The sequence below is a fragment of the Arvicanthis niloticus genome, chromosome 2, assembly GCF_011762505.2.
Source record: "Arvicanthis niloticus isolate mArvNil1 chromosome 2, mArvNil1.pat.X, whole genome shotgun sequence".
NCBI classification, from domain to species: domain Eukaryota; kingdom Metazoa; phylum Chordata; class Mammalia; order Rodentia; family Muridae; genus Arvicanthis; species Arvicanthis niloticus.
This window is the reverse complement of record NC_047659.1, coordinates 14,721,284-14,793,372: the sequence shown is the minus strand read 5'-3', so window position 1 is coordinate 14,793,372 and position 72,089 is coordinate 14,721,284. Positions and strand designations below refer to the sequence as shown.

Genomic DNA, 72,089 nt, shown 5'->3' with positions numbered 1-72,089 from the left:
ATTCTGAGCTGTAGGCATAGAGGCAGGTATAGAGCTGGGCCTAGCATGAGCTTTTGAAACCTCAAAGTCCATCTTCTAGAAGGACACACCTCCTAATTCTTTTAAAATATTGCCAGTCTCCAGTGACTAATCATTCAAGCATATGAGCCTATGGTGTCCATTCTTATTCAAACCACCATACAGTCTATTACTAAACAAGGTCACAGATTTAGGAGACCGAGGCTTCAATTTTTGAATCAATCAAATCAATCTATAAGGGGGCCATAGTGTTTTCTAAGGGTATTTATATAGGTTTGATCCTGGGATGAAGATGAAGAGTAAGAACTGGATTCATCTGGGAAGAATAGATTGCTGTGTAGTGTGGGGAATTAGCATGATTGCTTCAGGCATTGGAGTTCTTTTCCCTTGAGGCACAATCTAAATAATAATTTTTAAAAAACAATGCTCCCAGAAATCTTGTGTTTTTTCAAAACTGGTAAAAGTAATTCACTGTGTTCTTCAGACCCAGTATCAAATGTCAGAGTAGGACAAATGTATCATGACTAATGAGAGGATAATTTCTCTATTTAATGAGTTAATAAAAAGTACTTACAGAAGCTAAGGTAAGATGAAGTACAATAAGGGTCATCAAAGATAAGTTGTGACCATATGTGTATTTTCATTAAGTGTTTGCCATAATGGCAATTATATAATGGAATCATTCTTTGGGTGTTGTGATCTATTCCCTTGGTTGTAAACCACAGGATCTCCAGGCTCTGAGAGACCCTTTTTAGGAAAGGAGCAGCTGAGGTTGGTCCAGTGGAAGCTCCATGTGCAAGGTAGGGAAATGCTAGGGGCTGAGGCAGGAATGGGTGGGTGGGTGAGGCAGCACCTGCATAATGGCATAGGGAGGTGGTATAAAAGTGTGTTATGGAGGAGAAACTGTGGAGGGGGATAATATTTTGAAATGTAAATAACTAAAAATACAAGAAAACACAAGAGCAAAAGAACCTTAGACAAATCACAGATGTAGGCAATCCTGGAGTTGGACAACCTACAATAGAGATCAGGAGCTAAAGATGCAAGCATCACCAACAGAATACAAGAGATAGAAAAAAGAATCTCAGGCATAGGAGATACCACAGATGATATTGACAAGTCAGTTAAAGAAAATACAAAGTGTAAAATACCTGTAACCCAAAACATTCAGGAAATTCAGGACACAATAAAAAGATAAAAAATATTAGAATAACAGAAATAAAAGAGGGTGAAGAATACCAGTTTAATGGCACAGAAAACATATTCAACTAAATCATAGAATTTTGGGCTTCTGCTCAAAGACCATTTGTTGGACTCTAAAGATACAAAACCAGGGAATGTGCTCCCCCAGAGACACTCAAGGACAGGATTCCTTGCAATAACATGAGGTTTATTAATGATAAGATGACCAGATGACAACCAGGATACTAGGGTTCTCTTGCATGCAGGCAAGAAGAACCCCAAATTAAAGCTAAGGGCAGCTTATATACTATTTTTACAAAATTCATGAGGGCAGCAATACAGTTACTTCTTAACAATAACCATAAAGGCCAAACTCCAACAGCCATTCCCAGGCCTAGTTTCTGTTCCCAGGCCTGGTTTCTAAGTAACTCAAATTTACACCTTATCTTTTTTACAACAAAGAAGGTCAGCTTAAGTAGCTTCTGTTTACCAAGGTTTACTTGTTAATGTCTCATAAACTCCTATCTTGGGTCTTTTTTCCTGGAATGTTTGTTTGAGTCTTTGGAATGTGCTCTTCCTGGAATGTGCCTCTGGGGCAGCTAATATTTGACTCAGACTTAAGAATCTTTTAATTTTAAGTTCAAGCTGAGACCTGAAATTACATTCTTACACATCCTTGTGTTGTGCAAGGCTTTACCTCACCTTTCTTCACTACCTGCCTTGCTTGTTCACTTTTCCTTCCATCTTGAATGCCTCTCTCATTGTGTTCCCATCCTTGAGTCTGTTAGTCCACTGTTGCCCCAACTACCTCCTTTCTCTTTCCCAAACCATTTTAGATTACTAGGAGAACATGGTGAAGACTCCCTCTGCCCTTTTCCCAGTTCTTCCTCAGTGCACAGCCTCAGCAGGGCTTTCCATCAAGGTAAGGCAAGAGAAGATGGAGAAGCAGATTTGTCTCCATTTCCTTTTCTCTCTAACAAAAGTCTGTCCTGTGTTTAACCATAGCTGCAAGTCATGCATTTATTTCCCCATATGTTTATAGACACTTACACACAGACAGTCATTGGTTACTATCTCTAAGGGATGCAGAAGGATTTGCATCAGTATACTGAATATATACCCACATTTCAAAGGCTTTCAAAGCAGCAAAATGAAGCTGATAGAAAGTTCAACCTTGGAGTGAAATTAAACATAGCTTCCCTATTTCCTTCTTTCTGTTTTTTGCACTTTGATTACACATATTTGTCTTCCAAGTACAATGTCTTTGCAGGACTCTACGTAACGAGGTTGAATTTACGTGTTTTAACACAGCACTGCATATAACACAGTGTTCTTTAACTATTTGTTCTCTCATAGATTATTAGATCCTGACCACAGTTGCCCCTCCTTCCTCTCCTTCCTGTCCCTCCCCTTATCTCTGCTTCTGGTACATCTACTCCTCCTTCATTTTCCTTTAGAAAAAGGGAAGACTCTCAGCATATCAAACAAACTTGGCACATCAAGTTGCACCAAGATTAAGCACCTCCCCTCATATCAAGGCTGAAACCACACAACTCAGTAGGAGTCAAAGTGTCCTTAAAGAGGCAAAAGAAAGAGATAGAGACATCCTCTTCTCCTGCTCTTAGGATTACCACAAGAAGATCAAAGTAAACACAACCATAACATATGCAGAATTGCCTAGGGCAGATCCATGCTGGCTTCCTGGTTGTCAGTTCAGTCTCTATGAGCTTTTATGAACCCACATTAGTTGATTCTGTAGGTTTTCTTGTAACACAGTGTTCTTAGTAAGTACTTATTAATAGACTGAAGGAATATATAGGGGTTGATCCGGTACTGCTATGTATTCAAATGGTAAATACTGACCCCCAAGATCTGGCTACTACCCACTGTATTCCCCAAATACTTGTTGTTGAAAATTTTCTGGGTTCTTGATGCTGCAGCAGTCTGGCATCCTGGAGAGGCATCACAGTCTGAAACCTGCTGCTGGTCCATCAGGACTAAAGGAGACCTCTTGTTTTCTTTGTCTCCTTCACCTTCTCCTCCTCTTCCTCCCCTGCCTTTTTTCTATCTGTATTTTATACTATCTCCTCCTATCTCAATCCTCTCTTCTCCTTGTGGTCCCTACCTGTGACCCACACCCCACCCCTACAGCCCGGTAACTCACACTTTACCTCACTCTTTTTCCCCCCAGTAATTGGCTTTTGCCAGTTTTATTTAACCAATAGTTTTAAATTGGGGAGCAAGGTTTACACAACAAAGGCTGGTGTACATGAAGATCCTTTTATCTTGGAGCAACCAGGTCTTGGGGTTCAGAACTTAGCATTTCAATTGCACCTGAGCAAACCCTTAAAATATGCATATTAGCACTTAGGTAGTTTTGTGTTTAAAATAAAACACGAAATAGGGAGCTAAGGTGCTATGAGAACTCAGAAAAGCTGCTGAGAAAAGGTCTGTGTTGCTGTGTGTAAGCGATCGATCTTCTCTTAGGAATGTGAAGGCCCTGAGCAAGCAGAAATACATGGAAATGAACAGATGCTACCCGAAGTAGGATGAAGGACAAACATGACTATTGCCAGGATGTCATCAGCAATGACAGAAAGCAGATTCTGATCAGACTCCTTAGTGCCTGCATGTTCTGGATCAGTAGTTCTGCAAGAAGTCTTGGGCTGACATCCCCAGAAAAAAAAAAAAGAAAGAAAGGAAAGGAGGGGAAAGAAGGAGGGGGAGAGATGAAAGAAGGGGAGATTGGGGAGGAAGAGATGTGTCATTACATCTAGGGTGTTTTTTCAGTTGTGATAAAGTGTTTAACTACTTCTCTGTGATTAAAAACAAGATCAGATTGTGTTAGGGTTTGGAGACCTGTGTTGGAGCTAAGCAGTACCACAACTAGCTATTTCTAATTTTAACTCTTTAGCCACACTAACATATCTCAATGTCCTCCATGTGATATTCAGCCCGTGATACAAAATGTAACAATCATGTTCAGCCTCTTTTTATCTGGGCCCTCCCATTACAATCAATCTCAGTAGTGTCTTCTCTCCTTTTTCTTTCATACCACGTTACTCCATTCACCTCTAAAATGGCATCCCACACTCTATAGGAGTCCAGAAATTATTCTTCAAATGCACATAGATTCATCAAGTTGGGAAGCTTGACCTAGAACCACATAGAAAACAATACTCGGGTTGGAGACACAACTCAGATGCTGAATTGCAAATGTTTCCTACCACCTTTGGTAGGAGTTACAGTTTCTGGAGTCTGAGTTGAATCTGCAGAACTTCCTGGTGAGAGGAGAAGTCTCTGGAGTTGGAGCTACAGGGTTATTTTGAGGTCCTCTCAACCCTTGCTTCTTGTGACGACCACACAGAGTGATCATCAGACCTCCACATGAGTACAGTGTCATTCATCCACATGCCTACAATAAGTAAATAAATGTGATAAAAGTATTTGAGTGCAGTTTAGGTATACAGACTTAGTTGTAGGAGCTAATTTATTTAAACTTCTGGTGTATCAACTTTATTATAAAGATTCTAGCCAGTGGCCGGGACACTGAAGGACAAGCTGGGTGCTCAGAACTGGACCCTTTTCCCTGTGGTTGTGGGCCGTATCCCACTAACTAGCAGTTTCTCTAACCCTCCTTTTAATGATTTTTCTTCCATCCTTAGAAACAGAGTCTGCAAGAGTCTGACAACAAGGCGTCAGCCCAGGGTAACATAATCATCAAAGACCTTTTACACTCTGATGAAAGTCAGGGAATTCAAAAATTATATAAGAAGCATTAAAATATGCAGAACAGTGGAGTGCAAAAAATCTGTTTGATCCCAGCACTCAGGAGGCAGAAGCAGACTGATATCAGAAAGAGGAGAAGTTTGGGAACCAGGGTCAAATTAAAAACAAGACCCAGACCTACCTTGGGAGTTACAGTGTTGAATCTGAGTTGAATCTTCAGAACTCTGTAAAAGGATCTGTGAAGTCAGAGCTACAGGTTTATTTTGAAATCCTCTCCACCCTTGCTTCTTGTGACTGCCACACCGAGTTACCATCTGACCACCACGTGCGTATCATAATATTCTTTCATGTACCTACAATAAATAAATAAATAAATAAATAAATAAACAAATAAATAAATAGCGAGATCTAAGCTAATCAAAGCTCATGATGACCCTGTCTCAAAAAAAAAAAATTAAAATGATATAAAATTAAATAGTTAAAAAAAAAAACACCATTTGGCACTGTGTGGAAAAACAAGGATAATCATGGAAAATGATGACAGGCATTTATTTTTCTTCACATTTCCTAATCAGCCTAGTCTGGGAATGCTGTGCATGAAATTCCTGAGATGCTGTTATTGAGATCTCAGTCAGTAATTTCTGAGGAGGCTTCATTTCAGAGGAGTAGATTACCCTCTGACACTTTCTCTACTTCCTCCTTCTGAAATTTTCACCTTATTGACAGCAACATTTTTTTTTTTTTTTTTTTTTTTTTTTTCGTAATACTTGAGTGCTCCGGGATGTCCTTAATAGAAGAGATTGGAAGGTGAGATGGGAAGGAGTAAATCTGGTGTAAAAGTCACTCACTAACTCAGATTCATTCTTTGACTGTGCTAATAGTTCTCTGGGAAACTGCTACATGTCTGGACACCAAGCACATGTTAGCTGCAGAGCAGTTGGTCTCCAAGTGTGATCTAGGATTAGTGCAGTATCACCTGGCGATAGGTGAAATGTAGATCTGGAGATTTCTTCCAGACCTGATCCTGGAATGGAATGTATCCCAGGAGTCAGTAGGTTTCCAGGGATCCCTCCAGTTAATTCTGGGTTGCCCTGCCTTGAGATGGATCACTACTGGGGACCCCTGCTGGCAGAAGCCAGCAGTTGGCATTGTGCACATGGAGGCCGAGGGGCGGGGTCTGTGGAGCAGGCTATGCTCTGCAGTGAGAATCAGGCTCCACATGGGACTGTTAGTCAGGACACCAAGTGCCTTTCCTTGGGATCCCACGGAGAAGTGGGTGAGTCCCAAGTCTCTTTCGCAGGCCCCATGCAACCTGCCTTTATAGGCCTTGGGAATCTGCTTCAGGCCTAGGAGGGGTGAGGCTGATCTCAGGACTGGGCAAGCATGCAGAGGTACTCAAGGCAGCCCAGCTCTGAACGCCCCTTCAGCCCCTACAGGCCTCGGGAGGAATTGCATGCATGTGGTGCACAGACATCCAGCAGGGAAAGATACATATAAATAAACGAAAACAAACAACACTCCAAAACCAAGCAACACCACAAAAGCTCCAAATGTGTCGCCACACTAATATTACCTAAAAATAAAGCCACATCTCAACATGTGTGGGAATTCTCAACATGGAAATTTGGGAAGTCTTTATCTGGGAAGTCATTATTTCAACTTTATAGTTATCCCCGAGGCTGTATTTCAAGGACATGAGAGGCAAATAGCTCTGTATTTCCCTTTTTTAAACACTCTGAATGAATACTCCTTTCCTAAGAGGCTTTAGAACAATACAGTGGTGGCTCTCATTAATTTTGTTTGCATCACTGTTTGAGGACCATGTGAATGCCTGCACCATATTTTAGGGGTATCTAAACATATGACCTAAAGGGTACGGTGTGGATACAGTTTTCATCAATAAGTGGGTGTTCACAGAGTAGACCATGATATCCATGCCCCCTAAAAACTACTGTGTGGAACTGGCTAGCTGGCTGGGAATTCACAATGTAGCCTGAAACTCATAGAGGTCTACCTCTGTCTGTGAATTCTGGGGATACAGCAGTGTGACAACACAGGTGGTGACAAGAGCTGTCAAAGTGTGAAGGCTTTGAAAATGATGTTTTCTAATTCACAAAAATGCAGCCATTTCTCTAATCAGCTAGATCAGTATAGCCAATGCATATAGCCACAGCAAAATACCAAAATAATGACCAGAACAACAAAAAAATATCAAAACCTCAAACCAGTGGAACAAAAAGCCTAAACCTCAAACCAAACAAAACCCAAACCAAAATCAAACAAACAAGCAAATAAACACAAATCACTGTGAGCAGTGTTCTCTTGCTGCAGTTTAGCAGTGGTGAACTAAACCATGTGGCCAGCCTTGAAGGCAGGGTATAAAGGCAGTTTCAGATGTAATAGGCTATGGAGATATTCATTGCTACATCTCTTTAGGGTCTTTTAAGGTGAAGCCTTCCCAAGGCTAAGGATGGAACGTATTATAGGCTTTTGCTCAAAGACTTTTAACCTTAGTTAACTCATCTCCTTTAAAGATTATCACAGACAGATCAAAACTAGTATTAATTTTTACTCTTGAACCTTTTCTCCTGAATGCTGAGCAGCTATGGATGTGCTTCTGCTCTGTCTGAAGCCCTGCCTGCTGCAAGCACAGCAAGAGGGGTATCCTGCACACCTCTGTGTAGAAACACACTTGCCCTGCCAATCTGGAACCTCTGCTCAAATATTTCTACTCATAAGAAGATGAACATCTTCTTCATGTACAGCAATAATTTTGTAGCACATTGTATAATATAATATACACCATATAGCATAGACTATAATTTCTAGCATCCTAAGTATCCTTCATGCTTTGTCCTGCTTACCTGTAGCTCCCCTCCTGTTTTTCTGACACATACTGCACACAGCAGCACTGACTTGGATATGATATTTCTTCCTTGGCTGTGAAATGGCTGCTGAACCTAATGAATTACAGCTTTGTTCATTCCCAAGTAGGCACTTTTTACCTTAGTTAGAAATATTGAATTTTCTTAGGTTCTCGGCTTGAAGTGGGATAGCAGTTCTTACTGTCCCCACACAGGTATGTCTAATAATGTCTTGGTCCTGACCTATAACATTGAGAAATGAATAATGGCAGTTAAACAGTTGCAGCAGTAGAATTCTCTGAAATGCTATTTCACAGAAAGTTTTACAGTTACACTTTTCAGATGATCCCTCTGAAACTCTAATATGTCGTCATTTATCAAAGGCGTTTTAAGAGTGGAGCAGGAATCCTAAGTTCTGTCTGTGACACTGGGTTTAACTTAATTGTGGATGATGCACTTCATATCCTGGACACATCCTTCATGCCACACACAATGGACAGCAAGTATGTAGAAGAGTCCACAGTATGTCATGCTCCATAAGTTTAGGAGCACCCATCTTGAAAGAGAGCATAACCTCCTCTCTAATACACTTTATTAGCATACCACATCACCCCCAACTTAGACCATTTGCACACATCCTTGTGGTTCAGATTAACCACATACTACTGATCATTATTCTCTCCAGTGGGATTCATGACTGCATGGTAAATAATTTGTAGTGTCCTTAGGTTCTGTTTTCCAACAAGATTCAGCAATATTGATTAATCTGAGTAGTTGAATTTGTCTTTCACATTGATATTTTGGCCATCTGAGGCTCATGTATGAATCTCATCAGCTGCAGGTACAACACTGGTTGAAAGCTCAGGTCATTCTCCCTGAAGGTCATGTTTGTTGTTGTTGTCCAGTTGTATTGTCACAATATTCACAAGTGAATCCCATATATGATTCCTTTATTCTTAGCTGGATCTCATCAGAATTTCTGGGTCTGGAAGGCAACATCTTTGCCCTGAATGTAGTTCATCATGCTGCTTCTGGATACTTTTGGAATGGTGCCTGCTGTGCACATGCCTTTAAGCTGATTTCACATTATCTCACAATACTCAACATAGCCCATGAGTGTCAGGGAGTTACCTGAAATTTCCCAGCCAAATAATTGTTTGTTCCTACAGGGTTTATCATTGAATATACTTTATTGACCTAAGTGATGCTTTTTGATAATTTATTGATAATTTTTTCTTCTGGCATTTTCTTCCTCTGTGAGGAAGGATTATATCTTCAGCAGGGTATTCCTGTAAATATGTTGACCATTGTGTGATTTTTCAGCCAATACTTTCATGCCTGTGTGCTAATTCAAGATCCAAAATTTCCATGGGATTACCTTCTGTCCAAAGAGGTCAAATGTGACTCTGAAGTGCTCTCTACATACTTTCCAGGACCAGTCAATGCCAATGACTCTAGCTTTAGCATCCTAGTAATGGGTAAATACAAACAGGCAGCCATTAGCTGTAAATGATAGAGCTGCTGACTGGGGTAGCTTCAGATACTAACGGGGTTTGCTGCCAAAGGCAACCAGTGATTAAACATGTTACTCAACAGACTTTTTTCCTGAGGTCAGAAAATCTAATTTACTGGTAATAACACCCTGTGGCCAGTGCATAATCTATGATGTTTTTTAACTTCTTGGGGCAAGTGAAAAAAGGAAATAGAGAAAATTCACATATACGCACAAATACACACACACACACTGAATGAATGAATGAATGAATGAATGAAGCAAAGGGCAGGATATAATAAGTTTATACATACAATTATACATGCATGGATACACATGCACACACACACACATGTATACAGACCTACAGATAGATATGTCTATATTCACACACTGAAACATTAGAGCAAAGCTCCAAAAGCAGGTTCCAAGTATTCCACACATATATACATATATCAGTAAACACAATTGTTGGAGAGTAGGAACAATGTTCTAATCCCCTTTAACACAACCTTTACATGGACACACATAGTCGATGGATGGAAGACACAGTTCTCCAGCCACACCACACCATGCTTTATTCTTTCATCCATCATTTATATATCCCAGCAAACTCTTTCAAGCAGTATATAATTAAATGTGAATATGTTTCAGTTTCCTTCCAATAAATGATTATGATAAAAAACAACGTGATAATACATCATTAGCATTAAAGGAAATAACATTATGTATTAAGGTTAAAGAAACGAAGTTATTCTTATAAACCCACGTACATCCATAACCAAGCAACTTATTATAGATTCACAATATGTAAGCAAGAACGGTAAGTTTCTCAGCTAGTTTCCCTTACTGGAAAAGAACAATTGGCATTTATAAAGAAAGAAGTGATTGTTTTATTATTTATCTTTAAAAGTAATCTTGTAAAATTCTTAATAGAATCACAAATCTAAACATTTATATAGTAATCAATCCTATCTACCTTAAATCCTCAAAATGCATATCTACTCATTAGCAATTCTTAGTAAACCATATCAGGAAGCTGAAGTCAAAATAAGGGTATAAGTAATCAATTAACCCCCTTCCACCCTCAGTGAGGTTCCTGTAAGCCAGTGCTACCATGGTTTTGTTCTCTGAACACAAAAAGGTCCAGAACTTTAACTAATAAAAGTACGGCTTTGTGATCTTCATAGTGTTCCCTAAGGTTTTTGACATTAGAGTCAGTAGTAAAAAACATGGCTACAGACCTTCACTAAAAACTTTATTGTTCCAAAGGTTTTCTAAGGGTGGTGGTCATTGTCGACAATCTACATTTTCTTTAGGGTTGGGAGGGAATCATGATGTGCTCCATCAGCAATGTCTGGTAGAAATCAAGCATTACTATTGTGAATGCCAGAGACACTGTCAGGTGGGGGACAGGAAGCACCCCTAATGTTTTCAAATAACTCATAGATTAAGAGGGAATGTAAGGGCAGGAAGCAGAGCAGTACTTCATAACAGCATAACGTCCTCAGGACACAGAGTCTTCATGGCCATGCCACACCAAGGCCTACCCCTGTGGCTGTGGTAACCCATGGGCTGCATTCCATAAGTTTTAAGTCTTTTGTCCTTCCTCCTGCATGGTTCTTGGCAAGTCACTTCACACAAGCTGTGAAACTGGAGACTCTCCAGTTGTTTGCTCTTGGAAGAGTAAACGACTAATCCAACGAGAGAGGAACTGTCCTCACCTCTAACCTACATTATCTTCAGCAACACTTGTGAATAATATGGGAACCACTTTAACACAGATCAGAAGAGATAATATGATGCTATTGGTGTTTACTCTGTCAGGGTAGCATCATGATAGCATCACAGTATACCATGCTGGATTATCCACAACATATGGACAGCTGAGAACCATGCAAATGATAAGAAACCCAAAAAGTTTAAAAATATTGGGGACCTAATTGGTTTTACAACCTCCTTCCATCCTGAGCTTTTAAGTTCATTTGGAGGACATTGAAGGGATGCTGCAGTTCTACTGCCAGGTCTTTTGAGTAGGTGACCAACTCCTTCAGCTTCAGCAAGAACTACAGGCATTCCTCAAGTCTTTCCTGCTCTTGTTCAATAGATAATTGTGATTTGGTGGAGGGTTATAAGCATTTGTGTGTTTTTGTGTGTGCACACATACATGTGCACAGATACATACACACTCATGAACATACACACACAAGTACATGTGTGAAAACATGCAAGCACACTGTCACCTGTTTAGTTTCCCAATTAATGCAAATGCAAGTGGCAATAACCTGTACTACTGTAGAAAAAAAGTTAACTTCTGCTGCATGGAGAAAGATCTCAGTGTGCAGAGGAGATAAAGAACTCTGGCAAAGTGCACAGACAAGGTGACGCTTGGAAGTCCTTGTCCTTGTAGCAAAGCCCACTTAGTAAGTTCTCCAGGCTGTATAGTAAAGGCTTGGTTCCCCAGAAAGATCCAGCCCCTTGCTCTCACCCACTGCTTCCCTGTTGCTTCAAGATAAACATTTTTCTCCAAAAGGAGCTCTCTTAATCATGGAATGCCTTACTTCATGCACAAAGCAATGATGTCAGGAAACTAGAAAATCTTCATACAAAATCTTTAATTCCTATAAGGTGATTGTATCAGGGATTTGATTGGCTAACAGAAGGCTGATGATCTCATGGCCAAATGATGTATGATTTCATACCAAAATATATTCCATGGAAGGGCTGGACCACACTGTACATTTTCATTCTTTGACTGATGAACGTTTAGATAGTCTCAATTTGGGGCTGCTCTAAGGAATACTGCTAAAACCCAAATGTCCCCTAGTTTTTCTGTGGACAGCCAATTCTCATTCTGGAATCACTGGGTAATGCAGAGACTGCAGTTTAACTTTCTGAAGAATTGTACATGACTTCTGCCAGGGCTCTATCATGCACTGCCAACAGCAATATCTGAAGGGTTCTCATCTCCCCCAAATTTCCAGGAAGTCAATTTTAACACAGTGTGAACAAGTTTGGGATAAAAGGAGCTACAGAGTGCTGCAGAAACAGAGCTGTAGTGTATCATGAGCATAAGTGGGCTGCACTGCACTGAGACAGACCTGTTGTTACCCCTCACCATGGCTGTGGGAATTCTGCTTGTGTTGGAAGCACCTGCAAGCACACAGCTACTCTAATCTCTCAAAGAACAAAATCCAGGCCAAGTTCTAAAGACAAGGATAACTGATTCAGTGTTAGGCAAAGGTGGAAAGAAAATGCTAGCTGGCATTGAGGATGAGAAGAAAACAGGCTGTAGGGGAGAAACAGTGAACCCCTGACCATCCAGTGAGCTGTTACCATTTACCCAGGATAGAGAAGGGACACAACTTCCCAGCTATCCTTATTGCCTCCCCAGGACCTTGATTTGCCACAGCAGCCTCCTCTTAACCTTAGTGTACCCCATTCCTTTGGTTTCCTCCAAATGATTTTATTGTAAATGAACATTTTTTTTTCCTCTACAAACTCCTGAGAACTTTTATATTTACAATTACAGGTTTTGTTTGTTCCAGGGTGGACATGTAAAAAGTTGGGTGGCTTCATGCAATGTTTGATCCAGAGTGGTAAAATCTTGAGTGGCCATAGTACTTTCTCACCTAAGGTGGGTACAATCATTGTTAAAGATGTTCCTTCCATGAGCAAGTGAACATAAACATGTGCAGAAAACCACAAACATGTGTATAAGAAAATACATAGAAACACAGACAGACAGACAGACAGACAGACAGACACATACACACACATTCAAACATACAGAAGCAACCACAACCACAAAAGCTCATACAGGCATCCACACCTACACATATACTCAACATGAGGACACAGATGCTCACCCATGCCTGGGAAAGAACATATATGTGAATGCATGTGTGCTCATACACACATACAATATTGTACAAAGACCTTCACACATGGCCATATGTGCACACACAGATACACACATTCACAAAAACACATAGAGAGAGGCTCCCATCTATACTCATATACCCACATGAACACCACTGGTAATGCATTAAGATCAAGAATTGAAAAATGAGACCTCATAAAATTGCAAAACTTCTGTAAGCCAAAGGAGACTGTAAATAGGAAAAAAATTGCAACCAACAGATTGGGAAAACATCTTTACTAACTCTGCATTTGAAAGAGGGCTAATAATACAATATATACAAAGAACTCAAGAAGATGGAATTGAGAATCAAATAAGCACATTAATAAATGGGATACAGAGTTAAAGAAAGAATTCTCAACTGAGGAATACCAGATGGCTGAGAAGCACCTAAAGAAATGTTCAACATCCACTACTGGGCATATTCGCAAAAGATGCTCCAACATATAAGAAAGACACAGGCTCTACTATGTTCATAGCAGCCTTATTTATAAAAGCCAGAATCTGGAAAGAACCCAGATTCCTTTCAATAGATGGATGATAACAGAAAATGTGGTACATTTACACAATGGAGTACTACTCAGCTATTAAAAACAATGACTTCATGAATTTCTTAGGCAAATGGATGGAACTAGAAAATGTCATCCTGAGAGATGTAACCCAATAACAAAGAATCACATGTGGTATTCACTCACTGATCAATGGATATTATCCCCAAAGCTGGAAATACCCAAGATTTAATTTGCATACAAGATGAAGTTCAAGAAGAAGGAAGACCAAAATGTGGATACTTTGGTCCTTCTTAGAAAAGGGGACAAAATACCCATGGGAGGAGATACAGAGAAAAACTGTGGAACAGAGACTGAAGAAAAGGCCATCCAGAGACTGCCCCACCTGGAGATTCATCCCACATACAGTTACCTAACCCAGACACTATTATTGATGCTAAGATAGGGGATATAACTGTGAACAACACACTGTGTCCTGCAGACTTTCTCTGCTGAACTAACTCTATGCCTAGCTACAAAAGGAAGGTCGTAGGTCTCCACCACATCTGGCTGGACTATAGCTTCCCTCCAGTTTAATTGAGCAGGGACCTTGAATGAGTCCTATTGTTTCTGACCATCCACTTAAGTGGAACTTAGGTCCTTTCTGATTATGGGCAGTGTGCTCTTTTCTGCATGGCTGATGGTCAATGTGATCTTGCTGGTGCTGCAGGTGCACTAAGGGTCTTGGTCCTATGGTCCTTCACCCCTGCATCACTCATATTTGTGCTCTAAGTGTGACTGTGTGGCATGGCAGTAAACAAGATGCTGGGCAAGTGTCAGTCAGTCCAGAGGTGCTGGCTGCCTAGCAGCAAACCCAAAGTCTACAGAAACTGCTGCCTGACCCAGGCAATCATTTATGTGAAGCCTCCTTCTTCATGCTCTTTTTTGTGCTGGTCTAGACATGGTAGGTGCTGGCTATGCTACTGGAGTGCCAGCTGTCTTGAACACATCTCTTCTTCCACTCAAGCCACATTACCCTGTGCTTGGGGAAGTGCTGGCAGTGCTGGCTATGGATGCCTTCTCCTTGGATTTCTTCTGGCTCCAGTTTGCTGGCTTTGGGAAGTTCATGCAGAACTATCCAGGAACTTGGTGCTTCATCCAGATGGTCCACAAGGATTAATGGGATGCTTATTTGGATTAAGACTATATATTCATCAAATCTATTCTCATTAGTATCCTGAATGAGAAAAAGAGAATGGGACACTAGGGATCTATTCCAGGACTTACCAGCTGGGCTCATAGCACCACTACAGAAGCCCACAAATATGACAAAGGTGAGGTCACACAGGGGCATAAGAGCATCCTGCTCCTTTTGTAGAGTACTTCCTAGGGTCTTATCATACCCATACACCCACAGGATTGTTATAACCAGAGTCACAGGGAAGAAATAAAGAAAGACTTTCTATAATTCAATGAAAACACAAATGCAGCATACCCAAACTTTTGGGACACAAGAAAAGCAGTATTAAGGGGAAAAATCACAGTACTGAGTGCTTTCATAAGGAATCTGAGGTTATCTTAGCCCAGCAACTTAATAACACACCTGAGGTCTCTAGGACAAAAAGAGGCAAACCTATCTAAGAGGAGTAGATAGCAGGGAATAAGCAAACTCTGGGCTGAAAACAACCAAATAGAAACAAAGAGCTAGATACAAAGTGTCAACAAGAGCAAGAACTGGTTCTTTGAGAAAATCAAGAGGATAGATTAAATCTTAGCCAAACTAAGTGAACAGCACTGAGACACTACACAAATTCACAAAATCTGAAATGAAAATGAATACATAACAACAAAAACAGGAAATTTAAAATTCATCATGTCTTACTAGAAAAGCTTATACTCAACAAATCTAGAAAATCTAGATGAAATGGATGATTTTATACACAGATACTGTATATAATGACTCCTTCACGGCCAGAGGTAACATGGAAGGGTGCTGTGTGAAGATCTATGACCTATGTACCAAGCAGCAATAGGTACAATGCATGAAGCATCAGGGGCAGGTTGCCCTCCTTACTAATAAACAAAGTCAAGCCCATGGAACCATCCTCCACCTTATCTAGGCACTCTCCTATATCTTATCCAGTTGTTCTGCGATAATTTACAAGAATTTTGTGGAGTTAGCCTCTTTCAAGAAACTGCATGATTGGCAAGCAACCCCTCCTAGTCAATTACAAACTGTAGTTCATTAAGATAGATAAGCTAAACACACATTACACACCTACAGGCCATTATGCTAGAGGGGTTTTATTTGGGTGCCTACTTGACAGGAGCACAGAGCTTTGAGTTATATAGTCAGGGACTGTAGCTCATTTGCTTTGTAGGGTTCATATGATGTCACAGGTAGGAAGCAATTTGTTTTAGTGCCCACTGGAATTTCAAAATGAGTGGTTCTCATTGTCTTATTTTTTTGGGGGGGGGTGGGCACAGGGCAGGGGGTTTGTATTTTTCTTTCCCTTTTCCCTGCATTGCAAAATGGTCTCTTAACCCAGTCTAGACCTTGGTTCACAGTGACAGAGCCTGAGTAGCAGCTTGTCAGTCCTGTTTCATGTCAGTGTTGCTAGGGTTCTTTCCTGGAGCTTCTATCCAGGAGCTGACTGGATGAACAGGGATGTGTGAAGAAAGGCTTCTCTCTGGCTGAGGGTTAGTGGGAGAGATGTTGGGCTTCAAGAAAAAAAATTTCTCCAACTCTCTCAACCTAGTCTGCAGAAGACTCTGCTCACTAAGCGTTTTTAGTCCCTAAGGGATGGATAGCACAGTCCTGGGTCTCACTTGAAACTTTAGCTTTTTTACATTCAATGGATCCTCCAGCATTGAGGTCTCCTTACTGTTTCCTGCTCACTTATGATTTCTGGTGTGTCTTGGGGAGGGGGATATGCATGTCTGTGCCAATATGTATATTGATGGGTGCGCTGAGAGGCCAGTTAGTTACATGTGGTTTTGCAGTCTTTGTGCAACATAATCCCAGGTCTCTCACTGAATCTGAAACTTCCTGCTTTGGTTAAGCTATCTGATAAGCATCTTTGAATCATCTGTCACCTCCCAGCAGAACTCCTGGTATTATTTGGTCTCAAGTCACTGCTACAAGGGTAAGCTACTCATAGAGAGGAAGAGCATGGTAGCTCTCTGCGCATTTTTACAGATTTCATTGTTTTCGGTTTGTTGTTATTGTTGTAAAAAAACACTTTATTAACATGAACGAAGCCAATGATGTCTGTTCCAGGTTCAGACACACAACTTGGCCCACTGTGCTTTCTCATGAATTTCTTGTCATTAAGCTTAAATCCCTAGGGAGAGGGAGGAGGGTGTTGGTGACCCAGGATGGGTCTTATCCTAAAAACCTAGGCTCCACGTAAAGTACAGGTGAGTTTTCCAACACAATAATACTTAGTAAACAAACAGAACCCATATTGCCAAAACTTAAAAGTGAATAATTTCATTTTTAGGCCAGCCCACTCTTCCCAAACCTTACCATGTGACCTTAGATTCCCCTTTCCAGCCCTTCCCTCATTCATTACAACTTCCTATCCCTGGGTTGTTTGGCCCACCCATTTGCGGAACAACCAGGAAGCAAACATGGTACTCATGGAACCAGAACAGGATATGGGGCACAAAGGGGTGCCCAACAACAGCTGCACATATGAGACAAAAGTTGTCTCCAAGGATTTGGTAGTCCTATTTACATGACCCTTTGGAACCTGAACACCAGCCTCTCATTCTCAAAAGGGAGTATGAGGCTCTTAGAGGGAAGAGGGCAAGAGTCCAGGAACCCCAGTGGCACATAGGATGGTTCCCTAGTCTGGTGGAAAAGCAGTGGGTTTGGTTGACTGACCACTGAGGCCATCTCACCTGGGTTCTTATAACTGGCCATCTGTTGGTCTTCAGAATCCAGTGGTCCCAGATACCACGCTTCTTCCAGAATCTCCAAGTCTGGGTCCTTCCATGACCCAGGGACTTTCACACAGCACTCTTCCTCTCAATGCCTACCATATGGTGGCAGCAAGAGGAGCATCTGCATCTCAACACTCAGGTCATGGGGACAGGTGCCCTGGCTGGAAGTGACCTTCCTGGCTGTTTCTGCAAGGGCCTCTCCCTCTGCTCTACCTCCCAGGCTGCCAATGCTATCCTATCACTCTAGGCAGAGGAGCTCCTGCTCCTGTGATCACCACCCCTTCCAGCTTTATGGAATGAAGAGGTGTCTAAGGATGCCACTTCCGGAATTATCTAGGACCCAGATCATCCCTCCTGCTCTATGGTGCCTCACTCAGAGAGGCTCTGTTACAGCCTTCTCCCAGGACAGAAAGAAAGGCACCCCATTTATTGTTTTGTAATTAGAGTCTTTTATAATAAAAAGTTTTAAAATATACTTATTATAAAAATACAAAGTTAGACTTCTTTGCCTATCCTGTACTGAGATTACACCCTGGAAATTCATGGTGTGTCTTATTGGCTTCACCATGAGGATTCATGAAATCCTACAGTGCATCCCTCTGCTGACATTGTTTTGCTGAGTATTTCATGGACATGACTTTGCTTCAGGACACTTCCCCCTCACAGTTTTGTAGAGTGCTGCATTTCAGAGTAATTATTGCATGCTAATTGCCTAGCTTGCTTTGAATGTCATTAGGGATGTTTTAATATCACATGCACTGTAATGTGTTGTAAAGTTCATGGATAATAAACATGACTAACTGTCTTTTTAATGGTGCTACCAGGGTCTTCTGAGAGGGAGCCAAGGTAGGTTTAGAGAGCAGAATATGTTTCTACTTGAAGCTTCCTGGAGGATGTTCTTAAAACCCTCTTTCTTAGGATCTTGAATTGTGTGGACCAGCCTATCTGTATAGAGCTTATTAATTTTTATAGGATCAACAAGTATCTGCATGGGAAAAGTTCCTGAAACAGGAATAGTACAGGCCTGACCAGCAGAGCCTGGGTTTGTCTAAGAGCCTACTACACAGCTTAGGTCCAACTCCCTTCTCAAGTGTCAGGAAACGTGCTGAAACATAGCAATCTTTGGATTGATGTGTGTGTCTCTGTGTGTTCCTGTGTGTGTCTATGTGTGTGTGTGTCTCTGTGCTTTTGTCCATGTGTGTGTTAGCAGTTTTATGTTGTGTATTTCTGTATTGGTAGGTGCTTGTTTTAGGTGTTTGTAGTATGGTTACTTGTATATCCAAGTGTGTATTTAGGTATGTCTCTGTGTGTGCATGTGTGTGTGTGCATGTACGAAGGCATGAACTGGTTTGTTTCTGAACATATATGTACATATTCATATGTATCTATACATATATACACTTGGTCAGCAAACATTTTAAATGATAATACAGTCCAGCTTTAATGAGAAAGTACTCTATCAGTTCACTTTGCATAACAGAAACATCAACTACAGTAGCAGGTCATCATGCCTCTCCACGTAACTCAATAGAACCAAAGGAGACAGATAATGATGTAAAGTCAGATATTCAACAGTTGGTAGAGAAAAACTATTCATCACTATTGAAACTGATCGTAGAGCAAATCTATTTATCTATATTGAAATCATTTGTAGGAAAATAAAAGACTGTGGTACATGGAGGTGAGTAGGAGGCTGCCGTGTCAAATCCATGAGCCTGAGAGTCAACAAGGCTGGCTAAGGGTTGGTGTCCCATCTCTGCTCTTCTCTATTAGCAGTGGTATCACATCTATCTTCATTAATATCCCTTTTACAGTTCAATGCTTTCCCTTGGGAAGATTTGTATACCGCACACTCTTGCTGATTATAGTATCTCTTCAGTGAGCATGGATTCTGGGAGATGGATTCTTTGGGGATTCAGAGATGGAGGGGTTCACAAGAGGAACCCAGGCAGGTTCCTGCACTCTAGATATAATAACAGCCTTCACTTGAATGGTTGCTAGGCTCTCTAGAAGACCTCTGTACAGTGTTCTATTCAGACATTGTTATGCAGTTATTTTTCAATATAATATATATGGATTATTGGAGAAATGTGGTGTTTTATTTTAGCTCCAGCACAGTGTGTAGTTCACAATTAACTTGTAAGCTGTTTATTAAATCTGAGAAAAAATTTTAGGTCCAGATGCTCTGTGGCACTGCTTCTTTGGGGATACAAGGAAAGACCTTATCTCAAAGGTCATACTGGATTGTCCTGCTGAATAAGCCTGGTGTTTGCTGGATAGCTGACATGACAGGTCCTCACCAGGCCTTTATGTCTTGCTCCCCTATGTCTGAAATACTCCAACAGAAACTCAAACAGGGCACAGAATAGGTCAAGGTATCCCGCAGACACAATTCTTCACCAGGAGAACTGATTGTGCAAAGGAAGTGAACCACCATTGCATCTCATCCCTATAACCATGGAAATCTTGGGCTGAATTTTCTTCCTTTCTTTGGGTAACTATATATCATAAAGGCCTTTATTTTGTCTAGCCTCTGGTTCAGCAAGAGTGCATGTTTGGAAGGCTTCAGAGAAGTGCTGAGGGTCATTAAGATCTGCTGGTCATCCAGGAGGTGCCTGAGAATGCAAATTTTGCTTGTCCTCATGGGTCATCCTGAATCATTTCATGGAGGTAAGTCAAGTGAATTTTAAGGACTTTGAGGTATTGTCTGTAACATGACTACTGCTTTGCTTTGCAAGGACTTGTCCAACAGCACCCCCACCCCAATTGGAGCATAGCTACATTCATCTTGAAGACATTATTACCATTAGTCACAGACTTTGCACTATATTTCTAAGGCCATCAACAGAATGTAGGTCTCTGTTGCAAAATCTACAGCAAGAGAATTCTGCTTAGCTTAAGAACTGAGTTTTGGTTTTGGTTACTTTTGATTTCCTTGAGTATATGATTTTCTTTCTTTTCATTTGAAGTTTTGTCATTTATTTGTTTTTGTTACTATAATTAATGTGCTGTTTTGTTAAGGCTATGTACTACATATTTTGACTCTCCTACTTTAAGCTTTTATTAAATAAAATTAATGTATTCTTATGAATAAAAACATAATCTCTAATTTTTATCTCATAAGAACCTTCTGTATTCATGTGTGGTTCACAGTCTTGTAACACTAGAAGTATCAGGTAGGAATGGACCTCTTCAAGTGTCATGTGGCTTAGTCTTCATTATTCGTTCCCAAACAGTCACAGCTACACAGAGAATTGTGCTTTTGGGGTGGATAGTGTGTCAAAATCTGTGGACCTAACTTCATGATGAAAAACATATCCATGCTGTATCTTTGTGGTCATAAATTCAGCTATGTTAAAATGCACTACTCCATGGATGCTCATGATGAACAAACAGAGGAGAAACACAAGAGTGTTTCTATAATACATCCCAAGAAATAAAATTCACTAAGGGAATATCAAAGAAATTAGTAACCACAGAGCTGTATGCCTTTTATTTCCTTGAATGGTAGAATCACTTATAACTGCAAAGCAGAGATCATGAATTCCAAGATCATTTGGCAGATGTTAGGATTTTTGTTTGTTTGTTTGTTTGTTTTGTTTTGGTGGTGGTGTTGTTCTACTGATGATGAATTTTGTTCTCTTGGCCTGGAAAATGTATTTGATGATATTTTTTTAATTTGGTTAGGGCGTTGTTTCTGTTTTTGCATTATTTCATTTATGTGTATGGGTGTTTTTCCTGCTGTATGTCTGTACACTACATGCATGCAATTCTCCCGAGGCCAGAAGAGGTCAATGGATTACACCTGGAGCAGAAGTGATGGAGGATTTTTTTTTTTAATTTTTATCTTATGTGCATTGGTGTTTTGCCTGCATGTATGTCTGTGAAAGTGCCAGATCATGTAGTTATAGATGGTTGTAAGTTGGCATGTGGATGCTGGGAATTGAACCTGGGTCCTCTGGAAGAACAGTCAGTACTCTTACCTGCTGAGCTATCTCTCCAGCACCCGAGATGGAGGATTCTTAATGTCACTCTTTAGATCTTCTAAGAAACAAAGTCTCAAATGGATAAGCCATCTATCCAGCACATGCCTGGACTTTTGTCTTTCCTTGTGTGGTGTATCAGCTGCACTGGATCACACCCAACCAAAGACAGAAGATTCTTGAGACCTCTAGGGTCACATACTTGGGGTAGGCATGCTCAGTGTTTAAACTCTGAGGCCTGCATGTAGGGCATTAAAGTGGGTTCCTGATCATGCCTCAGGATCTCTTTTTGTCAGGGTTGGAGCAGATCTCTCCTGTCTCATCCTGCATGACAATGCAGATTAGGCTTTATTAGATGAATTGCAGAATTGAAAACTCTCCTAAAGGTGGAGGTGGTAAATAAATCATGTTGAAGTACAATCAAAAGAGTGTTTAGATTAAGCTTCAGACAAGCCCAGGAGGAGGGAACCTGCAGCAGAGGATACAAGTCTGTGATGGTAAATATTTCAGTTCAAGGCTAGCAGGGAGAGGGATGGTAGATGTTGCCTGTATCTTTGCTCTACCTACTGCCTTTACTCTGGGTAGTGACTGTGCTACCAGGCCCTTCCTAGCTTCCCTTAAATCTGAGGTGAACACAAACACAAACCCACAAAATTTTACAAAAATACTTTATCTCAAAAAGATTAGGGCATCACATACCTACCATGACCTTCTATTCTTGAGAGTATATTGATCTGTAAGTACAACCAGAAGTTAGAAATGTATAAGGCATTCAGTGATTAGTGACAGGCTTTGGTCCTGGCTGAACCCCAAGGCTGTACAAAGCATTCCTGATCTGCTTGCCATGCTATTTTCTTTCCCAGCAGCCACATCTGCTGCTCAGTGTCATCATGATTTTCTCCAATGCTGCACAGCAATTGTCCTGTCATCTCCTTAAAGTCGGAAGTCCTACTGAGGTTTGTTGAAGGTTTCCTCTTATTTTGTGTCAATTATCAAAGGAAGGTAGTCTAGAATAAAACCTGCAATGGGGTCATCTCCCGTTAGATCTCTTTTATGCCAGCTAGCAAAAGACAAAGTGTCTTGCCCTTGATCTTCACTTATTGCCAACCATGGTTATGCATGCTGACCTCTGCAGGTGTCTTTATACTAAAGGCTCATTGACTCAAAACTCCAAGAATGTGACTGAGGCATAAGTGTCTTCAACAAAACTCTAATGGTCATTCTAATGCTCAGGCATTGCTGTAAGTCACAATATTACCTTCTCCCTCATTAGAGCAGTATTCTCTAACACCAAGAAATACAGTTTTGGTGCAAACTAATAAGAGGTCATCAGGACTTTGAGACAGTTGGTCTATGGAGGAAAGGGCAGGATTAGCAATTTTGAATCTGGCCTTCTTCAGGGGTGTTCATCTTTTCAAAAATTTAAAAGCCATTATACAAAGAGCAAAGACACAAGTCTGGTGTATTTTAGAGGAAAAAAAAACAGATCCTCTGTCAGTGGAAGCTGACATCACTGGTAGTATGGTCAGCGAGCACGTCGCCATCAGATCCCATGATCAAGGGGGTGTGTCCCGGGTCTCCTTTGCAGGCAACTTGCTCCTCTCATCCGCAGGCCTTGGGAATCTGCTCCGGGCTGAGGAGGGGTGAGGCAGGTCTCAGGAGTAGGCAATCTGGCAATGGTATTCCAGGCAGCCCAGGTCTGATCGCCCCTTCAACCCCTCCCGGCTCTAGGTAAGAACCTCACGGAGCAGGTCTCTTGGTCCTGGTGCTAGAGCATAGGGGTGCTGGTCAACTTTGCAGTCAAACTGGGTTCCACCACTAAAGTTTGCCAACTTGGCAGTTTCCAAAAGTTTGCCTAGATGTGTGAATGACTGGTACCTCATTGTGCCATTTGGGCTGGTCTCCTAAATTGTGGATTTTCTTTCATTTATGTACTTGAAACACAGGTCCTACTCTTTCAGGATCTGGGTAGGATTCAGGGTTTCTCCAAAATAGTCAATACTTTTAAAGAAGGTACTCTGGTGAAAGCAACTAACAGGTATTTGTAGTGGTGGAATTTAAGTCCACTTCAAATTTGGTTATGCTGTTCCCTTGGGGTGGGGCTTGCATCCACATCTCGATATTAAATCAAGGCAATATATTTAATATTAACAGTAAGCACATGGGGAAGTAACACTTTAAGAAACAGCACTTCTGTGAACAGCTTCCCATCTTCCAATACTTAATTGTGACAAAGCAAAAATTCATTTGAAACACTCATGAGACATGTGCTGCAAACCACTATGTATTCCAGTCATTGGGTTTCTTAGAATCTAAACTCCTGGCCATACACACGAGTCTGTGGGGCTGTGTCAACATTTAGTAGCAACAGCAAGCCAGCCATCCTATGCCAGCAAAACAGAATTCACTGTTTAACTTGGAAGGAGGCTGGTGCATGTTGGTTCAACTCTGGGAATTCTTGACATGTCTGCACTATGATGTTTCCTGCTGGGTTTGCTGTGCAGACTGATGAAACCTTCTCTTCTGTAGAAGTTCAATTATAGGTTTAGCTAATGTCTGGTGAAAGAAGGCATGTTTTATTTAACTGGTACTTTGGTTTCTCAGTTGTGGGCACACAGTCAACAATCACCCTTACTGACATGGGTTCTTTTCCTTAGTGATGCCCCTCAGCATGGTACCATGCAGACATATGGCTGGGCATCTCTTCTGGGCCACTCTGGCCTTCCACCCACAATCTCTAGGCAGTGGCTGTCTGTCAGCAAGCACCAACAACTCGCTGCAGGTCACCACCTGTCTATAAAGTGTTATCCTTTAAGATGCATGGCATTACCACACAGTTCTTGCTGGACTGTTTGCCTGTCCTGCACCAAAAGGTTTTTGAGACCAGACATTTCATTTGACTTTGTATTTGCTGTGTCTCCCATCATTGTTCAGTTTGGTTAAGAAATTAACAGTGAACACCTATATATTTATGCATCACTGTCTGCCAGCTTGAACCACCAGACTTAAAATACACTCTAAACTTGGAGTAAACTGTTTCTTATACTTTAGTACAATGCATGCTACTCTATTCCTAGGTACCTCATGCCAAACCACTCAATTTATAATATTGGTTAAAGTCAGCAAATGGCATGGAGTAATATATCCTGAAGACAGACTGTAAGCATCTCACAGGCAGGCTTGAACTCTCATTCTCTTTCTCCTCTTTAATGCCTATGTAATAATCAGCCTTCTAAGAACTTGTTGAATGGCATAGATTTTACCCAGAAGTCTTTCAATGGCAATGGTCAATACACAACTCAACACAAGCAATCAGTCAAACAAAAAAGAGGAAGGTATTAACTATGCAACTGAGTGAGAAGTGACCTGGCTTCCAGTGCTTAAGCTATTGCCAGCAGCATTTCTCACTGCCCTTTTTTGTTTCTTGTTTGGCTTTTCTGTGTTTGCTTTCTTGTGTTCACGGGAAGACATCTTTTGTCTTACATGGGTAGCGTTTTAACTTAGCAAACATGTTAAGGGTATCACTTTATTCTCTTCCACTGGGGATGATATCAGAAGAGGACTGTAACTTATCAACTAGATTTGGCTGCCATCCCTAAGCAACTCAGTGTGATCACAGGAGTTAACTCTTCATGGCCAGGCCTGTGTCATTTGCTTGTTTCTATAACCAGAGGATGGCTGTTACATGGGACAATCAAAACAGATTTGTGTATCTAACACTCCAAATCAGCACTTAGAACCACAAATATTTTGTGTGGTAGGGCTTTTTAAAATCTGTGGATTTTAATATGTAACATACAAATGTAATAATTTATATAATCAAAATAAGAGACCTTTCAGATAAGATAAAAGTTTAAACAGGAAGCTCATACAGGCTTTGCTTACACTTTATATAAATATGCTTAGCCTGAAGATAACTTAATATACATATTATGACTTACTGTCAGATGTGGTGGTACATGCTTTTAATCCCAGCACTTGGGAGGCAGAGACAAGTGGATCTGTGAGTTGGAGGTCTGCTATCCATAGCAAGTTCCAAGTCAGCAAGGACTATATACTGAGAAGCTACTATAGAAATGTACAATTAGAATATATTTACTATGCCTGACATTTCTGTGCAAACCCTCATGTGAGGTCCACTTGTGTTTCCATGAAGAGACTCCAGTTTTGCACTTTGGAGCATTTCAACACTGTGAGTTTTCACGTGAGGCATGCTCAACCTATAGTCTCCTCCAGAATGTTCCAAGATAGGGAACTCTGGAATTCCCAGAGCACCTTAGTAAGAAAATACACAATACTGCTGTCAGGGAAAAAGCTGACCTTTAAAACTTGGATACATTCTAAGTATTATAATCTACTCCTGAAAATAACTTTCCACTCAATAAGGCATCACAGGTGGTCCAAAATCCCAATGTATTTGGAATATTTTCCAACAACCTACCTGTTTTGTGCCTAACTTGTTTTTCTTTCGTTGGACAAGGTACAGATTGGAGGTATAACCTTCTAGAAGTGAATTAAAAATGATGGAGACTATGACCTCCTGTTTGTCATGCATAAGATGTGCAAAGCCAAGACTGGATCAGGCTCCATGAAGTTCTTAAGGAACAATTTTCTTGGTTTAGGAAAATTTTTAACAAGTTCCTCTCCACAGGGTTGACTGAGAAAGTGGGCTTGTCAGTGACTTAACACAACTTAATACCCATCAGAAATAGGTGAGTAGCCACTTTTACCAACAGGGCTTGTCCAAAGGACACTCTGGCAGTGCAGCCTTTTGTGCCTTGAAGTAACTATTGGGATTCAGCTTCATGATTGTATCTTTTCTCTTTCCTACCTTCAGGAATGTTTCAGCATACAAAGCAGATCATTTTTGTTACAGATTCCATCATTAATGTGGAAGCCTAGTAAACATTATCTTCCTGAAGTTCTCTATCAACTTCTTCAAGCCTTGATGATAGAATCAGTGCCAAAACTGAAAAATGCATTCCTAATTCCATTTATCTTTAAGGGGAACAGGCTTTTGTCTAATTGAGAACTTGGAGTAAAATCTTCCTGTAGAAAAGAGAAACAGGCAATCCTATATGTTTCCTATAAGTAACAGGTCACTCATTGAATGAATAATTGACATTAGTGAACTGGTTGAAGGCTAGTTAAATGTGTAGCTTATTCACTATTTGAATTTTAATTGTGTTGTTTTATTCTAGTTCTCAACTGAATAAGTACTTTACCTTGTTCCATCAAAAAAAGTATTGTTTTTGGACAATGGTGGTGTATGCCTTTAGTCCCAGCACTTGAGAGAGAGACACAGACATATCTCTGAGCCTGAAGCCAGCCTGGTCTACAGAGCAAGATCCAGGACATCCAGGGATAGACAGAGAAGAGAAGCCCTGTCTCAAATACAAACCAACAACAAAACAATAGTATCATAAAGGGAACAGACTTCCATTTTCTTTCTTTAGGTGGCTAAGGCCACACTATTTTACAGCATTCAAGGGGATCAGTAAAGATATTACAAACCCAGAACAACTGTGGAAAATGAAGCCTCAGCAGAACCTGGAAGATGACAGTTACTTGGTAAAATAATGCCTATAAAAGTAATAAATGAAATCTATATACTTCAAGTGTATTCTGAATCTCCTAGTGTTGGCAAGGGCACTCCTTTCTAATATGCTGATCTCTGTGCTCAGGTGCCTGTAGCTGAAGCTGTATAGTACAATTGAAGTGACTTGACCAATTATCAGTGCTTAGCTGTATAACCTCCATGGGTCCCTGAAAACCCTGGGTCTTGCATTTCTATGAATCAACTGGACCAGATCATCCCCAGAGACTTTGGGTCCTTTCTAACACCTGTGCTTCTGAGTTTCAAACCAAAAGTCATGATAGCCTGTATAATAGTAGTTTTGTAAGCATTTTTATAGGTAGATTACTAGAGAGTTCACCATGTAATCAGTGACTGACTGTTTAAACCAAATAACCTGTTTTGTGTAAAGAATCAGTTGTCTCACTTTAGATCAATAGCAATGTTTCTTGCTACATCATTTAAAAGGTGGCAGGAATTTTTGGTGCCAAACAGTTACCGTTTGAAAATATTCAATGTGCAATTCTAAAAGTCACAAGCATATATGCCATAAAACAAAATTATTTTCATTTTTCCATTTAGCTCTCTTACTTGCTGTAACGTAATGTTTAGCCAGAAAACTGTTCTTGCTGGTTCACTCAGGCTGTTTTAAAATGCAGAAATTACAGAGCCATTTCCTTTCTGGGTGGAGTGCTTAGAAAGATATTGGATAGAAGAATGATTTATGTCAGGTGACAAGAGAACTCATCCTTAGACACTGGCAACTGTGGGTACTGTGGGGATGATTCTGTGTGCATTGAGAAGGAGAACCCGAACATCTGATAGCAGTGGAAGCTTCTCCTCCAGCACACTTGGAGCTATGAAAAAAAAAAGACTTAAATAAGCAAGCAGTTCAAAAAGAACATGATAGGAAACACTCTGTGGTCTTCATTTGAGTCTTTAAAATTTTTATTTCTTGTTATTCCCTGTGGAAATAACAAATTGTTCAACACAAATTTTTTTTTGAATTGCTGATTGGCACAAAACACGGTGGACAGAGAAGTATAATTTGTTGGAAAGCAGATCGTGTCTGCAGGAGTTCACTAGATAGTTAAATAGCTTTTTCTAAACTTTCTGATCATTAATTCATCTCTTTCAGAAATATAAAACAGAGTATTGCTGTAGTAGGGACACATTCTGCTGTTGCCCCAAAGTGAGGGAACACAGGTGTGCATCAAGAGCCATGGATGGCAAGAGAGTGGAGGAGCTGCTGGCCAAGGCAGAGCAAGAGGAGGCAGAGAAGCTGCAGCTCATCAAGGTGCACAAGGAGCTAGAGCTGGAATTCGACCAGGGCAACTTGCTGGCTTAGGACCACAATCCCCCCCCGACAGTGCTGCGCCAGGCCAGGCCCTCGCTGGAGGCTGAGCTGCGGGGCCTGGCGCGGGACAACATGCAGCTTCTCATCAACCAGCTACTGGCAGCTGCAGACCATGGAGGAGGCGGTGGTAGTGCGCTTGCTGGAGCCTGCCACATGCCTGCCCTGTGAGAAGTTGATGCCCTGGCCACTGCCCCTCACCCACTGGCCTTAAGGGCATCCCATCAGTCCCAAAAAGAAGACCAACCTCATGTGGGATGAGGTGAGTGGACAGTGGGGGTGTCTTGGGGCTACAAGCGCGTACAGGATGACACTAAGGAATGGCTCATCAAGGTGCCCAGGAGTGCCAACCCCATGGAAGACCAGTTCACCAAGAGGATTCAGGCCAACAAAGATCGCGTGGCTAAGAAAGAGATGAACCTTCTGTAGAACCTGGCCTGCGAGCACAAGATGCAGATGCCCAGCTCAGCTGGGCTGCACCCTAAGGGACACCAGAGTAAGGAGGAGCTTCGGTGGGAAGATTCCAGGAGCGCCTCCCCAAGGAGAAAGCGCCCCAAAGCTCTGGCAAGAAGAGGAAGTTTCAGCCCCCCTTTGGGGACTTCCCAGCCAAGAAAAAGAACCAGTGGGAGCTACTTCGAATCATGAACAGTAATAAACCTCAGCTGGACGTGACAAGGGCCACCAACAAGCAGATGAGGGAAGAGGTCCAAGAGGAGCCGGCCGAGAGGAGGAAGATGAGCCAGAAAGTCAAGAGAAAAGGGGGCAGGCCAGGACCTTCCTGCAAGAGAAAGGGCAGCCTGCCTGCTGGGTCAGGGAGAGAAAAAAGAAAGGAGGCCTGGGAGGCAAGAAGCATTCCAGGCCGCCTGAGTCAGGGGGCAAGAAGACAGGAGTGCCGCGCCAAGCTGGGAAGAGGAGGAAGTATCTCCCCTCTGGACCTGTTCTGAAAAGCTAGGACTGTACTAAAGGTTAAGTTGTGCGTGCTGCAGGCTGGCTCAGGAGGTGGCTGCTGTCCTCAATGAGATGGACATTGAAGTGACAGGTTTGCCTCCCCAAGAGAGTCAGTGCTGGACTATGAACTAATGGAGACGCTGACTGGAAGTTAGTGTATTTTGGAACATGTGAATTATAGAAATGATATGGTCAGAACCAGGAATAAGTTAAGGCCTGCCTTTTTTATCTTGACTTTGGATACTGGGTAAGAGTCGATCAGATTTCTGAGTTATAGTAGATTGGATTCAACATTTTTCCATTATTTTTGTAACAAAGCTTATATATTTATCAAAGCAAAGGAGGATGGGGGAAAATTATGTCCTCCTGTGATTTACAAGTATTGTAAAGGTATGCTTTAACCTGATGTTGCTTTTATCTTTTACTGTTGGTAGGGTTTGTATGTGAAGTCAGTAACCTGGGTACCAGTACAGAGTGTGCTTGAGAAAAACAAAGTAGTTACAATGGTTATAAAAAGACCCCTCCCTGGGCTGTGGTAGCCCATGCCTTTAATCCCAGCACTGGGAGGCAGAGGCAGGCTGATTTCTGAGTTCGAGGCCAGCCTGGACTACAGAGTGAGTTCCAGGACAGCCAGGGCTACACAGAGAAACCCTTTCTCAGAAAAAAAAAAAAAACAATAAATAAATAAATAAATAAATAAATAATAAATAAATAAAAAATAAAAAGACCCCTTGTATTAGGAAAACTTTGCCACTAACTATTAATATTAAAAGTATAGTGCTTTTTTATGTTGGTTCACGTTGTGCATTTGGCCAGTGAATTGCTTTAAGTGATATATTGGAACCACACTAAGTAATGGTAATTAACCTTGTAATGGTAATTAACCCAAGAAAATGGTTGTCATTTTGTTTGTAACTGATGGCTTTTGTTTAATTGGCTTGAGTTTAGCAAGTGCTGGTCTGGAATTCAGTATGGAGCCAAGGCTGAGGTTAGAGAGGAGCAGCCACACCCAGCAGAAGACTTCATGTTTATTTCTGTCATGGATGTTTTTCCCCATTTCATTTTTTTATTTTTGGTCCTAGTAAACTTATCTTTGCAAAATTAAATTATATATATATATATATATATATATATATATATATATATATATATATTTATGCAAAGAGTAAGACTATATGATGAAATTTATACTTTCATTGATTTAAATCACCCTGCTATTCCTGCTGTTCTCATAAAACCACAAGCACATAATGAAATTCATTTCTATATTAGGATTGACTATTATTCCAAATCCTTTTCATTTTACCTAATAAATCCACTGCTGTTTCTCTGCAGAATTGCCACCTCTGATCATTGTCACAGTGATACTACCTGGCTGAAGGAAGTAGCCCAGGACAACACAAACAATTTGGAAAGGACTTACATGATTTTTTCACTCTTACACCTGAGAGGTTAGGTCACATTGTACCATAGATTCAGAAGGCAGAAGCCACAGATGACAGTGCCAAACACAGTCCTTCCTGAACTACTGGACACATTTAAATGGAGGTTTCACTGGATCTCAGTGAACTCTTGAGTTCTCACTGGAACTCAGAAAGGTAGATATTGGAGAAGTGATGGCTAATGGAACTACAGAGCAGCAATCCAATGTCCCTGTTGACCTTTGCTCAAGATGCCTACTATGTCTGGTTGTAATGGAGAAAGGGAGAAAGTGGGGTTTTATCTTCTGAAGAAGAGACATAAACTTTACAATTGGATATTCCCTTGGACCTGAACTCCTTCCTATATTGCCATGAGCAAGGGAGTTTACATTGCAAAAATGGGATTGTGGAAACACATGTCTGAATATATTGAAACAATGTCTCCTCTCAAGGCATGTGCACAATAATTAGATATAATCCAACTTGCATAAAATTAAAGGTGCAGGAGAACCATTGTTGCATTTGGGAAACAGGACACCCTGGGGAACTGGACTGTGGTACATGAATGGTGCCTAAGGGTAGATTTATCATGGAGAAGAATCTCCCTTGAGCAAGGACCCTAGACCTTTAGGTACTAACAAAGATGAGCCGCCCATGCCAAGGCCCTAACAAACTCTCCCGTACAAAGTGCTTGCCTTGTAATGAAGCAGAGAGAAATCTCTAGCTTTGAAGGGAAAGTTGCCAAGGTGTATCCCCTGAGTCAAAAGAGAGACTCCAGGATAGGGCACCTCAGAAACTGGTCAATGTGGAGCAAGCTGGTCAGCAGGTAGGCCATGGCAGTTTCCAGTGACATCATCAGTAGTCACTTCCCTGGACAATCTCTTGTATCCAGGAGAACCCGAGAATCTTCTGTGATGTCACCAGTGTCGTGGAGACACCAACTGCCTGTGAGGTATTCCTTCAGAGCCTCTGGGTTCACAAGCAGTCATGTTGTCCATGCTGCTCAGGCTGTTTCATAGGGATAGTACAATACAACAAGAGACCAGACCTAGGCAGAAGGCATTCTGTAAAGCAGGAAGAAGGAGATGGCCCTGGGGAAGACACAGTGAGTCCTGGGCAGTGCATGGGGAAGCTTCCTGGAGGAGGGGCGCTTGAGCAGGTCCTTACAGGAGAAGGGCTTAGCATCTGGAGCCTCAACATTTCTCAATGGCAGACCCAGAGTCCAGAATTTCTGATGATTACTTTCTCAGAGATCCAGGAATTGACAAGCCTTCAGTTGCTTTGCTGAGAGATCTGAATTTCCTGCTGAGTGGCAAAGGATGCCAGGAGAAAGTTCTGTGAGAATAACAAAGCCTTGCTCTCAGGATAGAGTGCTGAAGCATTTCATCCTCAATAGATTCCTGTAGGTTACATGAATATGTGATGCCAAGAACAGAGAGGGATAATCCCCTTGTCAAGTATCAAGGTCTCAGAGACTTTGGTCTGGAACACACATGATGTGGGCTGAATTACAGTCTGGGATAAGTGTAGTAGTGTGTGGTATCTCATCATGCATTTAAGAAGCAAGGATAGGTGTTGGCTTGTGGGAGATGTTTGGTGCTGGTGTTTATGGTCAATCTTTTTTGTGCTAAGCAGTACAGACTACATCTTCAGATGTAAACTGACAATACCCTCAGTTTCTTCTTGACTGGGACAGCTTAAGCACTTCAGGGTTAGTGGGACTGCAGTAGGGACTGAGCCATATGTTTAGTGATGGTGGTTGGGAGCAGGGACAAAGGTGAGGATTCCAGCTTGAAGATAGCTTTCCTGCTCTTTCAGGAATTCACTGTGTCTCTAGAATTCCCTCTTCCTCAGGCTTCTCTGTGGGAGTAAGTATGGTTTCTCCTTTCCCTGTCCTATTTTCCATACAAGTTTCCTTGTGTTTCTCTACCTGAAGGGTCTGTTGGGAAAGAGTCCTCCCAAGCCTACACCATCAGTGAGCAGGAGCAGAGAATGAAGAGGTTGGAGAAGCTCAAAAGGGACCTTGAAAGGATGAACAATGAGAGAGACGAACTCCGGGGAATCCTGGCACATTATATTAACAAGGATTTGAACAAGAGGTAATCATTATGCCCAGTTCTCAGCTGACTATCTTGGGCCCTCTCTGTTGACCCTAGATTTCCACATATCACAGGAGGCTACAACTCCAGGCTATCCTCATGTCCAAATGCATTTTGCTGATTGGATATTCAACAAAGAACTTGAAGTTCAGATAGGAGTGAGATGGGGTCACAAGCTCTTTTGATTCCTCTAAAAGAAAACTATAGCCTGTGGCATGAATCATTCAGGAAATAGCAGTATTAGTGTGTGAGCTCTTATCATGCATTTTTAAGATGCCTGGACTGGTATTGCTTTGTGGGAGATTCTAGCTGCTGTGTGTTTATGGTGAATCATTTTTGTAATTTTCTGGAGCTGCTTTGGGTCCATTTAGTCCTGTCAACAACTGGGAGGACCTGGTTCTATTTGCTGCCCCTCAGTGTGAGTGGATTTCTGGTAAGTCATCACTGCTTTTTTCAAATTCTGTTCAGTTTACACTGGTATAATGTCACATCACTGTATGCATTTGGCATTGTGATGGTGTATGTGTGTGTGTTTGTGTGTGTGTATGTGTGTGTGTATGTGTGTGTATGTTTGTCTCTGTGTGTGTATTCCACTTAAGATCCAGGGAGTCTGTGTAGTGTGATGGGGCTGGAGAGTTTACCTGACTGACTTTTTAGGTAATGAGAGTGATGAGGCCATGGAGGGTCACTTGTAGCATCACAGCACATGATCTCTGTGCGCACCACTGATGGGCATTAGAAAATCCTGATATAGGCAGTAAGCCCTTTTCCTTGTAAATACTGAAGTTTGGGAAATTATGTAGTGATAGAACCAAGGATTGAGAAAACCTTGTCTACAAGATGAAAAAGTGTCATCACAGGTTTAATTTGGACTCAGGACTGTGGCACAGGCTCCTGGAAAGTTCTTGAAGACCTAATCTATTCCTTCAAGACCACTCATGAAGCCAAAGCAGGTCAGCTCCCATTTTTTAGTTCCCTAGCTCTACTGTGCCCAGATCAATTGTAACAAGTTTAATAAGCACCAAGAGGACCCAATACAAGGCATTAGGTTGTGGCATATATGGGCTGGGGTAGTTCCCGATTCAACTTGAATTAATGTAATCCTTGAATCCTTAGTTCAGGGATTATTTCCTCCTTCCACAGGTTCAACTTTGAGACCACAATGCTGGAGATGCAACATGACCAGGTGATGAGCGAGCTCAAAAACATTCCGCAGCAGATCAGTGAGGCCTTGTATATGTGCCAGGAGTTGACTAAAAATAATCAACTTTACAGGTGAGTGACTAACACTGTTGTTTCCCCAGCACTAGGCACAGAATGTGTCTGCCCATCATTTTCTTTAAAACAAAGTGAGGACTCGGGTTCTATACTTTTGCCTCTCAACAGGAAGCTTCCTTCCTCAAAGAAAGGCTCTAGGATTGTGATCTCTTGAAATCATTTTGATCAAGTGTGATGAGGCTGTGAGCCCCTCCAATCATTGTCTTTCCAAAGTCAGTATCCTTTAAAAACAAAAGGTGTGCACCTTGATGGAGACATCAATCAACCTTGAGTCTCTGGGGCACTGAAAACACGTTTACAGATCTGGTTTGCATGAGACACATAGAATGATGTGTACCTTTTGCATCTTCTCTCTTCTCCTAGGGAAGCTTTGACCTGTCTCTACCTAGAGGTGGTTCTCTAATTCCAAAGACATATATGCAATCATGGGTCCCATGTCCTCTTCTGGGAGATACATGAGTCCCTGTTGGTGTCAGGGTTTTCAGAAGTACCTTGAGTCTTCTGGAATGTTGCTTTCTTCTGGATTTGACTTTCCTATATGTGAGGTCCCATGGCTACTCTGGTCTGTAGTCTGGGGCTGTCTGGGGATCAGGGCCCATGATGAGAAGGGATGGTACTTGGAGAAGTGGGAGGAAGATGAATGGTGCCTGGGAATAATCACTATTTCTTCCTTGTGGTTCAGCATCAGGAACTGTCACCTCCTGACTGAGTCTCTTCATATGAAGAGTGAAGTAAAAATGCTCTGGAATGAAAACAGGCAGCTGCTTAAGGAGCAGATTACACTGGACGTGTGTTCTAAGGAAACAAGGAGGCTATGTGTGGAGGCCAGCATGAAGATCTATGACAAATTTTCCAAGCATATCCAACAGGTAAGATGCATGGAGGATGCTTAGGAGCAGGTTGCCCTCATGTCTAACCATAAACAATGTCAAGCCCAGATAACCATCCTCCACCTTGTCCAGGCACTCTCCTAATTCTTATCCAGTTGTTCTGTGATCATCTACAAGACTTTCTGTGGAGTTAGGCACTCTCAAAAACTGGATGATTGGCAAGCACACTCTTCTGATCAACTACAAGCTGAATTTCATTAAGATAGATGGGGTGAACACGCATTACACATCTACATGCCATTGTACTAGAGGGGTTCTATGTGGCTGCCTCCTTTGCAGTAGCACAGAACATTGAGTGATGAAGTCAGGGCCTGTAGCTAGTTTGCTTTGGACCCATGGCTCCAGCTGCATATGTAGGGGAGGATGGCCTATTCAGACGTAGGTGGGAGAGGAGGTCCTTGGTCCCATGAAGGCTAGATGCCCCAGTGTGGGAGAATTCAACTGTATTTTTGGGTCTCAGGCCTTCCACATGATTCTCTGCCTCAGTCACCTAGGAGCAGCTCAGAATATTGTTCTGATCTAGTTTAAAAGAAATCCTGTCCATGATCATTCTTGTGATCCCCAGAGTTTGTGTCGATTGTGTACTCTTTCTTCACTTCTGAGCTCTCTGGTATGACCTGAGCCTATTGTCCCTTAAGTCACCCCACAAATAATACTACAGTAACTATAAATATGGCAGGGGTATCCTTTGTCCTTCATGAATATTTGTTTTAAAGTTCAAGGCTTTCCCTTGGGAAGATTTGCATGCAGCACACTCTTGCTGATTATAGTATCTCTTCAGTGAGCATGGATTTCCTGGGAGATGGTTTCTCTGGGGATTCACAGATGGAAGGATTCACAAATAGAACCAGGCAGGTTCCTGCACTCCAGATATAATAAGAGCCTTCACTTCAATTGTGGCTAGGTTCCCTAGAAGGCCTCTGTATAGTGTTTGATTCATAATTGCTACACAGTTATTTTTCAGTATAATATATATGGACCATTGGAGAAATGTGGTGTTTTATTTTAACTCCAGCACAGTGTGTAGTTCACTGTTCACTTTCAAGCCATTTTTTAAATCTGAGAAAAAGTCCCAGGCCCAGGTGCTCTGTGGCTCTTCTCCTTTGGGGATACTGGGAATGATCTTAGGCTGAAAGGTCATACTGGATTGTCCTGCTCAATAAAGCTGGTGTTTGCTGGATAGCTGACATGGCAGGTCCCCAACAGGCCTTTGTCTCTTCTTCCCCTAGGTCTGAAATACTCCTCCTGAAGCTCAAACAGGCAGACCAGGTCAAGATTTCCCTCAGACACAACTCTTCACAAGGAGAACACATGTTGAAGAGATTATTACCATCGTTGGCAGCCTTTGGACAATATTTACAAGGCCAGTAACAGGCTGTAGGTCTGTGCTGTAAAATCTGCAGCTAAAGAATGCTTCTTAGTTCAATTATAATGTTTTGGATTTGGTTAGAATTTTGATTGCTTTGAGTATATGGTTTCTTTGTTTCATTTGAAGTTTTCTGTTTATTTATTTTTTGTTATGTTATTAATTTGTTGTTTTACTAATTTTATATACTATATATATTGACTCCCCCACTTTAAGTTGGTATTGAATAAATTTAATGTATTTTCATGGATAAAAATGTAATCACTAATTTTTCCCTCATGAGACCTTCTGTATTCATGTGTGGTTCTCTGTCTTCTAACACTGCAAGTATCAGGCAGGAGTGGACCTCTTCAAGTAGCATGTGGCTTAGGCCTCATTATTAGTTCCCAGCCAGTCACAGCTACACAGAAAATTGTGCTTTTGATATGGATAGTGTGTCAAAATCTGTGGATCCCAACTTCATTATGAAAAATGTATCCATGCTGTAACTTTGTTGTTATAAATTTTGCTATTTAAAAATGTACCACTATGTAGATGATTAAGTTGAATAAAGTAGAAACACAAGTGTATTTCTCTAATACATCCCAAAAAATAAAAATATTCAATAAATGAGTATAAAAGAAATCAGTAAACATGGAGCTGTATCCCTCTTGTTTTCTTGAAATATAGCATCACTTATGAATTCCCAACAGAGATAATGAATTTCAAGACCCTTTTGGAGATGTTGGTTATTTTTGTAGTATTGATTTTTTATCCTTTTTTTTATTGTTGTTCTAATAATAATGATGGTTTCTTTTTCTTTTTGCTCTTGGTCTGGACAATATATTTGATGCTTTTATAAAAATTTGTTTTTTATAAAAAATTTAGGGGGCATTGTTTCTGTTTTTGAGTTATTTCTTTTATATGTATGGGTGTTTTTCCTGCTGTAGGTTTTTGCACTACATGCTTGCAAGTCCCCAGAGGCCAGGCCAGAAGAGGTCAGTGGATTCCACCTGGAACTGAAGTGACAGAGGATTGTTAATCATTGGTCTTTAGGTCCTCTGAGAAACAAATTCTCAAGTGGATAAACCATCTGTCAAACCACTGCCTGGACTTTTGTCTTTCCTTGAGTGGTGTATTATCTGCACTGGATCACACCCAACCAAAGAGAAAAGATTCTTGAAACCTGTAGGGTCACATTTCTGGGGTAGGCATGCTCAGTGTTTAAACTTTGAGGCCTCCATGTAGGGCATTAGAGTGGCTTCCTGATCATGTGTCTGGATATCTTATTGTTAGGGTTGGAGTTGATCTCTCATGTCTCTTCCTGCATGACAATGCAGATTGGGTTTATCAGATGAACTGCAGAATTGAGAACTCTCCTAAAGGTGGTAAATAAATCATGTTGAAGTACCATCAAAACAGTGTTTAGCGTAAGCTTCATACAAACCCAGAGGATGGAGCCTGCAGCAGAGGACACAGGACTGTGGTGGTGAGTATTTCAGTTCAAGACTAGCAAGGGAGAGGGATGGTAGATGTTGCCAGTATATTTTTCATGTGGTCTGGAAAATTCATCTGCCATCTTTCAGTTTTGAATTTAGCTTTATTTATAATTAAAAATTGAAAGTAGAATGCAGACATATTCTTCTTTCTTTTTCTATGTTTTTTATTGAAAACGATTTTTAATACAATACATTCAGATTATGGCTTCCTCTCCTGCAACTCTTTTAAGATCCTCTCTCCCACTAGTTCTATTGGAATTCACACATTTTCGAATCTCTCCTAGACAACAAATAGCCATTTAGATAATATTGACCAGCCATTTAGATAATACTGACCAGGGAATGTTATAGATATATTTTAATTAAAAACCCAATTAAGAAGGAGACAAGAAGAAAGCTAGAAAGTTAGCTGTGTGCTGGAATTCCATTTACCCCTTCTCCTAATTGGCTAAGAAATGAGCAAGCAGCTTTACATGCCTGTCTGTCATCATATCTTCCACACCATGATGACCCAATAGTGAACCAAAATAAGACTTTTCCTAACTTGCTTTTTGTCAGGAACTTGGTTTCAAAAACTAAAATGGTGACTAAGCACAGATCCATCTGAACCTTGTAAGACCCCATCTTACATTGTTATGCCTCTAATTTGTCTGTCCTAGATAATATTCGAGTGCCATGCATAGACAAGGCAACTCTTGTGAAAGAAAGCATTTCATCAAGGGCTCGATTACAGTTTCAGGAGTTTAGGACATTATCATCATGGTGGATAGTATGTCAATATGCTGTCAGACACTGGAGGACTGGTAGAGAGCTACATTGTGACCTGTAGGCATAGAGGCAGGTATAGAACTGGGCCTAGCATGAGCTTTTGAAACCTCAAAGTCCATTTTCTAGAAGGCCAAACCTCCTAATCCTTTTCAAACACTGCCACTCTCCAGTGACTAATCATTCAAGCATATGAGCCTATGGTGTCCATTCTTATTCAAACCACCATACAGTCTATTACTAAACAAGGTCACAGATTTAGGAGACCGAGGCTTCAATTTTTGAATCAATCAAATCAAACTATAAGGGGGCCATAGTGTTTTCTAAGGTTATTTATATAGGTTTGACCCTGGGATGAAGAGGAAGAGGAAGAGGAAGAACTGGATTTATCTGGGAATAATAGATTGCTGTGTAGTGTGGGGAATTAGCATGATTGCTTCAGGCATTGGAGTTCTTTTCCCTTGAGGTGCAATCTAAATAATAATTTTTTTAAATGCTCCCAGAAATCTTGTGTTTTTTCAAAACTGGTAAAAGTAATTCACTGTGATCTTCAGACCCAGTATCAAATGTCAGAGTAGGACAAATGTATCATGACTAATGAGAGGATAATTTCTCTGTTTAATGAGTTAATAAAAAGTACATACAGAAGCTAAGGTAAGATGAAGTACAATAAGGGTCATCAAAGATAAGTTGTTATCATATGTGTATTTTCATTAAGTGTTTGCCATCATGGCAATTATATAATGGGATCATTCTTTGGGTGTTGTGATCTATATCCTTGGTTGTAAACCACAGGATCTCCAGGCCCTGAGAGACCCTTTTTAGGAAAGGAGCAGCTGAGGTTGGTCCAGTGGAAGCTCCATGTGCAGGGTAGGGAAATGCTAGGGTGCTGAGGCAGGAATTGGTGGGTGGGTGAGGCAGCACCTGCATAAAGGCATGGGGAGGTGGTATAAAAGTGTGTTGTGAAGGAGAAAATATGGAGGGAGATAACATTTGAAATGTAAATAAATAAATAAAAAAACAAGAAAACACAAGAGCAAAAGAACCTTAGACAAATCACAGATGTAGGCAACCCTGGAGAAGGACAACCTACAACAGAGATCAGGAGCTAAAGATGCAAGCATCACCAACAGAATACAAGAGATAGAAAAGAGAATCTCAGGCATAGGAGATACCACAGATGATATTGACAAGTCAGTCAAAGAAAATACAAAGTGTAAAATACCTGTAACCCAAAAGATTCAGGAAATTCAGGACACAATGAAAAGATCAAAAATATTAGAATAACAGAAATAAAAGAGGGTGAAGAATACCAGTTTAATGGCACAGAAAATATATTCAACAAAATCATAGAAGTTTTGGGCTTCTGCACAAAGACCATCTGTTGGACTATAAAGATAACAAAACCAGGGAATATGCTCCCCCAGAGAAACTCAAGGACAGGATTCCTTGCAATAATATGAGGTTTATTTATTAATGATAAGATGACCAGATGACAACCAGGATACTAGGGTTCTCTTGCATGCAGGCAAGAAGAACCCCAAATTAAAGCTAAGGGCAGCTTATATACTATTTTTACAAAATTGATGAGGGCAGTTATACAGTTACTTCTTAACAATAACCATAAAGGCCAAACTCCAACAGCCATTCCCAGGCATGGTTTCTGTTCCCAGGCCTGGTTTCTAAGTAACTCAAATTTACACCTTATCTTTTTTACAACAAAGAAGGTCAGCTTAAGTAGCTTCTGTTTACCAAGGTTTACTTGTTAATGGCTCATAGACTCCTATCTTGGGTCTTTTTTCCTGGAATGTTTGTTTGAGTCTTTGGAATGTGTTCTTCCTGGGATGTGCCTCTCGGGCAGCTAATATTTGACTCAAACTTAAGAATCTTTTAATTTTAAGATCAAGCTGAGATCTGAAATTACATTCTTACACATCCTTGTGCAAGGCTTTACCATACCTTTCTTCACTACCTGCCTTGCTTGTTCACTTTTCCTTCCATCTTGAATGCCTCTCTCATTGTGTTCCCATCCTTGAGTCTGTTAGTTCACTGTTGCCCCAACTACCTCCTTTCTCTTTCCCAAACCATTTTAGATTACTGGAAGAACATGGTGATGACTCCCTCTGCCCTTTCCCCAGTTCTTCCTTAGTGCAAAGTCTCAGCAGGGCTTTCCATCAAGGTAAGGGAAGAAAAGATGGAGAAGCAGATTTGTCTCCATTTCCTTTTCTCTCTAACAAAAGTCTGTCCTGTGTTTAACCATAGCTCCAAGTCATGCACTTATTTCCCCATATGTTTATAGACACTTACACACACACAGTAATTGGCTACTGTCTCTAAGGGATGTAGAAGGATTTGCATCAGTATGCTGAATATATACCCACATTTCAAACGCTTTCAAAGCAGCAAAATGAAACTGATAGAAAGTTCAACCTTGGAGTGAAATTAAACATAGCTTCCCTATTTCCTTCTTTCTGTTTTTTTGCACTTTGATTACAGATATTTGTCTTCCAAGTACAATGTCTTTGCAGGACTCTAAGTAACGGGGTTGAATTTACGTGATTTAACACAACACTGCATATAACACAGTGTTCTTTTACTATTTGTTCTCTCATAGATTATTAGATCCTGACTACAGTTGCCCCGCCTTCCTCTCCTTCCTGATCCTTTCCTTATCTCTGCCCTGGTGCATCTACTCCTCCTTCATTTCCCTTTAGAAAAAGGGAAGCCTCTCAGCATATCAAGCAAATATGGGACATCAAGTTGCACCAAGATTAGGCACCTCCCCTCATATCAAGGCTGAAACTACACAACCCAGTAGGAGTCAAAGTGTCCTTAAAGAGGCAAAAGAAAGAGATAGAGACATCCTCCTCTCCTGCTCTTAGGATTACCACAAGAAGATCAAAGTAAACACAACCATAACATATGCAGAATTGCCTAGGGCAGGTCCATGCTGGCTCCCTGGTTGTCAGTTCAGTCTCTGTGAGCTTCTATGAACCCACATTCGTTGATTCTGTAGGTTTTCTTGTAACACAGTGTTCTTAGTAAGTACTTATTAATAGACTAAAGGAATATATAGGGGGTTGATCTGGTACTGCTATGTATTCAAATGGTAAATACTGACCCCCAAGATCTGGCTACTACCCCACTGTATTCCCCAAATACTTGATGTTGAAATTTTTCTGGGTTCTTGATGCTGCAGCAGTCTGGCATTCTGGAGATGCGTTCACAGTCTAACACCTGCTGCTGGTCCATCAGGACTAAAGGAGACCTCCTGTTTTCTTTGTCTCCTCCTTCTCCTCTTCCTACCCTGCCTTTTTCTATCTGTATCTTTATACTATCTCCTCCTATCTCAATTCTCTCTTCTCCTTGTGGTTCCTACATGTGACCCACACCCCACCCCTACAGCCTGGTAACTCACACTTTACCTCACTCTTTTCCTCCCCAGTAATTGGCTTTTGCCAGTTTTATTTAACCAATAGTTTTAAATTGGGGAGCAAGGTTTACACAACAAAGGCTGTTGTACATGAAGATTTTTTTATCTTGGAGCAACCAGGTCTTGGGGTTCAGAACTTAGCATTTCAATTGCACCTGAGCAAACCCTTAAAAATATGCATATTAGCACTTAGGTAGTTTTGTGTTTAAAATAAAACACGAAATAGGGAGCTAAGGTGCTATGAGAACTCAGAAAAGCTGCTGAGAAGAGGTCTGTGTTGCTGTGTGTAAGCGATCGATCCTCTCTTAGGAATGTGAAGGCCCTGAGCAAGCAGAAATGCATGGAAATGAACAGATGCTACACGAAGTAGAATGAAGGACAAACATGACTATTGCCAGGACGTCATCAGCAATGATAGAAAGCAGATCCTGATCAGACTCCTTAGTGCCTGCATGTTCTGGATCAGTAGTTCCTCATAAAGTCTTGGGCTCACATCCCCAGAAAAAAGAACAGAAAGAAAGGAAAGGAGGGGAAAGAAGGATGGGGAGAGATGAAAGAAGGGGAGATTGGGGAGGAAGAGATGTGTTATTACAGCTAGGGTGGTTTTTCAGTTATGGTAAAGCATTTAACTACTTCTCTGTGATTAAAAACAAAATTAGATTGTGTCAGGTTTTGGAGACCTGTGTTGGAGCTAAGCAGTACCCCAACTAGCTCCTTTTAATTTTAATTCTTTAGCCATACTAACATATTTCTGTTAGGAGCAGCGGCGAGCGGTGACAACATTCGCCATTACAACAGATGGCGCAGGCATCTGGTGCTCCCACAAGTAAACAACTAAACTGGGCAGGTGCAAGAGGCAAAAGCGCACCAAGCTACTGCCCATACTGGGGTATAATATGGGGTGATGAGTGAACAACCAATCAGAAGTGAACACACCACTCTAGAGTGCATATAAGCAGTGCCTTTTCCAGGCTTGGTGTCTTCCGCTTCTGCTGATACAAGAATAAAGCCTTGCTGTAGTAACTACCCGAACACTGCCTCACCTGTCTCTTTCGCGGGCAAAGGGGACTCGGAAGGGGCACGGAATATATTTCAATGGGCTCCATGTGATATTCAGCCTGTGATACAAAATGTAATAATCACATTCAGCCTCTCTTTATCTGGGCCCTCCCATTACAATCAATCTCAGTAGTGTCTTCTCTCCTTTTTCTTTCATACCACGTTACTCCATTCACCTCTAAAATGGCATCCCACACTCTATAGGAGTCCAGACATTATTCTTCAAATGCACATAGATTCATCAAGTTGGGAAGCTTGACCTAGAACCACATAGAAAACAATACTCGGGTTGGAGACCCAGCTCAGATGGTGAATTGCAAATGTTTCCTACCACCTTGGGAGTTACAGTTTCTGGAGTCTGAGTTGAATCTGCAGAACTTCCTGGTGAGAGGAGAAGTCTCTGGAGTTGGAGCTACAGGGTTATTTTGAGGTCCTCTCAACCCTTGCTTCTTGTGACGACCACACAGAGTGATCATCAGACCTCCACATGAGTACAGTGTCATTCATCCACATGCCTACAATAAGTAAATAAATGTGATAAAAGTATTTGAGTGCAGTTTAGGTATACAGACTTAGTTGTAGGAGCTAATTTATTTAAACTTCTGGTGTATCAACTTTATTATAAAGATTCTAGCCAGTGGCCGGGACACTGAAGGACAAGCTGGGTGCTCAGAACTGGACCCTTTTCCCTGTGGTTGTGGGCCTTATCCCACTAACTAGCAGTTTCTCTAACCCTCCTTTTAATGATTTTTCTTCCATCCTTAGAAACAGAGTCTGCAAGAGTCTAACAACAAGGTGTCAGCCCAGGGTAACATAATCATCAAAGACCTTTTACACTCTGATGAAAGTCAGGGAATTCAAAAATTATATAAGAAGCATTAAAATATGCAGAGCAGTGGAGTGCAAAAAATCTGTTTGATCCCAGCACTCAGGAGGCAGAAGCAGACTGATATCAGAAAGAGGGGAAGTTTGGGAACCAGGGTCAAATTAAAAACAAGACCCAGACCTACCTTGGGAGTTACAGTGTTGAATCTGAGTTGAATATTCAGAACTCTGTAAAAGGGTCCGTGAAGTCAGAGCTACAGGTTGATTTTGAAATCCTCTCCACCCTTGCTTCTTGTGACTGCCACACCGAGTTACCATCTGACCACCACGTGGGTACCATAATATTCTTTCATATACCTACAATAAATAAATAAATAAATAAATAAATAAATAAATAGCGAGATCTAAGCTAATCAAAGCTCATGATGACCCTGTGTCAAAAAAAAAATGATATAAAATTAAATAGTTAAAAAAAAAAAAAAACATTTGGCACTGTGTGGAAAAACAAGGATAATCATGGAAAATGATGACAGGCATTTACTTTTCTTTACATTGCCTATTCAGCCTAGTCTGGGAATGCTGTTCATGAAATTCCTGAGATGCTGTTATTGAGATCTCTGTCAGTAATTTCTGAGGACGGCTTCATTTCAGAGGAGTAGATTACCAACTGACCCTTTCTCTACTTCCTCCTTCTGAAATTTTCACCTTATTGACAGAAACATTTTTTTTTTTTTTTTTTTTTTTTTTTGTTCGTAATACTTGAGTGTGCCACGCCGACCACCCTGACCAGCAGGGAAGAAAGACTAGCACGCCAGTTTCTTCCAGGGACAGTTTTACTCAGGAATGACTTTCAGTTACAGCATCAAGGTTGTGCCCCAGTGCCTCCCTGGAGTGCAGCTTAAGTACCCTCCAGTGGACTTGGAAAGATCAGGAGTCCAAGACCCATACCTAAACATAGTAAAACTATATGCAGCAAACCAGTAGCCAACATGGCCTCCATATTTCAAAGATACCAAACAACCAATACATATGCTACTGTTTAGGAAACTTGAGAAAATCACATACAGTAACAAAAGATCCAGGACTTGAACCCAGGCATGTTGTCACCCTCAGTTTACTTCATCATATGCCTGTCACTATGGCTACACAGTTACTGTGGTTTCTGACACCCAAATCAATATCACTTCTTGGATTTTCATTTGTAGACAGAGCAGGCCCTGAAACTGGCTCTGCCTTTTAGGGATAGGAGTTATAAAAAACGTGTACTAAAGAATCATGTGATTCCTGGTTGACCTTGCCACTTACAAATTCTGTGACCCAAAGCAGATCTCCTAACTTTTCAAGGACCCTGTTTGCTGAACTCATTGTTAATCTCCACATTGTGGGGACTTTAAAACAAGTAGTGGTTTCAAAAGAAGTGGAAATCTTAGCCCTCTCTCAGCCTTCCTGCTTGGCTTATCAGTCCAAACACTGTGAATGCAATTAAACAAGTTGAGCATATTTTTGTTTTATAATCCATATTGAAATTCAGCATGAAATCTGGGCAGACTTCATAACCACCAGAAGCACATGGCCTCCATTCGCCACACTGGCTCCTACTGGGTTCCCACTCCATTTTTTCTATTTTCTTGCCTGATCTGAGGAATCAGCCTTAGATACACAGATTCTGGGTAATTTGCCTTGGCTTGAGACTCTGGGTATGGGCTCTGTCTCTATTTAGGACTCTGTGTATCAAGCTAAGTTCTTAGTAGAGCTGTTTCCACCTCTCCAGCACTAGATACTTTCAGGAGCTTCTAGCCGTCATAGATCGGTGGCTCTCTAGAGCTTAGATAGGAGATATGACTGAGAAGAACACCCTGCCTCCTACAGACCTTTCTCTGCTGAACAAACTCCATGCCTAGCTTCAAAATGTAGACTTGGGCCTCCACCACATCTGGCTGGACTGTAGCTTCCCCTCCAGTTTAGTGGAGCAGGGACCTTGAATGAGTCCTATTGTTTCTGACCATCCACTTAAGTGGAACTTAGGTCCTTGCTGATTATGTGCAGTGTGCTCTTATCTGCATGGCTGATGGTCAATGTGATCGTGCTGGTGCTGCGGGTGCACTCAGGGCCTTGGTCCTATGGTCCTTCACCCCTGCATCAGCCATGATTGTGTTCTAAGTGCCACTGTGTGACATGGCAGTAAACAAGATGCTGGGCAAGTGTCAGACATTCCAATCGTTCTCCATGCCTATCAGCAAATCCAGAGTCTACAGGAACTGCTGCCTGACCCAGGCAATCATTTATGTGAAGCCTCTGCCTCCATGGTCTTCTTTGTGCTGGTCTAGACATGGTAGGTGCTGGCTATGGTACTGGAGTGCCAGCTGTCTTGAACACATCCCTTCTTCCACTCAAGCCACATTACCGTGTGTTTGGGGAAGTGCTGGCAGTGCTGGTTATGGATGCCTTCTGCTTGGATTTCTTCTGGCTCCAGTTTGCTGGCTTTGGGAAGTTCATGCAGAACTATCCGGGAACTTGGTGCTTCATCCAGATGGTCCAAAAGAATTACTGAGATTCTTAATTGGATTAAGTTTATATTTTCATCAAATCTAACCTCACTAGTATCCTGAAAGAGAAACAGACAATGGGACATTAGAAATCTATTCCAGGGCTTGCCAGCTGGGTTCATAGCAGCACTACAGACAACCATAAAATTGACAAAGATAAGTGAGGTCACACAGGGGTCATTAGACCATCCTGCTCCTTTTGTAGAGTACTTCCTAGGGTCTTATCACACCCATACACCCACAGATACATATGCACTGGAGAAGAGTCAACTGTTCAACATACATTGCTTTTGTCACTCAGTTTGCATGAAATATTAGAAGTTCCAAAATGTAGAGGCATTTGAGGATATCAATGGGACACATTGGGTGGAGGTAGCTCAAAAATATGTGCGACAAGAGTAAACTGATTGAGAGTCAGAAATACAAGAGACTTTTCTAGACCAAAGTAGTAGCCTGATGAGAAAATATGAATAATAAACTAGTCCAGTGAAACAAAAAAAAATGGGGCCTGGAAAGAAGCAATGCCGCATTAGAAAAAGAACAATGTGCCTACCACAAGGGAAAGGGCATTGTAAAAATAGGAGCCTTAATTGGAAGAAAACACACTCAACTCTTTTGGATAAAAAAATAGCTTTGCCCTAGATTGCACGCTCTAAGCTCTGAGGATCCTAGGGTAACACTTAAAGTTGGGGAAAGAGCAACTGACTTCTGAATAGACCTATGGTAACTTTTAAGTCCTTAAGAATCCCATAGGCCAACTGACGTTGAAATCAAAAGATTTCAGTCCAAGGGGAAACAGGAATGCTACCTGTCTACCACTGGACCAGCAAATATTCCACTGAATAGGGAAGAGAATCACATGTCACGGGTGTGTCAGATTATCCCTACCCACTGTAGGCATGAGAATTTTTTTCATATGCTGAAAGTTACCATCATCTTCTCTGATAATGAGCCACAGCCTTCCAGATACTCAAAAGAGGACCCTCAAAAAGTATAGTCTAGCATTCTAGTTTGCACATCCACTCAGTTCTATCAGCATGCCTGCTCCACTCCCAAACCTCACAGACCTCCTGTATATCAGAGCTCTGTGGTAATCGGAGACACATGTGAGACACCTGCCAGAATATGCACCCAAGCATGGATAACCACAGAGCCCAGCTGATTCAGGACGTATCCCCACTCTCTGAACTCCATCATCCTTCAGGTCTAAACCTCCATCTGCAACTGGGGTAGATCCTGACACTGGATCTCCAAGCTTGCTTGTCTCCCAGGAGATCTGCTCTAACCAGGGACATAGATAAGAAACCCATCCCAATACCTATACCAGCTGAGAACCCTACAGAATCCAACATCAATGGCATCCATCCTGCTCTGCCTGATCCCAATGATTCTTCCAGTTTGCACATTTCTCTGCAACTGAGTAAGATCCTCCCCTTGTACCACAAAGCCTGCCTGTCTTCCATTATGTCTACCTATCCAGGGAAACAGAAGGATTGTTATAACCAGTATCACTGCGAAGAAATAAAGAAAATCTTTCTATAATTCAATGAAAACAAAGACGCAGTATACCCAAAATTTTGAGACACAAGAAAAACAGTGTTAAGGGGGAAATTCACAGCACTGAGTGCTTTCATACTCAATCTGGGGTCATCTTCTCCCAGCAACTTAACAGCATACATGAGGTATCTAGGACAAAAAGAAGCAAACCTATCTAAGAGGAGTAGATAGCAGGAAATACTCAAACTCAGCGCTGAAATCAACCACATAGAAACAAAGAGCTAGATACAAAGTGTCAACAAGTGCAAGAGCTGGTTCTTGGAGAAAATCAACAAGAAAGATAAACCCTTAGCCAAACTAAATAAAGGGCACCGAGACAGTACCCAAATGAACAAAATCTGAAATGAAAAGAGAGATATAACAAAAACAGGAAATTAAAAATTTATCATGTCTTACTAGAAAAGCTTATACTCAACACATCTGGAAAATCTAGATGAAATGGATGATTTTATAGACAGATACCACATACCCAATTAAATCAAGATAAGGTAAACTACCTAAACAGTCCAATAACCCCTATAGAAATAGAAGGAATCATTAACACCCTCCTAACAAAAACTTCCCAGCACAAATGAGGCCATTGTTTCTCTAATCTGGAATGAGTCTGCACAAATCATCTTTTAGGCTTTAAAGACAGGTGATTTTGGCTCCAACACTAGCACTTCCAGATACCTCCAAACCTTTTCATCTACAGGCCCATGAAACAAAAGCTACTGCAAAGGGTGTGGAACCACACATTTTAGGCCATGGAATCACAGTGTACTACACCTGTCTAAGCTATTGGACCATGTACTGTCTGGCTTGTCCACTTTTCTAAGAGCTGTGGTGGCTACCAGTATTCTAGTGAAAGAAGCAGAGAAGTTAACTCTGGGTTAGCATCTTATACTTACATTCACCCCATGCAGTTGAGGCTCTTCTCAAAGGAACATGAGAACCCTGGCTGTTTAATGCACATGTGAACCATCCTTGAGTCTGGTTTGAAAACGTTCCTGGCATCAATCTTGCTAACATCTTGCCAGCTGATGACCCACAGATGCTCATCTGTAACTGCATTTGGAAACAAGCATAATGAAAGAGATCAGTCTAGACCTAATAGAAACCCCACATTTCATGTAAGATTCTGATGCAATGATCTAGATGGGTGGGAAATCTTCATTAAACATGGACCCAGGTACACAGGGGCTTCAGCAGTTATTGTAACTGAAACAATTTGGACCCAAGAATTATAGCCCAAATATATGGTGGAAAACAAAGACCTGCTATCAAATATCAGGACACCACTATGCTTTAGTTACTGCATATGTAGATGCTATGATCTATTGGGAAAAGTGCTTATCATGGATGGCAGGAAGGACATTAGAAACAAAGAGGGATTCTTGGCTCTCCTCCAAACTATTTGCCTTCCTTTATGAGTTTCTTGCTTTCAATGCTGAGGACATAGACTTAATAACTCCCTCAGGGCCAGAGATAACATGGAAGGGTGCTGTGTGGAAACAACACGGCACTGTGAGGAGGCCAACATGAAGATCTATGACCTATGTACCAAGCAGCAATAGGTACGATGCATGAAACATCAGGGGCAGGTTGCCTTTATGACTAATAAACAGAGTCAAGCCCATAGAACCATCCTCCACCTTATCCAGGCACTCTCCTATGTCTCATCAAGTTGTTCTGTGATCATTTACAAAACTTTCTGTGGAGTTAGCCTCTTTCAGGAAACTGCATGATTGGCAAGCAACCCCTCCTACTCAATTACAAACTGCAGTTCATTAAGATAGATAGGGTGAACACACATTACATACCCACATGCCATTATGCTACAGGGGTTCCTTTTACGTGCCTCCTTGACTGGAGCACAGAGCTTTGAGTGATGTAGTCAGGGACTGCAGCTCATTTGTTGGTAGGGGTCATGTGAGGTCACAGGTAGGAAGCATTTGTAAGTCTTGGAGCCCAGTGAAATTTCAAAATGTGTGGTTCTCATTGTCTATTTTTGGGGGGGGGGTGCATTTTGTATATTTTCTCTCCCTTTCCCCCTGCATTGCAAAATGGTCTCTTAACCCAGTCTAGACCTTGGTTCACAGTGACAGAGCCTGAGTAGCAGCTTGTCAGTCCTTTTTCATGTCAATGTTGCTAGGGTTCTCTCCTGGAGCTTCTATCCAGGAGCTGACTGGATGAACAGGGATGTGTGAAGAAAGGCTTCTCTCTGGCTCAGGGTTAGTGGGAGAGATGTGAGGCTTCAAGAGAAAGCTTTCTCAAACTCTCTCAACCTAGTCTGCAGAAGAAGCTGCTCACTAAGCATTTTTAGTCCCTAAGGGATGGATAGCAGAGTCCTGGGTCTCACTTGAAACATCAGCTTTTCTACATTCAATGGTTTCTCCAGTCTTGAGGTCTTATTGTTTCCTGCTCACTTATGATTTCTGGTGAGTCTGGGGGAGGGGGATATGCATGTCTGTGCCAATATGTATATTGGTGGGTTGCTGAGAGGCCAGTTAACTACATGTGGTTTTGTAGTCTTTCTGTGACACAGTCCCTTTAGCCCAGGTCTCTCGCTGAATCTGAAACTTCCTGTTTCGGTTAAGCTGTCTGACCACATCTTGGAATCTTCTGTCACCTCCCAGCAGAGCTCCTGGTATTGTCTGCTCTCAAGTCACTGCTACAAGGGTAAATTACTCATAGAGAGAAAGAACATGGTAGCTCTCTCCATATTTTTACAGATTTTATTGTTTTGGGTTTTGTTGTTGTTGTAAAAATCAGTTTATTAACATGGACGAAGGCAATGCTGTCTGTTCCAGGTGTCAGACACACAACTTGGCCCACTGTGCTTTCTCATGAGCTTTCTTGTCTTTAGCCTGAAATCTCTAGGGACAAGGAGGAGGGTGTTGGTAGGCCAGGATGGGTCTTATCCTACAAACCTAGGCTCCACATAACCCACAGGTGAGTTTTTCAACCCAATAAACCTTTATTAAACAAACAGAACCGATGTTGCCAACACTTAAAAGTAAATAATTTCATATTTAGGCCAGCCCACCCTTCCCAAATCATGCCATGTGACCTCAGATTCCCTTTCCTAGTCCTTCCCTCATTCATTACAACTTCCTAACCCTGTGTTTAGAGGCCCACCCATGTGCGGAACAACCATGAAGCAGACATGGTACTCTTGGAACCAGAGTGAGATATGGGGCACAAAGGGGTGCTCAACAACAGCTGCACACGTGAGACCAACGTTATCTCCAAGGATTTGGTGTCCTATTTAAATGACCCTTAGGAACCTGAACATCAGCCTCTCATTCTCAAAAGGGAGTATGAGCCTCTTAGAGGGCAAGGGGCAACAGTCCAGGCACCCCAGTGTCACATAGGATGGTTCCCTAGTCTGGTGGGAAAGCAGTGGGTTTGGTTGACTGACCACTGAGGACAACTCACCTGGGTTCTTATAACTGGCCATCTACTGGTCTTCAGAATCCAATGGCCACAGAGACCAAGCTTCTTCCAGAATCTCCAGGTCAGAGTCCCTCCATGGCCCAGGGACTTTCACACAGCACTCTTCCTCTCACCTGCCTACCATATAGTGGCAGCAAGTGGAGCAGCTGCATCTCAAACACTCAGGTCATGGGTACAGGTGCCCAGGCAGGAAGTGACCTTCCTGGCTGCTTCTTCAAGGGCCTCTCCCTCTGCTCTACCTCCCAAGCCATCAATGCTACCCTATCACTCTAGGCAGAGGAGCTCCTGGTCCTATGACCACCACCCCTTCCAGCTCTATGGTATGGAGAGGTGTCTAAGGATGTCACTTTTGGAATTATGTAGGACCCAGGTCCTACTGCCTGCTCTATGGTGCCTCACTCAGAGAGGCTCCGGTCCAGCCCTCTCACAGGACAGAAAGCAAGGCTTTTATTTTACTGTTTGTAATTAGAGTCTTTCATAATAAAGACTAGAGATTGACATCATTAATCTGTAGAAATCCCTCCTTTCGCTGTCTGAAGTGATCCTTCAAAAATGCAAAGGACATTATTGGACATGATTTACTCTTTTACAATAGAAAAGACTGTGTACAGGCCTAGACTTTGTACAGCCCTTAAAGATGAATGTTGCTTTTACATAGATGAAGACAGGGATGGTTAAAAAGAACATGAGGGACAAAGATGAGAGCTGGTACAAGAATTGGTTTTCAACCCCTTCATGATTGTTAACCCTACTTCCTTTCATTTTAAGACCATTACTTGGGATATTTTTACTTTTTCCTTTTGGTTTCTGGGCCTTACATAGGCTGACTAACTTTGTGAAACAAAAGGTAGATAATTTGATAGCAAAATCTATTCAGATACATTATCATAAGTTAGCTATGAAAGACCATGAGACACAGGACAAAGTTGTTACACTATCCAGGGTATTCACTACTCAACCTAAAAGAGGGGACTCCCACCCCTATACCAAGCAGAGAGGAGCCACCCAGAACTCCCTCTGACTGGCTATCTAAATTCTTGCTTAGGCTGCGAGGCTAAGCACTGCAAGGGAATATAAATAAAAATTAAAAATATCTTTCTGGGTTCCCTGAGGGATAAGCCTGATTGCATAGGGGTTAATGTTAAAAGCATCTCATCTCCAGGAAAAAGACATCTGGATAGGTCTGGCCCTCATGCCTCACTGGACAATGACAGGAGGATCAGAGCCATTACAGGGTCCCCTTTAATTACTGGAGGTCAAGCTTCTATTCCTGTCTTTGCAAGACTGGAATTGCCACGGTCTTTCTATACTTGGAGAAGGGAGGAAATGTCAGGGGCAGCCTTGCTTATACATTGAAGGCCTAAAATCAGCCATAGGTCTAAGTCAGCCTGCTAACACAAAGTCCTGGTTTCTGTGGAAAAACACTGAGCAGATGGCTATAAGATCTTGTAAACAAGTAGTCTTCATGGAAATTTATCAGCCTGGATATTCATAGACCTTGTGGATAGGTAGCCTTGGTAGATAGTACCAACTTAGATAAGGACAAGTGAATATAGACTGTCATAGTGGCCTGTTCCCTGAACCTTCGCCCAGGTGATACCCTGTACTTCCCCTGAAAAACTAGAGTCCTAAGCCTTCCCCTTTCCCACATTCTGCCTTTATATGTTTATAACACCTGTGTGAAAAAGTAAAAATTAGGATTTGATCAGACTATAGGCAAATCATCCTTTGCATTTGGCTGTTTTTGTCGATTCTCTCTTTCAGGTGATCTCCCAGACACTTTTTACTGCCCTGCAGGACAAGCCACAGAACAAGAAGTAGGGGTCCACAGGCTCCCCACAAATAATACTAGAGTAGGTATAAGCATAGTGGTGTCCTTTCTTTTTTTTTTTTTTGATATCCCTTTTAAAGTTCAATGCTTTCCCTTGGGAAGATTTGCATGCCGCACACTCTTGCTGATTATAGTATCTCTTCAGTGAGCATGGATTTCCTGAGAGATGGTTTCTCTGGGGATTCACAGATGGAGATTTGCACAAGTGGAACCCAGGCAGGTTCCTGCACTCCAGCTATAATAACAGCCTTCAATTAAATGGTGGCTAGGCTCCCTTGAAGGCCTCTGTATAGTGCTCCATTCAGACATTGCTACACAGTTATTTTTCAATACATTATATATGGATTATTGGAGACATGTGGCCTTTTATTTAGCACAGCGTGTAGTTCACAGTTCACTTTCAAGGCATTTATTAAATCTGAGAAAAAATTCCAGTCCCAGGTGTTCTCTGGCCCTTCTTCTTTGGGAATACAGGGAATGACCTTAGCTCAAAGATCATAATAGATTGTCCTGCTGAATAAGCCTGGTGTTTGCTGGATAACTGACATGGCAGGCTCTCATAAGGCCTTTGTCTCTTCTTCCCCTAGGTCCAAAATATTTCACCAGAAGCTCAAATAGGGCCCAGTACAGGTCAAGATCTCCCTCAGACACAACTCTTCACCAGGAGCACTGAGTGTGCAAAGCAATGAACCACCATTGCATCGCATCCCTATATCCATGGCAAACTTGGGCTGCATTTTCTTCCTTTCTTTGGGTTCCTATATGTCACAAGGCCTTTATTTTGTCTAGCCTCTGGTCCAGCAAGAGGGCATGTTTGGAAGGCTTCAGAAGTGCTGAGGGACATCAAGATCTGTTGGTCATCCAGGAGGAGCCCAAGAATGTAAATTTTTGCTTGTCCTCATGGATCATCAACAATAATTTCAGGGAGATCAGTCAAGCAAATTTTAAAGACTTTGAGGTATTGTCTGTAATATGACTCATGCTTTGCCTTGGAAGAAATTGTCCAACAGCAAACCCCCACCCCAATGGGGCATACCTACATTCATCTTGAAGAGATTGTTACCATTGCTGACTGCCTTTGTACTATATTTCCAAGGCCAGCAACAGGCTATAGGTTAGTGCAGCAAATTCATAGCAAGGGAATGCTGCTTAGCTTAATAATTGTTTTGGTTTTGGTTAGAATTTTGCTTGCCTTGAGTACTTGGTTTTCTTTCTTTTCATTTGAAATTTTGTTATTATTTTTTGTTACTATAATTTGCTGTTTTGCTAAGGCTGTGTACAGTATACTTTGACTCCTCCACTTTAAGCTGGTATTAAAAAATTAATATATTTTTATGAATAAAAAGGCAATCTCTAATTTTTATCTCATAAAAACCATCAGTCTTCATGTGTGTTTCACAGTCTTGTAACAGCAGAAGTATCAGGTAGGAATGGACCTCTTCAGGTGTAATGTGGCTTACACTTCGTTACTAGTTCCCAACCAGTCAGAGCTACACAAAGAATTGTGTTTATGATATGGATAGTGTGACACACTTTGTGGATCCCAAATTCATGCTGAAAAACACATCCATGCTGTATCTTTGTGGTCATAAATTCAGCTATGTCAAAATGGACTACTCTGTAGATGCTCTTGATGAAAAAACAGAGGAGAAACATAGGAGTGTTTCTCTAATATATCCCAAGAAATAAAATTATTTTCTAAGGGAGTATCAAAAAATTAGTAACCACAGAGCTGTATGCCTCTTGTTTCCTTGGAAGGTAGCATCACTTATAACTGCACAGCAGAGATCATGAATTCCAAGACCTATTGGGAGATGTTGTGTTTTTGTTTGTTTGTTTGTTTTGTTTTGGTGGTGTTATTGTTCTACTGATGATGATTTTGTTCTCTTGGCCTGGACAATGTATTTGATGTTTTTTTTTTAAATTTGATTAGTGTGCTGTTTCTGTTTTTGCATTATTTCTTTTATATGTATGGGCGTTTTACCTGCTGTGTGTCTGTACACTACATGCATGCAATTCTCTCAAGGCCAGAAGAGGCCAGTGGATTCCACCTGGAACTGAAGTGACAGAGGATTGTTAATCATCACTCTTAAGGTCCTCTGAAAAACAAATTATCAAATGAATCAGCCATCTATCTAGCCCCTGCCTGGACTTTTCTCCTTATTTGTGTGCTGTATTAGCTGCACTGGATCACACCCAACCAAAGAGAGAAGATTCTTGAGACCTTGAGACATACTTGGAGCAGGCATGTTCACTGTTTAAACTCTGAGGCCTCCAGGTAGGGTATTAGAGTGGGTTTTTTATCATGCCTCAGGATCTCTTATTGTCAGGGTTGGAGCAGATCTCTCATGTCTCATCCTGCATGACAGTGCAGATTAGGCTTTATCAGATGAAATGCAGAATTGAGAACACTCTGAGTGGTAGAAGTGGTAAATAAATCATGTTGAAGTGCCATCAAAACAGTGTTTAGATTAAGCTTCCGACAAGCCCAGAGGGATGGAGCCTGCAGCAGAGGACACAGGACTGTGGGGTGAACATTTCCATTAAAGGCTAGCAAGTGAGAGGGATGGCAGATGTTGCTTGTATCTTTGCTCTACCTTCTGCCTTTATTCTGGGAAGTGACTCTGATACCAGGACCCTCCCAGCTTCCCTTAAATCTGAGTCTAAAACACAGACAGACAGACAGACAGACAGACAGACACACACACACACACACACACACATACACACACACACACACACACTGTTGTTCATTTTCTACTTGTCTCCAGGGGTTTTAATATCTTCAGACTGGAAAAGGGTGTCTTTGTCGATTTATTTCTACCTCTTCCACCTCCCTTACATTTTAGCCTTTCAGTCACATCTGTTCCCTGGTAAATGCCCCTGACCACCTGCCTGTAGGAGCAGACTCTGTGGCCTATTTTTGATACCTCACACTGTTGTGTTGTTCTTCTTTCTCCAATTCTCATGCCCCTTCCTTTGGTCCGCATTTCTTCCAATGACCTGTACCATCTGCTCTGCAATTAGCCCATGGCATTTTTTACTGACAGGTCAACAAACAATTGAGAACAGGACCTTAACATCAGAACTGTCCCCTACAAATAGATGTTGCACTTTTACCATAGTAGATCCCACAGTATATTAGAAAATGTTTATTCAGATGATTAACTGATTCTGGTGAATCTCCCCTAAACAGTGTGACTTCTAAGACTGAGGAGCAAGTAATCCTGTGCATCTCAAGACTGGTATTGTCAAAACTGAGATTAAAAAGAATAACCTCTTTATGAGTGATGGACAGATATACACATGAACTTCAGGATAGACACAGAGCTTCTTCAGTTCTGTGACTGAGGTGATCAGGTGGTTTGTTGGCTCAACAAGTAAAGTTGTTTTTGCCAACTCTCTAGAGTTTTTTCCCTTATACCTACATGGTTGAAGGAAAGAGCAAACCACCTACTGTCCTCTGATTTTAATGTTGGGGGTGCAGTGAGTTACCCACCACTTCAAACTTTCAGGGTTTTGCTGTTAGGTTTCTTAACTGCACTTGTTTCTTTAATAATTACCACTTAGTCTTAATCCTTAGATTTTCTCACACACTTTTCTACATCTATTTGCTCTACATTTTACTTCTAATTCTCACTGTAAACCTCATTAAATGTGGTCACTACAGATCATTTCATGCAGTCTTAGAATTTCTTTTGCCATATTAATTCATCTTTTATTTGTGAAGTTAGCTTCACTCAAATTTCAAATTGAAAGAATGCAGCCAGTTTTTCTTCCTTTTTCTAGTTTTCATTTATTGAAAATGTTTTTTTATACAATACTTATTGTTTTCAGCTCCACCAACTCTTCTAAGACCCTCTCTCCCTTTCCTTGTATCTGAAATCACACCCTTTCAAATCTCTCCTAGAAAACAAATAGCCATTTAGATAATATTGATAAACCAGCCTGCCTCCATCTTAGGCTTGAAAACAATTTTATACTAAAGAAATATCATGTTCGTTGCTGTTTATGATTAAATACATTTCTCGAATTTCCTATACCTAATAAATAACCTTAACTCAAAGGGCTGTGTACTATGCCTGTTCCAAAATGGCAAAAATGCCTTTGTTTCTTCTAAAGATAATTACGACCACATGTTGTTGTGACCTCCTGTGGTGACCACTTTGCTGTGATGCTCACTTTGAAACCATGATACTGTATTATGTGGTTGTTATGATCCACTTGTTATGTTTAGGTTCTGCTTCTTCAACAACATTCATTTGCCTGGAAGTCAGCATGAAGACTATGTTCTAAACATAGGCAGAAACATGGAAGCAGAAACAGAAGCAGATGTTATGGAGGGACAATGCTTATTGGCTCACTCCTCATCAAGCCTACTTTGTTTTACAGCTCAGAACAATGCCTAGGGTTGGCAACACACACAGTGGGCCAGACCCATCCATATCAATAATTATTCAGGAAACAGTCTGAGTTGCCTGTTGGCCACTTTTATGGAGGCATTTTCTCAATTGAGGGTCTTTCTTCCCAACTGATTCTAGCTTATGACATGTTGACCATAAACTAGCCAGCATATGTAACAATGATAAATATACTGAGGAAAAAAAATCAAGGAAACAAAACCGTTCACAGCAGCCTAAAGAAGAGAATATTTTGGAGTAAACCTAACCAAGGACATAAAAGCCATCTGAAATGAACACTAAAACACTGAAGAAATTGAAGACCACACTAGAACATAGAACGATCTCCCACAACTGGAGATTGGTAAGATTAATATTGTGAAAATGATCATTCTATGAAAAGTAATCTATAAACAAAATGCAATGTGAATAAGGTGCCAATTTTGATTCTTCACAGAATTAGAAAACAATGTTAAAGTTCATGTGGAAGCACAAAAGACATGGCTGGTCAAAGCAGTGGGGAAGAATAAGAACACCATTGAAGGTGACTCAGTACCTGAGCTCAACTTATCGGAGTCTAACTCAGACAAATAGTTATCATCCTTTGGTCTTATTTTGGATTTTAATTTTGGGTATATGCATTTTATCTTTTTTCTTTGAACTGCTAAGTCATTTCTCTCTTTGGGTTGAGGGACTCTATTTGGTTTGGCTTCCTTCCCCCTTGGATTCTCTGTCTCTAAAGTCTGATCCAAATTTTGGGGCCTACTGGATGACCTTGGAGAGGTCCCTCCCTGCTCATCATCACTATGTAGAGAAATTAAATCTATATCTTCCTTGGAAGAATCAACCTTTTTTCTTTCCTTTCTTTTTTCTTTCTTTTCACTGTCTTTTAATTTTTTTCACCCTCTTCAACAACCACCACTATCGACAGACACTTTGTGAGATCATTTCATTTATCAAGTTCCATTATGTAAAGGCAGTAACTGGGACCTTCTCATGCCCAAATGGCCTGTAAAATTCTTTAAGTGCATCTCCAACTCTATGCCATCTTTTCTCATCAATAGTTCTTTCTTGAGGAATCCACAGACATAAGTCTTTAATGAAATCAAAAAATGACAACAAATGCTGAATTTCACCCTTACTCCTTTCGTCTTTAAAGCATTTCTCATCTATTCCACATATAGGTCATGCTGACTTATTTCTTGCCCCATTCTCATACTATGACTTACCAGTGTCAGTGCAGCAGGTTCCAGCAGAGACCACCTTTGTTACATTTGTGAATTTCCTGTCGACGACCCTTCTTTCAATAATGTCCCTCAAGGAGCCTCTTGTTCTCACTGCCCCATATTGCCTGCCAGGTGACCTGCCATGAGGGTCAATCAATGGGTTCTACAAGGAAGAAAGTGGGGATTCAGGGGCAAGAGATGCAAAGAATGAAGACAAGACAGTTTTCTGATCAAGTCTCTTTTATTGAAACACAATTATGTGTGTATAAGCACAAGCAGGGGAGTGCAGCTGGAGACACTTAACCACAAGTACCTAGCAGCTGGGGACACTATACAACAAGTCCAGGGTATGTCTGAGGAAAACAACATGATTCTCAGAGTGTGCTCAGTGGTTGTGGGCTGCTTGCAAAAATATCAGCCTAGAAAAACAAGTCTTTATTTAGGGTGGACAAGGATCAACCTACATATATATGGCCCAAGAAGGCTGCAAAGAGAATAGCTGCTTTTTGCTAGGGGTGGGCTCCCAACACCTTTGTAGCTCAGTCTGGCTGGAAAGTTGTTGGGAGCCAACTACTAGCAAAAAGTGGCTACCCTCTTTGCAACCATTTGAGCAATATACCAACACAAGAGACTTGTTTTGCAAACAGCCTACAACAGCTGAGCACACTCTGATAAACATCTTGTTTTGCTTACATATCTTGTTTTGCTGTTTATTGTCCCCAGCTGCAAGGCTCACATGAAAAGCACCTTCAGCTGTGTTCCTCTGCTTGTCCATGCCTGTAAGCCACCTGGTAAAGGATATAAGTACCCAGAATTTCCTTGCAATAAATGGGACTTCATCAGAGTCTCAGTCTTGTCTCCATTCTCTGTGCCTCTTGCCCCTCCATCCCAACACACTCTCTTTCTTGCTAGATAGACCCGGTTCGCTGACCTGGACAGACCAGATCAGGAAGTAATTAAAAAGCCCAAGCCCTGGGAGAATTTAGACATCCATCTCTGTCTAATAGGTGTGGAATTTCAACATGGTGACACCACACCTGAATAAAGAAAGTTCTTATAAGTGAAGAGTTAAAAGATCACTCTTTCATTCATAAGACTACATTCAATTTACTCAAAAGTGACTGAAACCAAGCAGTCAATATGTACAGTGTATAGGCTTATCAAAATATCAAATCAATTACAAGAACAAAACAACAATAAATCAATAACAAACTTCAAATGAAAACAAGATAAAACAAATAACCAAAGTTAGAAAAACTCAAACCAAAATCTAAACTTCAGAACTGTGGGAAGCAGCATTCTTTGGCTGCTCATTTTGCAGCACAGACTTACAGCCTGTGGCTGGCCTTGGCAACATAGTAAGAAAGCAGTTATTGATGGAAATAATCTTTTCAAGAGAAATGTAAGCAGGTCTTCTCTTTTTGGAGTCTGTTTTTGATATGTCCTCCCAAGACTGAGCATAAGACATGTTACAGTTTTTGGCTTAAAGTCTGCAAGTTTGTTGACAGATATCCATGAAGTTATTCTTCATCAGGGCAAGAAAAATGTACACTCTTACTCTTCCTGTATGCTCAGCAGTTCTTGATGTGCCTCAGCACTGCCCTGAATTCCTCCAAATGTGCACTCTTGCTGGGCTAGTGGCTAGATGAAATTAAGGCCTATTCATGCCAAAGAAAGCAATATAAAGAAGAAACTGCAGCCCACGATTGCCATGGTGATTAGGGATGAGATGCCATAGTGGTGCATTTGCTGCACACACTCAGTGCACATCACACAGCAGTTCTCTTGGTGGGAGATCTTGTCCTGGTCTGAACGATGTTTGAGTTTCTGCAGGAACATTTTAGACCTATGGAAGGAAGGGCAAAAGACCTGGTAAGGATTTGTCAATTCAGCTCTCCCTCCAACACCAGTTCTATTCAGCTGGACAGTCCAGCATGACCCATCAGCTGAGGACATTTCTTGATGCCCAAGTGTCATAGAGTACCCAGGCTTTATCGTTTTCTCAGCTTTTAAAAACTGCTAGAAACTGAACTCTGAACTACACACTCTACTGGTGTAAAAAAATTATATTTTTCCAGTAGTTCATGTATATTATATTGAGTAGTAATATTGTAGCAATGTCTGAATCTGAGTTCAAGAAACATGAGAGTTACCTAGAAAACCATGTAGATGTCTTATAAAAAACCTGCCAAGAATTGAAGACTATGATTATTTCTCCAGTGCAGGAACCTGCCTGTGTTCCACTTGTCAGTCCCTTTATCTGAAAATACCCAGAGAAACCATCTCCCATGAAATCCATGGGCACTGCTCTGGTCCTATAATCAGCGAGAGTGTGTTAAAGAAAATTACTCCACTGAACTATAAGGTGATGGTCATGATGAAACAGAACATACACCTGTATGTCTATGGGTTTTGTAGGGCACACTCTCAAACACACAAAATATATGTGTTCACACAATACGAGCATGATATATTGCAGTGACCAATTTAGTTTCCCAGTTATGGCTAATATAAAAATTGCCCAGTATATTTTTCAGGTATAAAAATATCAAATCTTGAATGGGATAGGTACATAGTGGCATAGCATATGAACAATGCAGTCAATGATATGCTTTCCTCTCTTAAACCTAACTTGGAATCAGGCTTCTTGGCTTATTATCTAATCTGCCTTAGCAAGTTTCCAAGGCTGTGTAGACTAGGCTTGTTTCCCAGCTCAGGATCACATGTTGGTGGTATATTAGCTTCTTGTTCTTCTTCACTGTTTCAGACTTGTCCCCAAGTAAACAACTTCTTCCAATAGGAGCTCCCTTTACCATAGCCTGACTGACTTGGTGTTCAAAGCTATGAGCCCAGAATAATAAGAATTCCCCATAACTAGGAAAAAATGTAAAACTTTTCCCCATCATTTGACTGTGTCAAGGATATTTTGAGTAAGATAAGGCTGACTAGTTGAAGTGCCAAATGCTTGTTTGGATTATCTCACACTGAGCAATAGTCCATGGAAAGGCTGTACCAAATGGTGCATTTTCACTCTTTAGCTAATGGACATCTGGATAGTTTCTCCTTCAGGGCTGCTCTGCAGACCACTACAACCCTGATGTGCCCTATTTGCTCTGTGTACATCTACTACTTGTTCTAATTCGCTGGGTAAAAGGGGACTTCTTTTCCACTTTCTGCAAAAGGCTTCTCACAGACCTACCCGATTTTATACTACCAGGCCTGTCTGAAGGTCCTCATTATTCTCAACCGCCATTGATGCTGATTTTATCTGAGAGGAAATTATTTTGAATACCAGTAGTTGCAGAATGCTACACAGATAACACACAGTGAGTGCTTTAGAGATCTTGAGCCTCAAGGGGCTCCTGAAACATCCCTGTTCTTGCACCACATCCCTTGGATTTCTGCTGGATGCAGATACAGCTCCAAGCAACTCAATCTCTCAAGGAATAAAATCCAAGACAAACTTGAAGGCAAACCTTTACTGAGCAAAAGTAGCTGGAAAGGAAATGGTAGCAGACAATGAGGAAAACAACCTGGAATGCTAAGAAGGCACAGTGAGCCACCTGACATTCCAGTGGGCCCTGACAACTCACCAAGAGCAGAAAAGAGACATAAACCCATGGATTTTATACAACAATCTTTCCCTTACCTCCATGTACCATATTCCTTTGATTTGCTCCAAAGGACTTCAATGAGAATCAATAGTTTTGCCCCTAATCATTTGAAAATTTGACATCACAAGAATATTTTGTGTCCTGTTTCTCTTGAGAGCTAGGTGGAGATGCAGAATAATTTGACTGCTGTATTTGATGCTCCATGGAAACAAACTGAAATCTCAGAACGTTTTTCTCATTAAACTTGGCATCTCAGGACACACACAGCTGCATGTCTGAAGAAACACACTAACACCACACTAACACCACACACACACACACACACACACACACACACACACACACACACACAGTAACACCAAAAATCATAAGTGAGCAGAAAACAATGAGGAATCTGTCATGTTTGAAGAAAAGGTCATTTGTCTAGGCAAAGCAGATGTTTCAAGTGAGACCTACATCACTGCTATTCTTCCTAGAGAAATAAAAAACCCTAGAGAAAACTTTTCATGGTCAGAATGGGGGTGGGTATATATGCAGAAATTTTCTTTGAAGACTCAAATCTCTCAAAAGAAACCTCAGCTTGTGAGAATCTGTTCCCACATCCCTGCTCATCCAGCCAGCTTTAGACTGTAAGGCCAAACTGTGAGGCCCAGGAACAATGACCTCTATAGCAGCACTCAGAGAAAACAAGCCTGACAAGCTGCTACTGAGGATCTGTCACTGTGGATCAAGATCTATGAAGCCTGAAGAGACCAACCTGAGATAGAGGGAAAAGGGCAGAGGGAGAAGAAGAACAACATCTGCCAAAGGCAACAGTGAGATCCACTTACTTGTCATTTCCACTATGCTCTCATCCCTGAAAACTTCCTCCTACCTGGAATCTCACATGATCCTTGTAAAGCAAATGAGATACAGGTCTTTTCTTCATCTTTCTAAGCCCTGTGCTATGCTAAAGAAGGGCTTCCACCTAGCACCCTTCAAACTTAGTGGCATGCAGTGGTGTGGTGTGTAGCCAACCCATCACCCTTAAAAATGCAGACTCAAGAAGAGCAAGAGCATTTGCTTTCCTTTTTTTAATTTTTTAAATTTTTTATTTTATATTTTATTTACATTTCAGATGCCATCCCCTTTCCCCATTTCCTCTCCCTAGAAAACCCCTATCCCATGCCCCCTTTTCTTTTTGGCTTTTATAGGATTTTTAAAATGTTAATCAAAGGCTTAATAAGTTTGGTAATGTTCAATCAGAAGTGTAACCCAATACCCAACCTAGATATATGAACTATCTTTGACTGGTGGAGACACGTGAACATCTGACTCCATGCCCCCCCTTCTCTCTCTTTCTCTCTCTCATCACCTAGCTTCTCCTCTCCTTCATCTTCTCCTCTCCTTACTCCATCTCTTCCTCTAGGTACTCCTTCCCCTTCTCCTCCTACATATCACCCTTCCTGTTAAAATAAAACTTTTCTCCCAAAATATGATTAGTGCATAATCATTCCTAATTGTACCAGTGAGGTACAAGATAGTCCTAATACCCAGTCCATCATTTTGTTGAATAACCAGAACCTTTGTCATCTCTCCTAACTAAAACACTTAGTTTTGAATCTGGCTTTTTTCTTGGCTTTAGAATGAATGTCAGCTGAAAACCATCCACTCAGATCTTTTCTCTCAAAGTAAGAAGTTAAAGAAGAGCCAGTGTCCCTATTCCCTGGGCTTGGGGAATAAGGTGGTTGATATTGCTCTGCCTCTCTAGGGAAAAGTAGTGGTTTGGTTGGAACAGGGAGGATTAGCTAGGACTTACTGCATAGCCATAACCTATTGGTAGCAATCTGTATAATTAATATCAAGATGAAGTTATAATTTCTTAAGTGGTACAAAATTAACTTTGATTTCAAATTTAAGGATTTCATTGGCATGAGCTTCATAGTGATATAAAAGTGAGATGAATATTGATACTATCATGGGCATTGTGCCTCTATAACACATTTAGGAATACAAGGCTTAGAACCAGTCCTTCTTTAACTTTTTAAACTGATTTGGGACGGTTAGCCTATGAGTTAAGGGACTATAGAAAATTCATGGTTTGAGTTTAATGTTAGGGTGTTTTCCATATTTTAGTTAGAAATAGCTGAGAGGAGTTAACTGACAACAGTCCAGGTTACCTTACATGGATAGTTGGTTTTCAAAATGTCAGAAGTCCATAGAATTGACGTTACAAATATTTCTATATTAATGTTCATTTTGATTAGAGACCTGTCTGCTCCTGACAGATTCCTGTTGTGGATTCTAAGAAGAAATCGAGCATCCTTGGAGTTACTCTAGTTGTGCAGTGACAGCCACTAGGCAAGAATTGACTCTTTCCATCTACAGACAAATTACTGTCCAGAAAAGGACACACTTGCAGAATAGTCGACTGATTATATCTGCCTAGACAGAGTAATCATCCCTTAATAATTCTGCATCCCTAAGGTTTGCCAGATAACTCTGGGCCTGAAGGCTGAAGATTTGATGCTCCAAAGTTCGGTAGTATAGGGGCTTTTCAGGTGTTCAGTGGTTTCTATAAATTGGCTAAGTTTTAGAAGCTATGCTTAGTTTTCCCATAATTTCAGTTAACTGAGTCATTCTGGACTTCTGACAGGGTTGAAGACCTATAGAGCATTTAGTTTCTAAACATGGAGTTTTTGAAAAAGGCTACGTCCACACAAAGCCTTTTAAATGATCACATAAATGATCACTTGGATGAGACATAGGTGAGGGCCTAGATAAGTTGGTGGACAGTGACACTGGTTTATCCATGTTTCTGGTTAGACATGAGGACACTCTGCCTCTGAAGTTTCTTCCTACCTGCTGATGCTTGGCACCCGGGACATAGATGTTCTTGTTGGCCTCCTCACAGAAGCTCTTATCTTCTCCATAGGACTCTTGTGGTTCACTCTGCTCCACCAGCAGATTTCTGTTCCCGCTCTGCAGCAATACCCTGACATTGTCTTTCAGTTGAGAACATTCTCTAAGGAGTTGGCAGTGCCTGGTGCTGAACCACAAACAAACAAAATGGTGATTCCCAGCCAGCTTCCGTTTGCCTGTCACTCCTCCCAGTACCATCATCCCTGCAAGTGTCCTAGTCCCTAGACAGCCTCAGACTAGAGTCCCCAGTATACATATCAGCACCAAGTAGAGGCAGGTCACGTCCAGAGACTAGACACATTCCCCCAGACTGAAAGTACTTCTGTAAGGCCTGATAGCAAGTGGGTTTATATCCATCAAGGAAGATGAAATGTTCCTCATGGGTGCTTATATGTCCCTGGTACTAGAAAACCATCAGCAGGTAGAGGGCAATTCCCCTCTGACAGAGGAGAGAAGACCCAACAGGAATACACTCTTTCCATTTTTGTCATGGATCCCAGATCTTTAAATCTATTGTCAGAGCCATAGAAGTTCAGTGTTGCTTGATATTCCAATCGAGGTGAAAATATTTTCTATGTAGAGGATCCTGAATTTGGAAGAATAAAGACTGAAAGGTCTTACAAACGTATACACTTCTACACTCTTCAGACTTAGGACACCTGAGTGCAAGAGGTACAAATCCATGACCCTTGCCTCAAGGCAGGGTTCCTTTTAAGAAACAGTTAGTATAGAACCAGAGCCCTTACTTTTGTTCAAAGTCCTAGAAGGACAGAAGCATTCCCTGTCTAGTGCTGGGGTCTCAGCTTTGTCAGTCACTCACCTGTAGGAATAGTTTTCTTCAATGAGCTCCTTGTATTTCTCCATGGCATCAATTACTGACTCCATCATTTTCTGGATATTCATAATGGTCTTTTCGTGGTTTCTTTTAATGATATCGAATTCAATGTTCATCCTGTGTTAGGGCATGGCACATGGAACAAATATTTCTTTAAGGGACATGTGCAGAACAGCTGTATCCTGGACTACCCCAGCCAATAATATATGCCTCACCCTTGCTCTTTGGACATGGGGCCTATTGGTGCTGATTAAACTTATAATCCTTGGCACAGGACAGCAGAGCCAGGGGACCAAATGGAGGGAGCAGACCTCCAAGAGCATCTCGTGTGAGCCTGAAGGAATACACTAGTTCTGTGAGAAGTTTCTCCTAGTCTCCGCCACAATCTTGGGGCCAATAGATTTTTCTGATGACTTTTCTTTTATTTTTAAGGCAGGCCTCTCAATCCTTGGTTTCTATTGTTACATGAATTCTCAGAGGACAAGAAGAGTATTTCCAGGGAGAGGCTTAATAACACTTCCTCCCCAGGAGATTCCTATGTGTCACCAGTGCAAACACAAAGAGCAAAGTACCCAGTTGAACAATTAGGTTGTCTACTGACTCAACACTATCCTGACCTGCAAACTGTGCATCAGACAAATCCTCAAACCCCATCAAAGGTCCCAGAGCCTCAGATCCTGAACAGCACAAACACAACTACATTCACACACATACACACCAACCCACTCACAAACACAATTAGAATGCCAGCTAAATCCAGGGAGGTGCCATAGTCTCAGAGTATAAGGACCAAACTCAGAGGAAAGCAGTGATGACCTTAGGCATTTCATTTACACACTGAGAGGCAGCAAATCTGACCAAGTCCTTCCAGCTGTGGACAGAACCAATCAAACTCCAAGTACCTCAAGGTCAAGGATCCTACTTCTCAATACCTGTCAGGGCTTTCTAACATGCACGATTAGAGGTGACACACTCCTTTGATGAGAGGAAATCTTGGGTTAATAGAGAGGGCACAATACAGTCAACAGGGGACTGAGCATAATTACTACCTGTAGTTCAAATCATGATAATTGTACAGGTTCAGCATTTGACTAATTTCTTCCTCCTCAAAGCTCATCTTCTTGATCTTCAATTTCAGTTCTTTCAATTTTGTCATCTCTTTCCAGTTACTGATGCTGGAATTCTGGGATGCTGTTTGCCTAGCAGAGTCTGGAGATAAATAAACACAAATGAATTTGCAGAGTGGATGGCCCAGGGGCAGCAGAGACCATTCTGTTACCAACAAAAGAAGGGTGAGGAAGAGGAAAAGCTAGAGACAGGGTGAATCTCAGAAGGAGCAGAAAAGCAATTTTTGAGCTGTTCTGCTCAGCTATATCCCTCTTCCCAACCACCATCATCATACATATGCCACACTCCCTATTACAGAGAGTATTATGCACTGAAATCCGTAAGCTGCCTCAGACAGACAGACTTAGGGATCATTGTCAGCTCATATCAGATGTGATGCAGGTAAATCCTGGAGTTCACATTGCTTAGCACCATCAAGGTCTAATCATGTGTGGTGAAACCCAAAGTGTCTGAGACCCCACACATGACCAGTGTAGCATCCTTCCCTGTTCTTGTCCTCAGAGTCTCCTTTAACCTGTAGTAATCTAGACGAGGGCTTCAACTCCTACCATGAACAGACACACTGTTAATCTCATAGTTCCTACTGATGGCATTCTTTGCCACTCAAAACGAAATTAAATAGCTCCCAGAAAAGTAGCTGCAGGCTTGTCAGTACCTGGCTCTCTGTCAAACTAATAATCAGAAATTCTTGACTCTTGTTCTACCATTGAGAAATCCCAAGGCTCCAGCTTGTAAGGCATACTCCTGGAAGGCCCAGCTCAAACCTATTTCTTCCAGAAAGTTCCCCAACTCTACCCAGGACTCACTGTGCCTTCCCCAGAATGATTTCAGTCTTCCTTTCTTACTCGGAGTGGTCTCTCCTTGATCACCATTCTCTTTCCGAAAAAGCCTAAGCAGCCTGGAAAGCATGCCTGCTTGTGAACCCAAAAGGCACTGAAGAACTATCCCACAGGCAGTTGTTGTCACCACAACACAGTTGACATCACAGAATATTCTACTTCTTTCCTAGATACAAGAGAATGTCCAAGGAAGGCATTCCTGATGATGTCACTGGATACTGCCATGACCTACCTGCTAAATAGCTGTCCCAAAATTGTGCAGTTTCTGGGGGGCTCTTTCCTGGAGCCTCCCATATGACCCAGGGAATACCCTTTGGCAACTTCTCCATCCAAAGTTAGAGTTTTCTCTCTGCTTCATGACAAGTGAAGTGCTTCAGATGGAAAGAGTTGGTTAGGACCCTGACATGGGTAAAAAAAAAATTCTTTAGCACCCAAATCTCTAGAGACCATGAATGTGGAAAATTCTTCTCAATAATAAATATACCACCTGAGCCAATTCATGTGAAATACAGGCCACTGCCCCGGGTTTTCCCTGTTTCCCAGAGGCCAATATCTTTCTCCTATACCTTTAACTGTATAAAACATGGATAGTATTTTCTTAATGTCCATTCCTTTATAGTGGGCATTGTTTCCATATACACATGCATGTGTTTCACAAAATCTCTGGTTTACAATCCTATCTTTTGCAAGGAAAGCTCCCATTTCTTTGGAACATAGGGGCTCAACTACAGGGCAAATGTAAAATTGTAAACTTTTTCTTCTTCAAAGTATTAAGGTACACATCCTTCCTTTCTCAAATACAAACAGACAATTGTATAAGTGGCTGTCAGTGAGCAAAGGTCAACCTGGACAGTGCACTACTACATTGTAGCCTCATAGCTGTCACTTCTCCAATAACTGTCTTCCTCAATTCCCAAGTCCAGGCATGAGGATGTTGGGGGTTGTACCATGACACTGTACTCATAGCACACATAAGAATCAGGATGCTAGGCAGGGAGTGGGATGGCCTGAGGTCAGGTTGAACCTCAATTGTAATGGGCCCATAAGTTCAGGAGGGAGTCCCTTTGGCATTGTGGCTTCTGCATTCTTATCCTGGATGTGCTGAATCTGTGCTATAATGCCACATAACTTCACAGATGTAACAGTGTAGTCATGTATGGCTTTTGCGGGGTGACATGTGCCTTTGACTACTACCTTGAGCCACATAATATCACCATGCAAAGCTCAACAGAAGAAGGGAAGATTGTTGATGCATTAGAAGTTTGAGGGCCTTTTCTTCCCATTAGGGCACATGTTTTCCCAATGTGATTTCTCTTTTGAAATTTCACTGATGATGTCTTGGTAGTTTCCTGCCCTGAAGGTTCCTGGATGCCCCAACAATGGGCCAACTGGATTCAGACTCCTGTTTACCAAAAGAAGGGTTGCTGCAGAATTATGCCATGGCAGCAGGCAGGTCAACTAGGCTACTCTTATGTCCAGCACACCTGGTACAGGACTGGAGGCCTGAGCTATCTGGGGAAAGGAAGCAGCACACAATATCACACAGCAATCTCTGCTGCAACTGATACAACTGCAATAGGAGTGTATGTCTGTTTGTTTTATATTATGAATACCTACAAAGCTGTTCATTGTTAATACATGCCTTTCACCCCAGCACTCAACAGTTTTTATTTAAAATTGTTGTGGTTAGTATTCCTGTTGTTTGGTTTGGTTTTTGTTTTTAATTCCCGCAGCTAATTGCACGGCACCTAGAATGTTAAACCCATGTATGTAAAGCTGTATTATTTATGTTAGTCAATGATTTTATTCTTAGCAACCACTCCACAGATGATCCATCCCAAAATTCAATTCCAAGTCAGGAAAACAGTCATAGAGATGTTAGTAAACTTGTATGGTCTACCCAACACATCACGACTATAGGATGACATCCCATTTTTGGATTACCTAAGAGATTGTTTATGAGATGACAGGCCTCTGCATAAGTCTGCATTTGGATGGCAGAACGCCTGGAATGGCTGAAAGAATGCCTGTTCTCTGAAGGCCATGTCTGGCCCTTTAGTGCCTCTGCAGCCTGAGGCAGATATCTGCCAAGAACCCAGGAACACTTGGCCAGGGTTGGTTCTGGACTGCATTTTGGATGAGTCCTGAGACCTGGGTGAACAGAGGCCTCAAGAGTTCTGGAAAAGGTGAGCAGAGTCCATTGGGCTGCAAGTCCTCCATTTTATTTATCTTTGCTATGTACACAGTATATGTAAATGACAAAGGTATCCTGCTGTACAACATCTAGTCACTCTAGATGTTAAAGTGTTTGCCAGTGTATCACCCTAGAGTTAGTAGAGCAATACATTTTCCCATTCTGTTAAAGAATGTAATATAATTTTTGTATTAATATATTTTTTACTTATTCACTTTACATGCTGCTCAATACACCCCTGTCACCCACATTTTCCCAATACACCTGGCACCTTCTCTGAGCAGATGAGGGCCAGATATCTCAGGACCTGGCTTCTTCTACCTAACCAAGTTACCCTGTCCTGAGGAAAGGTGCTGAAGGAGATGGAAATGGATGCCTTCTACTTGACTTTCTTCTTGCTCCACTCCACTGTCTTTGGGAAGTTCATGCAGAACTAATCTTGAACTTGGTACTTCATTCAGATGCTCCACAAGAAGCATTGACTCTATCAATATTCTTGAGAGGATATTTCCATCAAACCTACTCCCACTAGTATCCTGACAATGACAAAGGTAATGGGATGCTGGACCTCTATTGCAGGAATTTCCAACTTTGAAGGTCAGTATGAAGTGAATCTGGTTTATTTTTTTAATTCTTTCTAAAAATTGGATATTTTGTTTGCATTTCAAATGTTTTCTATTTCTAGGCCTCCCCTTAGAAACCCCCCTATCCCATCCCACTCTCCCTGCCTCTATGAGGGTGCTCCATGAACCATCCACTCCTCCCGACTTCCCCCCAGCCATGGTATACCCCTACACTGGACACTGAACACCCCCCTGAGTTACATTCCAGGCCTGTAACTTCATTCATCTGCGACAACAGCTACAAGACAAAGGGCAAATGAGACTCAGTAGTCAGTTTGGCTGCTACAAGGTTGGTCCTTGAGAATGGCTTACAGAATGCTTTCAAGACTAGGGATGTCTATCTGAAAGAGAAAGAAAAAAGGCCTTAGTCCACACTGCATACTCAGGAAAGTTTAGTAGATGAAAGAAGATGTCCAGCTGTTTTTTGCCTACACAAATGGCAGTAGTGAGAGCCAGGTTAATCTGCCTGGCTGGTAGCATTCATCAAGAGTCAAGCACTGTGCTGAGGACCTACAAGTAAGTAAGCCCCAGGCTCCTTGCACAGAATGGACAGATGGACAAAAGACTTATATCATGTGATGGTGACTGTTTTTCTGTGTGTTTACAGGTGTCCCCTCTGTGTCAGCATGAGCTTAGAAAGAGTTGACCAACAGTGAGTAATTGAACCCCTTCCCTCAATACTTCTCAAGTTGCTGATTAAAAGCCATGGTTTGACAGCATCAGGTTGGGGAGGCAGGGGATTGTTTTCTTTACACATGAAGTTTCTGACTCACTGTTAGTCTCAGAAATCAGATCTGTTCCAGCGGAACTTCTCAAGACTGAAGCATCCACTGGAAGAAA

The 72,089-nt window shown here is 41.4% G+C and overlaps 1 protein-coding gene, 1 long non-coding RNA gene and 1 pseudogene across 2 annotated transcripts; 2 read left to right on the top strand and 1 right to left on the bottom strand.

Moving 5' to 3' along the window:
- The first annotated feature begins 28,423 nt into the window (after positions 1-28,423).
- LOC117702885 (ribosome biogenesis regulatory protein homolog) lies at positions 28,424-29,507 on the top strand (annotated as a pseudogene).
- A 3,169-nt stretch (positions 29,508-32,676) lies between these two features.
- LOC117702687 (disks large homolog 5-like) lies at positions 32,677-53,479 on the top strand. The gene is made up of 5 exons (XM_034493816.2): positions 32,677-32,701; positions 32,861-33,023; positions 34,167-34,298; positions 34,984-35,170; positions 53,423-53,479. Exons 1-5 carry the CDS (start codon positions 32,677-32,679, stop codon positions 53,477-53,479), a joined length of 564 nt encoding a protein of 187 aa, XP_034349707.2.
- Positions 53,480-60,204: 6,725 nt separating this feature from the next.
- On the bottom strand, positions 60,205-66,580 carry LOC143441134 (uncharacterized). The gene is made up of 3 exons (XR_013108355.1): positions 66,451-66,580; positions 65,571-65,757; positions 60,205-60,961 (listed from the first exon to the last, which is right to left on the bottom strand). It is a non-coding gene; the product is annotated as an uncharacterized LOC143441134 (long non-coding RNA).
- Positions 66,581-72,089: the final 5,509 nt, after the last annotated feature.

Bases quoted from the DNA above. Each gene is read 5' to 3' on its own strand.
- LOC117702687 (XM_034493816.2), top strand. From the start codon at position 32,677: ATGGTGGTTGGGAGCAGGGACAAAG. The intron at 33,024-34,166 runs GTAATCATTATG...CTCCTTCCACAG, and splicing joins AACAAGGATTTGAACAAGAG to GTTCAACTTTGAGACCACAA. The intron at 35,171-53,422 runs GTAAGATGCATG...TCTCTCTTTCAG, and splicing joins TTTCCAAGCATATCCAACAG to GTGATCTCCCAGACACTTTT.